This window comes from Rhinolophus sinicus, chromosome 2, assembly GCF_057876585.1.
Source record: "Rhinolophus sinicus isolate RSI-liver-muscle chromosome 2, RSI-T2T, whole genome shotgun sequence".
Taxonomy (NCBI): Eukaryota; Metazoa; Chordata; class Mammalia; order Chiroptera; family Rhinolophidae; genus Rhinolophus; species Rhinolophus sinicus.
This window is the reverse complement of record NC_142502.1, coordinates 118,952,714-119,024,802: the sequence shown is the minus strand read 5'-3', so window position 1 is coordinate 119,024,802 and position 72,089 is coordinate 118,952,714. Positions and strand designations below refer to the sequence as shown.

Below are 72,089 nucleotides of genomic sequence, written 5' to 3'. Positions count from 1 at the left end.
TACCAACATCATTACTCTTGTGCCTTGGTGCCCTCATTAAGTAAAATAAGGGTTACTTGGACACAAGCACTGCAGTACCAAAACAATCAGTCTGATAACTGAGGTGCAACTAAATGACTAATGGGTGGATAGTGTATATAGTGTGGATATGCTGGACAATGGGATGATTCACATCCCAGGCAGGATGGAACGGGACAGTGTGAGATTTCGTCACACTACTCAGAACAGTGGCCAATTTAAAACTTATGAATTGTTTATTTGTGGAATTTTCCATTTAATATTTTCAAACTGCAGTTGACCATGGTTAGCTGAAACCATAGAAAACAAAACTGGTTGGATAAGTGGAGATTACTGTATGTCATTTTGCTTGACAGTGTCTCATAAGTACTTTAGGGTCTCTTCACTTTTCTTCGTGCTTTTTTCTTTTTGCTCTTCTGACTCAATAATTTTAAATGATTTGTCTTCAAGTTCTCTGATTGTTTCTTCTGTTTGATTAAGTCTGATGTTGAACCCCTCTCGTGAATTTTCAATCTATTGCATTCTTCAGCTCTAGGATTTCTGTTTAGTTCTTTTTTTTATAGTTTCTGTCTTTTCATTGATATTCTTTTTTTTTCTTTTTCTTTATTTGTTTTCATTGATATTCTTATTTTATTCATGCATTTTGTGATTTCATTAAGCTGTCTTTCTGTGTTCTCTTTTAGCTCATTACACATCTTCAAGATGATTATTTGAATTCTTTGTCAGGTAATTCATAGATATCTGTTTTTTAGGGTTAATTTCTTGAGATTTACTTTGTTCCTTTAATGGGCCATGTTTCTCTGTATCTTTGTATGTATTGGGATCTTATGTTGAGATTTGGGCATTTGAACAAAACTGCCACTTCTCCTGTCTTTATAGATTTGCTTTGAAGAGAAAAACTTTCACCAATTAGTCTAGCTATAAATTCAGGGGACCTCTCAAATCATTTATGGGGGAAACAACCTCTGTGGTCTTTATCATGCACTTTCCCAGTTAAAGAGGGTTGTGTCTATTTTTCCCTCAGGAACTTATAATTTCTTGTTCACTTTAGTGTCTGTCTACCAGACTGCGATCTCTCTGGTACTGTAGGAAGCAGTGGTACTTACCTTGTTATGAACATCTCCCAATGTGGTATTCAAAGTATACTGCATTTTCCATTAGTACTCTGAGTCTAGTGAGACAGAAATGCTTTAATTTCAAATTTCTTATTTCATTGTGGTATTTCTAATCCACGGATGAGTTTTTATTGGTGTAAATTTAAGTTTGAATTGGTGTGGTATGTATTAAAATTGTGTTTTTACTGGTCCTTCACAAATGGACAGGAGCCAGGTGGCCTCTTGAGGCTGTCAGTTATACCAAATCTCTTAACATAGCTGATAAATTTGAGGGTTTTTAAAATTTTTTACATAGAATCACAATACTGACTTTTTGTACTAGTTTACTTTTTGCATATCTGTACATGTTGTTTGTTTTTAAAAATATTTTCTTGATTCATACCCAGACTTCCTCCACAGGAATCAAAGATTATTGCTCAGGTGTGATAAAACAGAATATGCACCATGTTTTCATAGAGTTGATGAATTAGAAAGGTTACAAAGTCCAAATACATTATTGTAATTCTCTACTCAAATGGAAATTATCTTGAATAGGTCAATAATATGATATGCTAATCACTGTTTCAAAACACTTGAGGGGAAAGGTCAAGTTAAGGCCAGTTTGAGTTGATCTGTTTGGGGCTAGGGTTACATAACCAAAAGGTATAGATTGGTTTTGCTTGCCAAGGCTGTGTAGGTGGTTTGGAGGAAAGTAAGAGGTAGCCACTTGAATGCAAGGTCAAAAGTCCAAGAGCCATGGGCTGAGCTCAGGCCCACTCCCCCTGAGTTGTTTATCTAAAGCAGCAGTGTAGAACATAGATTTTGGTGTCCTGGGGAGTGGTGGTGTGAAGGGGAAAACAGGAACACAGCCACAGAAGGCATCACATACAGATCAGGGCCTGCAGATCCTTGCTGTACCCAATTTCAAGGAGGTGAGCTTAGAGATATAAGTTATAAAGGACAGGTTTTAGACTGGACACATGCAGTGGGAGCCAAGTGGGAGGCAATAGTCAGCTTAGGGCTCTATCTACTTCAGAACATACTAACAATAGGAATGGTGTAGCCATTAAGTAGACTATTGTTAAACTTCACTTGATCATTGATGGAGAATGACCAACATCTTGTCAGTCTGGGCTGGTTTCAGGTCAGGGACAGGGTTGTGAAGTCTTTAGTTAGATTATTATGATGGACACCTGTGTTGAGACTGTAGCAGGAATAGGAAGGGAGAGGCTCTATTTTGAGCAGTTAAAAGCCCAGGATTTGGAGCCACTGGAGTTGTGTTTGAAACTACACGTTAGTATTTCCCATCTGAATGACTTACGTAATACCTTTTAACTTTAGTTTTGGTTTTCTCATTGGGTTAATAATGCCACACTCAAAGGATTTTTGTAAAAATAAAAGGTCTTGTCTGATAGCTCTTTCTTTGATTATAAAAATGTTTTATATTATGCACTGTCCAAATGATAGCCCCTAGTCACATACAGCAACTGAACACTTAAAATTTGGCTGCTGCAAATGAGGAACTGAAATTTAATTTTGTTTAATTCTAATTAATTTAAATAGCCACATGTGTCTAGTACCTACTGTATTTGATAGCACAGCTATAGATGACAGCTGTTATAGGGACTACTTAGAATATAAAAAGTAAGCTTTTTAGAATTTTCTTGAGTGGTGTATTCCTTCAGTTACTTATTTTTGAGCATGTATATGCTGTTTGGCGTGCAATGAAGTATATAGCAATGTCCCTATCTTGGAGAAAAATAAACAAAACAAAATTTATTAAGCACAAGAAAGACTATAATATACTTTAATCTTAATTTAAAAAAAAGAGTTATACCAAGTGTAGTGGATTCAGAAGAGCAAAAGATCTCTTCAGGAATAGGAGGGATGGGAGGGATGGAGGGCACGTGCTGGTTAGTGACGCCTGTTACATGTTTTGGTAGAAAGAAAGGAAAGACAATTTCAGGTGGAAGCACAATGAAAATGAAACTCATAGCGTAGGAACCTGCAGGATGTGATCAGGGCTCAGTGAATCACAGGGTAATTTGCTGAAGTGTGGAGGTGATTTAGAAGATGAAATCAAGCTGGAAAGTTGGTTTGGAGGATGTGATCAACTAGCATATGGTTACAGCTGTCTTGGAATTCATGGCTAAAAAGTTTGAGATTTATCTTTCAGGTAGTAAAATTCAGAATCGTTGAAGAACTTAGAGCTAAAGAGAAATATAAGCAGAGTTTTGTTGTAGGAAAATAACTTTGGCAGTTGTGTGATGAACAGAGAAATGAGTTGGGAAGCTCACAGTAGTCTAGACAAGTGGAAATATGTTTCTGAACCAGAAGCGTGGCTATAGAAATGAGATTCACAGAGGTAAAACTGACAGATAGTGCTAACATATTACAATATGATCGTGGAGGCATTGAAGGGAGGTGCGTCAAGAAGTGACTCCAGGACTGAATTGTAGCACTGGTTGTGGGTGGGAAACAGAGTCCAGTTAAGTACATAGGTTGTGGTGAGAGATAGGAATAAATATAGTAACAACCTTGAAGTGAAGATTTCATGGGGAAAAGGAGTCACTTGATGGTTACTTGGCTACCAAGAAATTGCTGGATGAAATAGTCACTATTTACACATTTCAGTGCTGCATTTAAAAGTTATCTTGAACCAACTCTTAATCTGAAAATTTTAGTGTATTCTTATGTGAGAACTGAAGCATTTTTAATATGTTAACAAGCACACAATCTGTAGAAAACTTGAGTATAATGATAATTAGCAACGATGCCATGTTTGTAACTAATAATTTGTTGAACCTCCTTCCCTCCACATCACCATCCTACATCGCCCCCAAGCTCTGCTAGCTCTATCGCTTTTTTTAGAGTGAACAAAAGCAAATACAATAAACAACTAATCTGGATCCAACATCATGTAGTCTGAGTAATAAAACTTTTGTTGATTATTACCCAGAAATAATAAACTAAAATATTTTGTTTTCTTCCTTACTAGAATTGGAAGTGGAAAGTTAGACTGGTATTAGCCATTTTCTTCTTGTAGTCTTCATCAAATCTCTCATTCTGAGCCACAGTAAAGTGATGTTTCCAGTCTCCAACTTCCCCTGAAACAGACATGCGGGAGAGTCAGTAGCTGTTGGAGGAATTTGTATTTCTCTATTCTTCTGTTTTTGTGTGATGATTTCTACTCCACTGTCTAGAAGGGACCATATTGGACACATCATTTCTCTTCCTAGCCTATCACTTTCTCATCCTGAGGGGAAGAGGAATTCTTGTCTGATTTGTGAGACAGGGAGAGCCTATGAAGGGCTTGCTGGTCTTTTTCTCCTGTCCTCTTGCATATCACAGCATGGTATATACGTAAACCAATGGCTTCCATGCTGTGGATGGACCAAGAGAGGCTTGTTTCTGGGAGAACTCAAGGTACAGTTTTGAGGAAGAAAGTAAAAAATATCCCCTCAGTTGTTCAATTTCAATCCCTCTTACCTTTCTCAGGTTGCTTTTTCTCCATAGCACTTACCATTATCTATTACTCTGTGTATTCTTTATTTTGTTTATGGCTAGAACATAATTTCCATGATGGAAGGGATTTTTGTGTATTTTCTTCACTGCTCTGAACATTACCTAGAACAGTGCCTGGCACATTATGGCCCCTCAGTAAGTATTTTTGAATGAATGAATGTAAATGATAGCATAGAACCATCTATAAAATGGATTCTTTGGTCCATCTGAATTAATTCTGTGTATTTTCACTTTATCAGCCAGAATCTGGAGGAAATGAGGATAAAGGGTTGGATTTAGACACCAAGCCTCACTCTCCAATTGTGGCTAAAACATTGTTTTCATTTCATCTGTGAAATGAAGTCATACTTCTTTTCCTGGAATCATTCATTATAGACCTTATTTTTCTTATCCATACAAAAGAAAAATCCCCTAAGACTCTGAACTATTGGGCAGTCCTTATAAGATTGTGACTAAAAGAAAACACAAATACCTTTTCTCATGAATGGAGAAATAGAGTGGTTCATGATTTCAGTAGGAATTGACGAATAGTTTGCCATTGGATTTTGCTTCATAATGTCAAATGAAGTGTGATGGATAATTTTATCTAGAACTTCATCATCTAGGTTCTTTCCAATGAATTCTGCCAGCTTTCGAATTTCATGCTTTGGGTTCTATGATCAGAGTGAAAAGAAAAGTGAAGATTTGACATAAAACAGTTTTAAAAGACTATTAAATGAATTAATAACAGTAATCAGTAACATGTGAGTTAAAATTAAACAAAAAATCTTATCTCACAAATACTCAACTTTCCAGAAATGACTAATTTTAACATGACAACCTACATTTTAAAATTTTTGTTAATTAGAATTATTAAGCTTTTATTGCTTTAAGATGGTAGCACTGACTAGTGTCAGTGAAGCATTCACCTCATGATACGCAGTGCCTGGAGACTGTTCCACTAAAGAAAAGTGTCAAGACTTATTTCCAAATGTCCTGCTCAAGTCAGTATGGGAGGTGTCTTGGTCAGCTAAATGTCTAACAGGGTGAGTCCATAGACTAATAATAAGAACAAAGATATTGCAGAAGTGTAGGGGCAGAAAATTTAAGACTTGACCAAAAGGAGGCTGTCTCTTGTTTTTGACATTGTTAGAAATGCCCCCAGATATTGCTGTGGTGGCAGGAGGGTGGGAGAGGATTTTTTTGTACTCATGAGGCACCTAAGAGGTACCCATGACTAAGAACTCTAGTGCCCAGCATATCCAGGTTTGTAGGTGTCTCTGACAGGAACTCAGTTCCAACATAGCCACTGTTTTCTCATCAGAGGGACACACAAGCCCGGGAAGCTGTGGCTGTGGGAAGTACCGTAGCTTTAGAAAAAATGGTAGGGGAAGGAAAGTGGAAAAGTTTACCCACAGCTATCTTCTGCTTTAAAATGGACTGTTGTTTAAAAAGTGTGGATGTCAAAAGGACTTAGTAAATTTTTTTCTAATCTGCCTCCTCGGGCAAGGGAATCAAAAGGAAAAATAAACAAATGGGACTATATCAAACTAAAAAGTTTTGCACAGCAAAGGAAACCATCAAGAAAATGAAAAGAGGGCCGACCTGGTGGCTCAGGTGGTTGGATCACCGTGCTCCTAATGCCGAGGTTGCCGGTTTGATTCCCACATGGGCCAGTGAGCTGTGCCCTCTACAGCTAAGATTGTGAACAATGGCTCTCCCTGGAGCTGGGCTGCCGTGAGCAGCTGGAGGTCGGCATGAGCTGCTGTGGGCTACCGTACTGCTGCTGACTGCTGTGTGTGGCCATGGGCTACCGTGTGCTGCCATGAGTGGCCGGCAGCCATCATGAGTGGCCGGCAGCCATCGTGAGTGGCCAGCAGTCGGCGAGAGCTGCCCTAAACTGCTGTGAGCCGACAACCGGCGACCGACTGCCTCAGCTGGGGGAAAGCGCAAAGCTCGTAATACCAGCATGGGCCAGGAAGCTGTGTCCTACACAACTAGACTGAGAAACAAGGGCTTGAGTCGGAATGGGGAAGGGGGGAGGCGGAAAAAGGGGGGGAAAAGGTTAAAAAGTAAACATGAGAACATTGTTGATTTCAACATAGTTCAAAAGTAACTTCTCAAATAAAGAACACATGACCTTCTTAAAAAAAAAAGAAAATGAAAAGACAGACTATTGAATGGAAGAAGATACTCACCAATGATACTGTCTGATAAGGGGTTGTATCCAAAATTTATAAAGAACTCACACAACACAACACCAAAGTAATAATCAATCTGATTAAAAAATTGGCAGAGGACCTGAACAGACATTTCTCCAAAGAGGACATACATATGGCCAATAAAAATATAAAAAGATGTTGAACGTCACTAATTATCAGAGAAATTCAAATTAAAATCACAATGAGATATCACCTCACACCTGTCAGGATCGCTATTATCAATAAGTCAAGAAACAAGTGTTGGCAATGATGTGAAGAAAAGGGAACTCTTGTGAAGTGTTGGTAGAATTGCAAATTGGTGCAGCTGCTATGGAAAACATTATGGAAGTTTCTCAAAAACTTAAAAATAGAACTACTTTGTGACCAAGCAATTCCACTCTGGGTATTTATCTGAAGAAATCCAAAACACTAATTCAAAAAGATATGTGCACCCTGTGTTCACTGCAGCACTATTTACAATCGCCAAGATATGGAAGCAACCTAAGCACCCATCAATAGACGAATGGATAAAGAAGAGATAGTACATGTATACAATGAAATATTACTTGGCCATAAAAAAGAATGACTTCTTACCATTTTCAACAACATGGATGGACCTAAAGGGTGTATTATGTTAAGTGAAATAAGTCAGGCTGAGAAAGACAAATACTATATGATCTCACTTATATGTGGAATCTAAAGAACAAAATAAATGAACAAACAAAACAGAAATAGACTCATAGATACAGAGAACAAACTGATGCTTGCCAGAGGGGAGGGAGGTAGGGGAGCTGGGTGAAGGGATTAAGAAACCCAAATTGGTAGTTACAATATAGTCACAGGGATGTAAGTACAGCATAGGGAATATAGTTAATAATGTGCAACATGTATGTGTAGTGCCAGCTGGGTACTAGGCTAATCGGGGAAATCACTGCATAAATTATATAAGTACCTAACCACTACATTATACACTTGAGACTAATAAAAAATAATATTGAATGTCAAATGTAACTGAAAAAATAATTTTAAGAAAAGAACTCATAGATATAGGGAACAGATTGGTGGTTCCAGGAGGTGTGTGTGTATGGAGGGGTTTTGTGTGAAATGGGTGATGGGGGTTAAAAGGTACAAACTTTCGTTTATAAAATAAGTAAATCCTGGGGATGCAATGTACAACACAATGACTATAGTTAATAATGCTGTATTTTATATTTTCAAATTGCTAAGAGACTAGAGCTTAGAAGTTCTCATCTCAAGGAAAAAAAATTAACTATATGTGGTTATGGATATTAACTAGACTTACTGAGGTGATCATTTTGCAATGTATGCAAATATCAAATCATCATGTTGTACCTGAAACTAATATAATGGTATATGTCAATTATATCTCAATTAATCTTTGATATTTTATAGAAACAACTGGAAAATCCCCAGCTATGATTGAACCTAAAAGAAGTGCATCGAAAGTAATGTGCACACAACCCCCCTAGAAATTTTGTAAAACTGAATCTTCTGGTTTAGCAGGCCTGATGTGGGCTCTGAGAGGCCATGCAACTTGTCTGTGAAGCACCTTTTGAGTACCACGGCTTTCAATTATAAATTAAAAAACAGAGACTGGAATTCTTCATAGATCTCTGTATTCGGTAGAGTCACAGCAAATACTGAGTAGGTTATCATTTACAACAAACTCCTGTGAACATCATTTCATTTAGTCCTGACAACAGATCTTGGAGGAGTATACTATACCACTTTCTTTTTAAATTTGAGGAAACTGATTAAGTTTTAAGATATTAAGTGTCTTGACCAAGAATAATTGCCAGTAGGCAATAAAGCCAGAATTTGAATTCAAGAATTCTGACTCTAAATCATTAGTATTTTTTATTACACCATAATTTCTTAAACTGTTTCTTGAAACTGATGTTCCTCAAGTACTAATGAAAAAGATGGAAATGTGTCAAAAAAATTTTCCCTTCTAAACAGAATTTTAAAATAAATATGCAAGGGTTAAAAAGAGACCATTCACATTTTGCCACACTCTGCCTATAAGGAAAAGGTGTACCATACCCTGGGGCACCAGGAAGTTTCAGGTGAAACTATGTCATATATAAATTCATGATATACCATGTACATTTTGATGCATAGACAGCTGTAGCCAATGAAATGCAGCAATTTTCTGTTCCTTATTTCAATCTGTGAGTCCCTGATGGGTCCATACATTATGACTTGGAGTATTTTATGATCAAATGGAAACACATCACTGCCCTCACCATCTTCAGGTCCTCATAGAAGACGTAGAGAATGCGGTGTTGGTCTTTGGCTTCCCACCATCCTTTCACATGGTCATACCAAGAACCCCAGCATACTGCAAGATGGGATGAGAAACAGGGCAATGAGTCATAGAAGTCCAACCAACAAATATTCCACTGCAAAGAGAATTCCCGAATGTCACATTAATGATTCATTCTCATTAAAGATGGCAGAGCTCTGGCTGTTCTAAGGAAATTATTCTTTCTTTTTAGAGTATTTGAGTATAGAGTATTTTGGAAAAGGACAGAATTAAAGCTGAATTCTCTTACCTTTACCAGCCAGAAAACTCTCAAAATACTCTTCCCAGGTTCCTGGAGCAGGAAGTGATTTATTCATCCTATGGAAATGGTAATAAGATACCATATTGTCCTTGGGATTTCTTGCTACATAGATTATCTGGGAATGGTGGGAGGAGGGGAAGAAGTACAAACAAGATTAGACCTCTATATAGCTAATACCCAGACAAATTATGTTATGGTGGGTACATTTTGTACAGATGAATATTTCTGATACTTCATTTTTGTGATCTTGGCCATTTGTGGGAGGATTCATATCAGTTTGCATATTGATTATTGTGAAGAGGTGGACTCTTTTTTTTCTTTAACAATAAGTGAAGTGCTTTAAGAGGAAATTGATTAGAGACCACTCTAAGATCATTCTAAGTTGTACAACTCTGAATTCCTTTTGCTCTTTACCTTACAGTTTTTCTCTAGGAAGGATGGTGGCAGCAACTGGATGGGAAGATGTGTTTTCAGGTTCCGTGGTGAGGGCATTGCATTAGCTTGTTCCAAACCTGTAAAATTGATTTTTATTGCTTTCCACTATTTTTCTCTATTTGCTTTAAAATATGTCTGCTTTCATTATTCTACCTTAGGAACAATTGAACAATTCAAAGCGCTGTAAGAGCACTATAACTATCTGTAGAACTGATCTAAGAGACTATGTCTAATCTATTAATTATTTTTTTGGTTAGAACAATTTTTAACCGTAACAAACAATAAACCAAATAAATAAGAACCTAACAAGTTCAAGCCTTTTTACCCTGAAATTACTTAGGCTTATCTTTGTGGAGTAAAATTAATTTCTAATTGGAGAATCAAAACTTAACTTATTTTTATATGAAGAGTAACTCCATTAGGCAATGTCTGGAGTACAGCAATGACTAGACGTAGTTTTAAAAAGACAAAGTCACAACATCCATCAGTAATTGTTTGAATGCGTAGACTAAGAGGGCTATTGGATAGTAAAAATGCTACGTACCATATTTTGCCATGTATATACCACTTTTTTGCCCAAATTTGTGAGGGAAAAAATGAGGGTGTACATTATACATGGGTAGTACTAATTCAGTATCTACGTAAATATATTTAATTCTTTTATTTATGCGTATGATTTAAAAGTGTAACTCTAGAAATCAATAACAATATCCGTATGTGAAATAACACTCTGGAATACGATAATCAGTTTTGTTGAATTTACGATGAACTTGCAGCGACAGAGAGTTCTGGCCTTCAATGATGCATAAATATCGTAAATTTGTTACTGGTACATAAAATTTCTTGTACCTTGTATCTATTCTTGTGTTTTGCAATTATTTGTTACATAAAATTACTTGTACCATAATATATTAAAAAATAAATGCTAAAATTCCTTTATAATACAAAAAACAAGTACCTAAATGTAAACAAACAAAAATTTGAGTTAAAAATTAAAATGAAAGATTTTTTTCCCCTGTAAGTTTGAGCCAAAAACGTGAGTATTTGGACATTATACACAGAAAAATACGGTATATAGTATTTAGGACTATAGTCGGTATGGCTATTCCATACTCACCACATGCTACGGATGGGATCATCAGTTCGATGAAAGGAAATCGTATATGAGTAGGTGCTCGGAGACCTTTGTCAACATCACCGTCATTTAGTATCAAGTCCACTATCTCCTGAGTCCATGTTGTTCCTTATTCCACATGGAAGATGAAGATGCATAGATATTTAGTATACTGTATTCCTTAAAATATGATCAAATACTTGCTAGAACATCTATGTAAATTAAAAAAATTTTTTTATGAGTTTATTTGAGCCAAACTGACCACATACGCTAGAACAAGATCTCAAATACTCCCCATCTATGTGAATTTTAAAGCTAGGTTTATAATGGAACTCCAAAAATATCATTCTTTATAGCTTGTTTTATCATAGAAGGATTTTTTTATTAAAAGACTATAATTTGAAGTGAACATTATATTGATACATATACAGTATATTTTGTGTGTGTCACAGCCATTAATTTGTATTGTTATCCTATTGATTTAGCTGCATTGTTCTTTAGAAAGGTAGTGCTTAAGAAGTACTGAGAGACTTTTGAGGGCTTCTTAAGGCTGCTGAGGTGAGATCAGCATTGAAGAACCAAAGCTTCAGGAATTCTTCCCCAAATCAGCCAGGGGATCCCCTTTCTAGCTTATGCACACAAAGCAGCTTTTCACAAGATCTGCAGTGAGGAACTGCATTGGTTTCAAACAACTCAACAAATCTAGCCCTTTTATTCTTGGCTATTTGAGTTACTCTGTTCTGAGGAAGTAAAACAAAAAAAATAATGTACGTCACAGGAATAAATTCTTAGAATTTGTAGGTCATTTTAACATTTTTGGTGTAGTTTCAGTTTCCACAAGTCATTTGTCTTAGCCATATCACTCTGCACAGTAAACAATTTTCCACTCAAACCCAGATGAATTTCTTTATTTCATTATTAAAGCCTCTTTCCCACTTACCTTCCTACCCCTTTCTTCACCTTGCCCTCTCCCCTTCCACTTACCTGCTTTAGGATAGGTAGAAATAAGCAGATCATCAGGCTTGGCTTGGAAGTTCCAGATCTGATCCCAGATGGCACAGGTAGTGATGGGCTGAAGAATTCCCTTCACATAGTCCGCAGCTAGGCGCTCTGTTCCATCAAATTTGAAACCCTCCATTTTGTTTAAGGCCATTAGTGTCAGAAATCAGAGTACTATTCCAGATAAAATGTTACCTTTCAGTCAGCACAAAGTTGTATTCTTGATATCATACAGACAATGCAAAACTCAGACTGCAAGCCCTTCCTAGGACAGCCTGCTAATGGCTGGAAATCAAGGAAAGCTAGCTATAGACCCACTGGGTCAAGTTCCAGGGAGCAAGGAATTATTGTTTAGTACTTTGTACACAGGCGTTTCCCTAAAGAGCTCCACCCCTCCCCCTTGGCCAGACTGTTACATAATGCCGCCAGGGCACTCACCAATCCAGGCAGCCGTGTCATGTTCTTACTCAGTCCTGCTCTTCTGTATTGGTTTAACAAGAGTTAGTGCCAGGTTTCATTTTTGTGTTCAAAAAACAATTCGCACTTTTACTGATTGTTTCTTCTGGGAAATTTAAACTAAGTAAAACGTTGGAGGGAATTTGTTGGTGGAATTACAAATTGCAACACAAATAACTTCTCAGAAAGGCTGAAGGGAAATATCTGTGGGCTGTTAATAATGAGGTCCTAGTTTTGAATCTCCCAGCACAAATATCCGAGAGGGTCAGCTTTGTGTTACTTTAAGAGTAAAATAAACTCTGTTTAACATCAAGAGAAATAGGAATCTCTTCACAGCTATTAAAACATATGTCTCAAAAGCAAAATGCGTGCCGAAACTGTGGAGTTACAGAAGTTGGTGGTTGTGTTAGGACATATCCCGTTTTCTTCTTTCTTCTTGGAGTTCACTTCCCAGGCTCATGCTAGAGTCCCCTGTCAGCATTGTTTTCTTAAAAGCCTTGGAGTTTGTTTATCCTGCTTGCTCTTTTCCTTGGGACCATTCCTGACTCCTGCCTGAGTTTCTTTTTCTCCTGGTTAAGGAGAAAACCTCTTCTCTGCTGAAACAAGGCCAGATTCCTTCTAATTTTGAACTGCTAAGTACTACAAGGTCACCCCTCCTCCAGTTTTTCTCTTTTTGTGATATAATAAAGAATAAATGTGGTCTTTGTCTCTGATTCCTGGCACAGAGTTTCAAAGACCCTTGGCAGTTCCTGAGTGATTGGAGTGGCTTTGTTTATTCATAATGACTCCATTTTGACCATATGCTAATGAAGTGACCCCTGGTGGGCCCTTAGATAGTTTCAGAGTTGGGTCTGGCTACATCAGAAACATCAAGCACGTGATTAGTTGCCGTCCCCAACGTCCAGGGAGAGGAGAGGGGCTAGTGACTGAGTTCAATCCTGTGACCAATGTGATAAGACCCCAGTAAAACTCTGGACACTGATGCTCAGGGGAGCTTCCTGGTCTGTGAACACAGTGATGTTGTTGGAGATGGTATGGCCAGATTCCAAGAGGAAAGGGCCTGGGAGCTCTGTGCTCCCTCTCCTCCAAGATCTTGACCTGTGTACCTCTGCCATTTGACTGTTCCTAGTCTTCATCCATTATGATAAAACTGTGATTGTAAGTGTAGTGCTTTCAGTGAGTTCTGTGGATTATTCTAGTAAAATTTTAAACCTAAATGAGTCATGAGAACCTTCAAATTTATAGCTGGTGAGTCAGAAGTGCAGATTTTCCCAAAACTTGTGGCTGGCATCTGACGTGGTACAGCCCTGTGAAAGACTTTGCCCTTAACTCGTGGGGTGTGCACTAACTCCAGGTAGTTAGTGTCAGAATTGAATGGAGTTGTGAGATTGGTGTTGGAATACTTCTATTGCCCTCAGCAACCCTCAGTGGCTTTCTCAGAATCCATTCTGTTCCCAGCAGTCAGGAATTTCACTTCTTGCTTAAATCTCTTACCATCCAAACCTTTACAGAATCCCACGAGGACCTCATGTAGAGGCCTCTGCCTGTACCCCAAATTATGCCACACTTACTGCCTCTCACAGGGCAGCAACCAAAAAGGCCTTTGTCTATCCTGGCAAGGACCAGGCTCCCTCCTGCACTGTTGACACTGCTTTTCTTTTTCCTGGTGTTCTCTTTGGCTCTTGCATGTCTGGTTCTTTAGCATCCTTCAAGTCGTCTTTAACGTGTTCCTTAAATATCCCCTTTCTGGAGGGGGCTTCTCTTAACTTCAGTGTCTTCTGAAGTAGATTCCAATATCCTTGCTTATGGCACTTTCCCTTTGTTTAGAGTAGCTACTGTGTTTCCCCGAAAATAAGACCTAGCCGGACAATCAGCTCTAACGCGTCTTTTGGAGCAAAAATTAATATAAAACCCGGTCTTATATTATATTATATTATACCCAGTATTATATTATATTATATTATATTATATTATATTATATTATATTATATTATATTATATTATATTATATTATATTATATTATATTATACTATATATTATATAGACCCGGTCTTATAGTAAAATAATACCAGGTCTTATATTAATTTTTGCTCCAAAAAACACATTAGAGCCGATTGTCCGGCTAGGTCTTAGTTTTGGGGAACCATGATATCAAATTTTTCTTTTGTTTTGTTTTGTCTAATTGAGGTAACATTGGTTTATAGCATTATATAAGTTTCAGGTGTCCAACATTATAATTCAACATCTGTATATACTACATTGTGCTCACCACCAAAAGACTAGTTTCTATCATCGTACAGTTGACCCCCTTACCTGTTTTGCACTTCCTCCATCCCCCTTCCCCTCTGATCTGTCCTCTATGAGTTTATTTGTTTGTTCACTTGTTTTACTTTTTAAAAAATATACCATGTATGTGAAATCATACAGTATTTGTCTTTTTTCCATCGGACTTACTTCATGTAGCATAATACCCTTAGGGTCCATCCATGTTGTTGCCAATGGCAGGATTTCATCTTTTTTATGGCTGAGTAGTATTCCATTGTGTATATACCTCTTTCTTACTCGGTCATCCGTCTATGGACACTTAGGTTGTTTCCATATCTTGGCTATTGTAAATAGTGCTGCAATGAACATAAGTGCACACATATATCTTTTCAAATTACTGTTTTTATATTCTTTGGATAAATGTTCAGAAGTGGAATAGTTGGGCCATATGGTAGTTCTATTATTAATTTTTGAGGAATCTCCATACTGGTTTCCCTGGTGGCTGTACAGCAGGTCATTTCATTATAAAATTGATGAGATTCCATAGGAACTTAACTCTTATTTATATCAATTAGCGTATGGTAAAATGGGTTTCATTATACGTTATTTCCCTTAAAGTTGAAGAACCTATCAATGATGTTAAGCTAGGACTTACTGTACTAATTTACATCCTTATCAACAGTGTACAAGAGTTCCTTTTCTCCATATCCTCTACAGCGCTTGTTTTTTTTTTTTTTTTTTTTTTTTTGATAATAGCTTTTCTAATGGGTATGAGGTGATATCTCTTTATGTCTTTGATTTGCATATCCCTAATAATTAGTGATGTTAAACATCTTTTCATGTGTCTGTTGGCCATCTGCATGTCTTCTTTGAAAAACTGTCTATTCAGATCCTTTGCCCATTTTTAAACGAAGTTGTGTGTTTTTTTGTTGTTGAGATATATGCTTTCTTCATATATTTTAGATATTAACCCCTTATCAGATGCATGATTTGCAAATATCTCCTCCCATTCAGTAGGTTACCTCTTTGTTTTGTTGATGGTTTCCTTTGCTGTGCAGAAGCTTTTTAGTTTGATGTAGTCTCTTTTGTTTTTGTTTAGTTTTTTTGCTTTGTTTTCCTTGCTGTTGGAGTCAAATCCACAAAAACATCACTAAAACAAATGTTAAGGAGCTTGCTGCCTCTATTTTCTTCTATGCTTTTCATGCTTTTGGGCCTTATGGTTCAAGTCTTTAATCTATTTTTAGTTCATTTTTATGTATAGTGTAAGACAGTGGTCTAGTTTCACTCTTTTGCATGTGGCTGTCCAGTCTTCCTAACACCATTTATTGAAGAGACTTTCCTTTCGCCATTGTATGTTCTTGGCTCCTTTGTCATAAATTAGTAGTCCCTATATGTATGTGTTTGTTTCTGGACTCCTGATTCTGTTCCATTAATTGATTCTGTTCCACAGTTGTCTGTTTTCTGTCAATAGCATACTGTTTAGTTACTATAGCTTTGTAGTATAGTTTGAAATCAGGGAGTGTGGTAACTCTGGCTTTGTTCTTTTTTTCTCAGGATTGCTTTGGCTATTCAGGGTGTTTTTCAGTTCTATGCAAATTTCAAGATTTGTTGTTGTTATTTTTCTATTTCTGTGAAAAATGCTGGTGGGATTTTGATAGGGATTGCATTGACTCTGTAGATTGCTTTAGGTAACATCGACATTTTAACACTGCCACTTCTTCCTTTCCATGGGCGTGGAATGCCTTTCCATTTCTTTGTGCCTTCTTCAATTACTTTCAACAATGTCTTACAATTTTCAGTGTACAGATTTTTTACCTCCTTGGTTAAATTTATTCCCAGATATTTTATTCTTTTTGTTGCAATTATAAATGGGATTGCTTTTTAATTTTTTTATCTGGTTTTTTGCTGTTAGTGTATAGAAACACAACAGGTTTTTATGTATTGATTTTATACACTGAAAATTTCCTGTGTTCATTATTTCTAATAGTTTTTTGTTTGAGTATTTTTGTGGTCTTTAGGGTTTTCTAAATATAAAATTATGTCATCCACAAATAATGACAGCTTTACATCTTGCTTTCCAATTTGGATGCCTTTTGTTTCTTTTCTTGCCAGATTGCATTAGCTAGGTCTTTCAATAGTATCTGGAATAATAGTGGTGTGGGTGGGCATTCTTGTCTTGTTCCTGATCTTAGAGGAAAAGCTTTCAGTTTTTCACCATTGAGTATGATACTAGTTAGGGGTTTGTCATGTGTGGCCTTTATTATCTTGAGGTACGTTCCTTCTATACCCATTTTATTGAGTTTTTAAATCATAAATGCATGTTCAATCTTGTAAAACACTTTTTTTCTGCATATATTGAGAAGATTATATGATTTTTAAACTTCATTTTGTTAATGTGGTGTATTATCTTGATTGATTTATGGATATTGAATCATCCTTGCATCCCTGGAGTAAATCCCAGTTGATCATATGGTATGATACTTTTAATGTATTGTATTCAATTTACTAGTATTTTGTGAGGATTTTTACATCTCTGTTCATCAGAGATATTGGCCTATAATTTTCTTTTTTATGTTTTTCTTGTGTGGTTTTGTTATTAGAATAATGTTGGGCTTATAAAATGAATTAAGAAGCATTCTGTCCCCTTCAAATTTTTGGAAGCGTTTTAGGATAGGTGTTAAATCTCCTTTGAATATTTGTTAGAATCCACCAGTGAAGCTGTCTTATCCTAGACTTTTGTTATTTGGGAGGTTTTTGGTTCTGTTTTGATCTCCTTACTAGTGAACTATCTATTAAGATTTTCTAATTTTTTCATAATTCTGTTTTGGAAGGTTGTATGATTCTTAGAATTTACTCATTTTCTCTATATTTTCTAATTTTTTGGCACATAGCTGTTTATAGTAGTCTCTTATAATCCTTTGTATTTCTGTGGTATTCATTATAACTTCTCTTTCATTTCTGATTTTAGTTATTTGAGCCTTTTCTCTTTATTTCTTAGTGAGTCTAGCTAAAGGTTTATAATTTTTGTTATTGTTTCAAAGAACCAGCTCTTAGTTTCATTGATTTTTTTTCTCTTGTCTTTTTAGTCTCTATTTCATTTATTTCTGCTCTGATTTTTATTATTGTCTTCCTTCTGCTGACTTAGGGCTTAGTTTGTTCTTCTTTTCTAGTTCCTTTAGGTGCAAGACTAGATTATTTGAAATTTTTTTTTGTTTCTTGAAATAAGCCTATATTGTTATAAGCTTTCTTCTTAATACTACTTTTCCTGAATCTCATAGTATGTGGTATGTTGTATTTTCATTTATGTATATATCTATGTATCTTTTTTTAATTTGATTTTCTCATTGACCCAATAGTTGTTTGGTAGCATGTTGTTTATACTCCACGTATTTGTGATTTTCCCAGTTTTCTTGTTTCTTGATTTTTAGTTTCAAACCTTTGTGGTCAGAAAAGATTCTTGCTATGATTTCAATCTTAAACTTATTGAAACTTGTTTTATGCCTCAACATATGGCCCAGTCCTTGAGAATGTTTCATGTGCACTTGAGAAAAACGTGTATTCTGTTGCTTTTGGATAGAATATTATATATTCTACATGTATGCATATGTATATATACATATATGTGTGTGTGTGTGTGTATATATATATATATATATATATATATATTTATATATTAAGTCTTCTGCTCTAATGATGTCATTTAAGACCACCTTTTCTTGTTTTTCTGTCTGGATAATTTATGCATTGATGCAAGTGGGGTGTTAAAGTCCTCTACTAATATTGAGTTGCTGTCAATTTTTTTCTTTTAAGTCTGCTAATATTTGCTTTATATATTTTGATGCTCCTATGATGGGTGCATATATATTGATAAATATTTATGTCATATTGATGTATTGTCCCCTTTTATCATTACATAATGTCCATCTTTGTCTCTTTTTACAGTTTTTGTCTTAAAGTCTGTTTTGTCTGATATAAGCATGGCTACACCCACTTTCTTTTGGCTACTGTTTACTTGGAGTATCATCTTCCATTTTACTTTAAACGTATGTTTGTCTTTAGAGCTGAGATGAATTTCCTGCAGGCAGCATATAGTTGTGTCTTGTTTTATAATCTGTCCAGCCACTCTGTGTGTTTTGGTGAGTTCATTCCAGTTACATTTAGGGTAATTATTGATATATGAGGGCTTACTGCTGCAATTTTATCTTTTGTTTTCTTCTTTGTCTTTATCTCCATTGTTTTTTTCTCTTGTTTCTCTGTGCCATTTTAGCTTAGTGGTTTTCTAGGATGTATTTCTGTTTCCTCTTATTTTATGTTTTGTGTCTTGGTTCTCATTTTATGTTTTGTGGTTACCATGTGGTTTGTATAAAACGTCTCATAAATTAAGTCCTTTTTTCTGTGATAGTGTCTTATCTTTATTTGCCTATATAAGTTCTGTCCCTTTCTTCTTCCCCTTTTTTGTTTTTGCCATCATAAATTATGCCTTTTTATGCTGTTAATTCATTACCAAATTGAACTAGCTATAGTTATTTTTAGTGTTTTTGTTTTTCTTTAACCTTTATGCTAAACTTTAGTGATTAACACTGTATTATTAAATAGCTTTGCAGTTTTCTGATTATGTCTATTTAATACATTACTCAAAGATTCATGTAATTTTACTTTTTTGTTTTTGGTAGAACTCCTTTAAACATTTCTTGTAAGGCAGGTCTTGTGCTGGTAAACTCCCTCAGCTTTTGTTTGTCAGGGAAAGCCTTTATTTCTCCTTTATATCTGAAAGATAACTGCTGGGTAGAATATTTTGGGCTGGTAGTTTTTATCTTTCAATATTTTGAATATGCCCTTCCACTCTCTCTTGGCTTATAGACTTTCTGCTGAGAAATCTGCTGATAGCCTAATGTGGGTATCTTTGTAAGTTACTGTCTTTTTTCTCCTGGATATCTTTAAATTTTTTTATCGTCGACTTTTGACAGTTTTAATATGTCTTAGAGAAGGTCCTTTTGAACTGAAATAATAATTAGGTATTCTAATAGGCTCATGGATTTGCATATCTAGTTCTTTTCCTATGTATAGGAAGTTGTCAGCTATTACTTCTTTAAATAAGCTTACTGCTCCCTTTTCCTTCTCTTCTCCTTCTGGAATACTCATTCTTATGTTACTTGTTTCTAATAGAGTTGGATAGTTCTTAGATTTTCTTCATTGTTTTTTAGGTCTTAGTTATCATTCCTCTTCACCTGAATGATTTCTAGATATCTATCTTTGAGCTCACTAATTCTCTCTTCCATATGGTCTGCTCTTTTTTCAGTGTTTTTAAATGAATTCTTTATGTCATTTATTGCGTTTGTCAGCTCCAGAATTTCTATTTGGTCCCTTTATGGAGTTCCTTTTTCTTTTTCTTTTTTTTAAATTTTATTGGGGAACAGTGTATTTTTCCAGGACCCATCAGATCCAAGTCAAGTTGTTGTTTTCAATCTCGTTATGTAGGGCGCAGCTCGCTGGCCCATGTGGGAATTGAACCAGCGACCTTGGTGTTATGAATACTGCACTATAACCAACTGAGCCAACTGGCCACCCTTAGAGTTTCATTGTTTTAATAAAGTACTCCTGTTCATTAATTTTATTCCTGAGCTCATTGAATGTTCTGAATTTTCTTTTAGCTCATTGAGTTTCTTCAGGACAGCTACTTTGAATTCTCTATCTGGTAGATAACAATCTTTCAGGACTTTAAGTTTAGTTTCTGGAGAATTCTCATTTTCTTTTTGTGTTACTGTGTTACTGTAACTTTTCATGGTGCTTGATTAATTCTTCTTCTGTCAACCCATTTGAAGTAGCAAATACCTTTCTAACTTGTCTCCAGTTATATCCCAGAGCTAGTGCTTTGAGAGCAAGTGCATTTGCCAGTGGCATAGCTGGTGCCCTTGCTGTCACTACTTGTACCTCTGGTGCCTTGCTGCTGTCAGTGCTACCATGTCATGGGCACCACTGCTGTTCCTGGAGCTTCTGGTCTCATATGCTGCGGTGGTTCCTGGAGTCTCTGGTCTTGGGTACCACCACCATTTCTGGAGCCACAGGTTGCAGGTACCACTGCCACTATCATGTACACCAGGGACTTGGGTGCAGGCCCCACTGCTGGGAGGGCTGAATTTGCAATCACCACTGCTGCTGGAGATGAGGTGGGGCTAAGTCTTGGGTGCTGCCTTGGTTCCTGGAGCCTCTAGTCTCAGGCACTGCTGTGGTTTCTGGAGCCTTTGGTCTTAGGCACTGCCTCATTCCTGGGGCTTCTGGTCTCTGGTACCAACATGGTTCCTGGATGCTCTGGTCACCAGTGCCACCTTGATTTCTGGAGCCTTCAGTCATGGGCTCTGCCACTACTGCCCTTCTGGTTCTACCACCTCCAGGAGGGCCAATATACCCAGCTTCAGATGTAAAGATGTATGGATCTGTCAGGTGTCCCAGTGTGGTGTGTAGAGGATCCTTATTGGGCTACGGATGTCCTACTGGTTGTAACTTAAAGGGGAGAGACAAAGGGAAAGACTCATGCTGCCATGATGCTGACATCACTCCCTCAAAATTTAATTTTACTTGTTTACTTGTAAACATTTTCTGTCTCCTTCACTATACTGTAAGGTATGTGAAACATGACTTGGGCTGTGTCTTGTTTTCTCACTGTACACCACCTCTATGCATATTACTTGACATTCTATTATTTCTTGAGAGAAAGAATGAGTAAAACTAAGCAGAAAATTGGCAAGTGAGTTCTTTGAGCCACCATCATGGTGGGGATTAGGCGAGGCTAGTGGCTATGCTTGGTAGTCTGCAGACAAGTCAGGAGGCAGACTGACTCTGAATCCTGCACCAGCTCCTAGTAGCCGTGGGCCACGGACATGTTACTGAACCTCTCTGCCCTTGCACTTCGCACTTTCTTCATGTGTAAATGGGGATCCTAAGAGCATTTACCTCATAGTGTTGTGGGGAATCAAAGTGTGTTTAGTGCTCAGCATAGTGCTTGGCAATAGGAAAATGTTCAATAAACTGTGGATGGAAAAGAGGCCACATGTTAAAGCTGACAAGCTCAGGAGACTGATATTCACCACATAGGATGGCGTGAACATAAAAACTCCTAAGTAAGGTGAGCCATGGCGGGAAGTCACATCTTTGGCCTGTAGCTTCCTTGACAAAGGTCAATCTTTACCTTAAGTGAGCCTGTCTGTCATCTTTTTGCATCTAAGATAACATACCCTTGGAATGCCAAAGTAATCCCTTTTTCCAGACCCCCCAGGGGGCACAACCCACCACACAAGAGCAGGAAACTACAAAATCTGTCATTGTTACCTTGTTTTTCAAATGCTATCTCTATGTGCTATAAGATGCTATTCACTATCTTGTATCCATCAATGTCAAAGAAGTGTGTATCTCTCCATTTTGCTTTTTATCCAATCCCAGAGATTTCCCCGCTTTGCTTTCTCCCATCCCCTTAATCTACAACCAATGGATTTCATGTAACCTTCCTCCTTTGATTCTAATGTGTAAAACAAGTTGCAAAACGGCCAGTTTCTGGAGCATTTTCTCAATCCATTGACTTTGCTTCCCGGCAATTGTCATCAGTTTGGCTCAAATAAACTCCTATAAGCTTTCTCTTAGGTTGGTTGCTGTTTCATTGACATTACTTGGCATAGTTGGGCAGGATTCCAAAAAAGCCCACCCAGGACCCGGGTTTGATGCTAGGTGTCAGCGGGAGCCCATTGTGCCCCACCAGCTCCATGCTTCGCATTGGGTAATCTTGGGTGAGTTTTTCTTGGAATTCCAGACCTCCCTGTTTGAAGGTAGGAGGCTATGATTTTATTTGAGCTGTTTTTTTTTAAAAAAATTCCTCGAGGTGGCATTAAAGGTTAAGGGTTTAAATAACCCAGGATAAGGGCAAGAGTTAAGATAACTCAGGAACAGGAGAAAAAAATGGGTGGCTGGTTTTAAGTTTGACTTTTTCAAATTGGAATTGCTTACTGAGTGTCGTGCGGGGGACCCTGCTCGCTGCGCCATTTGTCGTGCGGGAGACCCGCGGGGTCTCTGCTCCCGCTCCCCATACAAGAACGCAGGACATGGTGAGGCCAAAAAGGAACACACAAGGAGCCATAGGTAGGGGAGTCATACCACTGTATTCTCTCTGGCAGCACTATACTCTCACTGGAGGCTGGATTCACACTGTCCGCAAACCGCCATCCACGCTTGCCAGCCCAGCCGCCATCTTCTTGCTAGCCCCTATTCTTCTCTTTCTCTCCTCTCCCTCGTAGCCACAGCAGTTATATTGTGGCCAATGGCTCACTGGTTACAGCTGACGGCCAACTAGCCACAGCTGATGGCCATGCAATCACAGTTGGCCATTTACTACCTGAGCCAGCACCTGTCTATGTGAGGCCGAGAGCCTGGAAACTACTCTCTGGGGCTCCGCCCCCACACTCCACCCCTACAGGCTCTCGCCTCACAATCTACGCGACAAGCGTCTTCCATGAGGGGACCTGTGCGAGGAGCCTGGGGGTGAATGCAATATCCTGGACACAGCCAGGCTCTCTGGGCACAGCCAGGGTTTCTCAGGGCACCACCAGTGCTTCTGGGCACGGCCAGACTTCCTGGACTTCTTAGGGTACCACCTGTCTTCCCGGACACAGCCAGGGTTTCTCAGGGCACCACCAGTACTCCTGGGCACTGCCAGACTTCCTGGACTTCTTAGGGTACCACCTGTCTTCCCGGACACAGCCAGGGTTTCTCAGGGCACCACCAGTACTCCTGGGCACAGCCAGACTTCCTGGACTTCTTAGGGTACCACCTGTCTTCCCGGACACAGCCAGGGTTTCTCAGGGTACCACCAGTACTCCTGGGCACTGCCAGACTTCCTGGACTTCTTAGGGTACCACCTGTCTTCCCGGACACAGCCAGGGTTTCTCAGGGCACCACCAGTACTCCTGGGCACAGCCAGACTTCCTGGACTTCTTAGGGTACCACTAGTTTCCCCGGGCACAGCTAGGATTTCTCAGGGCACTGCCACTTTCTCTGGGAACAGCCACACTTCCTGGACACAGCCAGGGCTCTCAGGGCACTGCCACTCTCTCTGGGAACAGCCCGACTTCCTGGGCACAGCCAGGGTACCTTCAGGGCTCTACTACTCTCTCTGGGAACAGCCCGACTTCCTGGGCACAGCCAGGGTACCTTCAGGGCTCTACTACTCTCTCTGGGAACAGCCCGACTTCCTGGGCACAGCCAGGGTATCTTCAGGGCTCAGCCAAACTTCCTGGACTCAGCCAGGGCTCTACTCTCTCTGGGAACAGCCCGACTTCCTGGGCACAGCCAGGGTATCTTCAGGGCTCAGCCAGACCTCTCAGCGCACTGCCACTCTCTCTGTGCCTCTCAGGGTACCCTGCTGGAACAACAGCGACTCACAATCAAGGTGCTTACATATTCTCAATGGCGGCCAGTCAAGAGACAAAAGCAAATATCCCCCAGTTCCACTAACAACAGTTCCCAAACAGTCAAGCGGTCCATTAAATTAGGGATGGAAGGCAATTCCCCATAGTCCATAGTCATTCACCAGGGCTGTCCTGGGGGTGAGGGATGACCTTGACCTCACCCTCATCTCCCACGGAGGACTCAGCAAGCGTTACCTCCTGGGACTACAAGTCCTGCATCCGGGCTGCCTGAGCAGGATCTTCCCCGGCCCACAGGGCTGCAACGACCTTCGCTTTCTCCGGCCTGTGCTGGTTGGGGAACCGTCCACATCTTTCCACCTCTCCACGGGGCTCCATCTCTCCAGCAGCTGCATGGCTTTTCCTGAGCTGGTGGGAGAACCGTCCACGTCCTCCCACCCCTCCATGGGGGTCCAGCTCTCCGGCAGCTGCTCCTCCTGGTCTTCCTCAGACTGGGTGTTCATACACACAAACTGCTCCACCGTCCTTCGGAGAGCTTTGGCCGGCACCATATCCTGCCGACTACGCCATGTGTCGTGCGGGGGACCCTGCTCGCTGCGCCATTTGTCGTGCGGGAGACCCGCGGGGTCTCTGCTCCCGCTCCCCATACAAGAACGCAGGACATGGTGAGGCCAAAAAGGAACACACAAGGAGCCATAGGTAGGGGAGTCATACCACTGTATTCTCTCTGGCAGCACTATACTCTCACTGGAGGCTGGATTCACACTGTCCGCAAACCGCCATCCACGCTTGCCAGCCCAGCCGCCATCTTCTTGCTAGCCCCTATTCTTCTCTTTCTCTCCTCTCCCTCGTAGCCACAGCAGTTATATTGTGGCCAATGGCTCACTGGTTACAGCTGACGGCCAACTAGCCACAACTGATGGCCATGCAATCACAGTTGGCCATTTACTACCTGAGCCAGCACCTGTCTATGTGAGGCCGAGAGCCTGGAAACTACTCTCTGGGGCTCCGCCCCCACACTGAGAGTCTGAGCAAAACCTTTTGCTGGATAAATGAGAGTCTGAACTTGTTCAGCTCTGAAGACAGGGGGCATTTACTCCCTCCAGCTCGAATTTCGGGTATTCTTAGGTGACTAAGAATCTATGTGGAGGTGTTTGAGGGTACGCCTCAAAATGTGCAGTGGCCCCATAGGGAATTCCAACACAATTGCAATTAAATATTTGACTCGTCCAGGGACGCGCACATAAAGGCTGGTTACCTAGCGCTCCGAGTCCTCACTGTTGTACTAGACAGCCAGGGAGAGAAACTGAGGCATGTAAGAAGATTGAAGCAACTCGGGAGATGACAGCCCCTTGGAGCTCAACCCATGAGCAGCACACTTCAACCCACTACATAATATCACTAGATATTTGTTCAGACTCTGCAGATCTCAAAAGAAAACTAAAAATTAACAAGGGAAGTCATGCCTCAAAGGCTGACTAGCTCCCAGGCTCCAGCCCATTAATTCTCCTACAGGTGTACAGTTCCTAGGAGTCAGTCTTGCGAGTATTTATAGAAATGGAAAGATTTAACTAGAAGTGGTATCAACTTAAGATGGCCAAAATAGAGATCTTATAACATTTAAATTAATATTTGTGTGCACAATTAGGAAAAGCTGGCTTAAAAATCAAACTGAATGAAATGGTAAGCTTACCTCAACTGGCAAATAGAAAGAAGCGTCTGAAATGGTATGCAGAGAAATGGCCTTCTCTCCAGGAAGTTAGTAAGAAAATTTAGAGACTGTCTTTGAACTAAAGAAGGTTTCTGAAGCGGCTCAATGCCAACATCCCACTTTTTCGTCTTCTCCGACTGTCCCACTGTACACGTTACTTTGCCCGGACTTGCTCTCCTTTTCCTCCGTCTCTCTTTTCTGCACCTTTGTGCAGTTCCCTTTGGAGGGGAGCTGGTCTTGGGTGGAGGGGCTTTAGCTTGTACGCAGGCAGGACTAAGGAATCTGCTAAAGATTCCCCCAACCCTCTCTAGGAACCTGATGACTTCGCAAAGGAATTTGAATTAAATGTTAGAACAAACTTAAGATCTTGGCTTTTCTGATTTATCCCAATTAATGCACTGACTGGTTTCTGAGAGAAAAGCAATAGAATTATTGAATAAGTTTTGCTAGGGAAACTCCTGTGAGAGGAGTCTGCTTCTATTATAAAAAGTCAGATCACCTTAAGGATTGTAGAAAACTGAAATGGGATTTAGAAAAAGAAAAGAAATAGAAGCAAGCATAGGGCTACTTCAAGGATTCTGAGGGCATTTCTCCTTACTAACACTGGGGTTACTTTATCTGTTAGCACCATCCGACTAAGTTACCCTCTCCCTTGGAATAAAGCCTCTGTACAAACTGTAGGGATATCTAATCAACCAATGTCTGTTTTTTAAATCAGGACCTAATCCCTTCCAACAAGGAAATGTTAAGGGGTGACATATATTTTTACTACTCAAATCTGCCCCAAGTCACCTGATAGAATGAGACTTTCTAATCAATGATACATAGCCTTCTCCCTGGAGAGTGAAATCTACTTAGTTTAGAACTAACTGAATCAGATTGGGAAAATGATTTTAAAAGAAAGTACAGGAGCGAAAACTAATCTTGAGACTGACTAAATGTTTGTTGCAGGGTGTCCCAGTGCAACTTTAGGCTTTTTCCAGTACAGATATTGGCAAGGTTAAATCAGCCACTCCTATTTAAATAACTATTGATAATACTTTGCCTCTACCTTATATTTGCCAATATCCTGTTAGACCTGATACACTAGCTGGAATTAGCTCATTATACAAGATTACCTTTAAAAAGGGGGCTTATAATTCCATGTAGGAGCACCTGCAATTCTCCCATCCTTCCGGTGAAGAAACCCAATTGGAAAGGATGGAGATTTGCACAGGATCTCAGTGCTATAAAGATATCCTGTGATTTCAGATCTTCATACCCTATTATCAGCTATTCCTGTGTGTATTGCCAGTATTTTTCAGTGATAGATTTACGTAGTGCCTTTTTCAGCATTCCTGTAAAAAAAAAGGGGGGGGGGGAGCGAGTGAACCTCTTTGCTTTACCACCTGGGAAAATCAGAGTTTACTTGGACAGTAATGCCCCAGGGGTATACAGAGTCCCATCTATTTCTCTCAGATACTAAAAGCTAATTTAAGTAATGTTGAATTTCCCAGAAATTCTACCCTAATCCAATATGTGGATGATTTACTCTTATGCTCTAGGATATATTAGATTATTAAGAGGACACAACTTACCTATTACAATAGCTAGTCATAAAAGACATAGGGACTCAAAGGGCAAGCTTTAATTCTGTTTACAGCAAGTAAAATACCTTGGTTATCTAATATCTAAACATAGGCTACTAATTAACCCTGAAAGGCTTAGAGGAATAATATCTTTTCTACTTCAAAGAACAAAAACAGTTTAAAGGATTCCTGGGTCTGACTGAATGATGTCTCAATTAGGTTCCAAATTTTTCATTAAGGCTCAGCCTCTATATAACTTATTAAAATCAGGTCAATCTGATCCAACTCAATGGAACCCTGAAGGGAAACAAGCTGAAAAAGCTCTAGACAATTAATCTCAGTCATTAAAGGGCTCCCTTCCTCCATGTCAGCCATCTCTGCTATAGTCATGTTATACAAACAGAAGAGATAGGTGCTCCTTTGTTTATGTTACTCATTCTGTTAAGTCCTTACTGAACTCAACACTTCTGTCAGCCCACTGGCTTCTTATAAAGTACTCTTGCTTCCTGCCTACTACTACTTTAAGTCAATGTAACAGTGTGAACCAGCAACTTTATTACCCTCTACAGGAAGAAGGCATCCACAACTGTGTTTTGCTTACTGAGCACCTTCTTGTTCCTAGAAATGGTTTATAGGAAACCCTTATTGATAATGCTGACTCTTTATCTGAAAGATAAACAGGGACATTACCAAGCTGGATATACAATAACTTCTATGGTAAACACAAATTTAAGTTTCTTATTTACCTGAAAATATCTGCCCCACAAGCTAAATTAGCTGATCTAACAGGAGCTTGTAAATGAGTCAAAGATCAAATAGCCAATATTTACACTGACAATTGCTATACCTTTGGTGTAGCTCACCACTTTGGAATGTTGTGGAAGCAGCAAGGCTTCTTAACTTCCTCAAGGCAGCCCACAAGAACGGAAAACAGTACCAAAACTGAAAAAGATAATAAATGACGTTTTTAAATTTTAAAAAAAGTTGCAGAATTTAAATTAGATATCATACAGCGACCGATACAATTGGCAATTATCAAAAATTCTAGGACAGTCTAAGGCTGCCACCATGGAAGCAAAAGAAAATAATTTAGCTGATACTGCAGCTAGACCGGCAACAATAAACAGCCAAATTATCCAGACTTGAGAATATTTCTTCTCCTTATTAAATCAATAAAAGACTCTCTTTTACAGTTCCAATGGACAGCTGCAGAAGAAAAAGAAAAAAAGAAAAAATGGCAACAAAAAGGGAAAAACTTTGACCCAAACAGATATAGCTTTGCATGTACATAAGTTAATGTATTGGGGTCTTGGAAAGATGGTTTCATGGAGTAAAGAATATTATTATCTCCTACTGTAGCTCATAAAGTATACAGCAGATGTTCTATCTGTCCAAAATGTAACCCTGGAAAATCACTCCATGGATCCCAAGGACATTTCCCATTTCCTTTAGGTCCATTTGAGGTATGGTAATTGGATCTTATCCAAATTCCACCATTTCAAGAATACAAATATGTATTAGTCATGATTTGTATGTTGTTTCACTGGGTTGAGCAATTCCCTTGCAGGAGAGCAACAGCCTTAATGGTAGGGAAGTTATTTATAATAACAATAATAATAATAATAATAATAATAATAATAATAATTCCCAATTGGAGAATTTCTTGTGAGTTACATAGTAATAACTGAGACTCATTTCACTGGGCCAATAATATAATTTGTTTGTAATATTTGGCTTATTTTATAGCATTTTCATTGTGCTTATCATCCCAGTCCTCTGGATTGGTAGAATGTACAAATAGTAAATTAAAACTCAACTAGGTAAATTTTCAGAAGCTTTAAATCTTCCTTGGCTAAAAGCTCTCCTTATAGTGCTTCTCAACCTGAGACACACTTTTGGTAAACATAGGCTTTCTCCTCATTAGTCATTGTTCACCCTATGTGAAGGTACTTGTGAAGCAACCTTACTAAAAGGAGACATTCCACAGTATTATCAAGGACTTATCAATTATCTTAAATAAATAAATAAATTAGTAACTGATTCACTTCAGTGTGCTCCTGGGAGACTTCAAAGACCACGACTCACAACCAATAAATTTTGTCCACTGGACAAGACATCAGTTAAAGACTCTCCAACCTTGTCAGAAGGGACCTATCAGTGGATGTCAAAGACTCCTCAAGGATGAGAAGCCGCGGACATCAGGGTTAGACAGCTAACCCAAGACATGGAGAAGACCTGTATATCTACATAATTGATATTAAACTGAAAATAACCATTTGTTTAAATGTCTTTACCTGTCTGCTAATAATATTAGTAATGATAGTTATACTTGTTATTTAGGCTTTTCTCAAAACTTGTACTTATATAGCCCAACTGTTAGTAATTGCTGAAGGTATATAACTTTTATATTATCAATAATACTATTTTTATGGTTTTGAAACTTAGAAGGAATATTATAGAAGGAAGAAAACGGAGGTGTGTGTATTTTTGAGAGAAGTTAAAAGGAAGTAGTTTGTCCTAGTAAGTTGATTCTTTCTGAATAAGGAAAAGTAGAGAAACAGAGAAGGACAACTGAAGTTGTAGGTTAGTGGAACAGAAATACTGAGAAAGGAATTTTATATTAGAACCCAATTATGCTTACCCCCTAATTCAACATAGACTACTAACTATATTAATTCAGATAGAAGCTAAAGTGGATGTATATGTACATATTTTAAAAGGCCCTTATAATGGCTGCTGAGGCACAGAAAATTTATTTATGAAACTCTTACAGTCTTCCTGGCCTCTAGAAATTTTTAGGTAGTAATTATAATTTACACCATTGTATTCTTACAGTCTTAGCCCCTATTAAACCTTAAAGTTACAGTTCCCAGTTATACAACTAACAGAAATCAGATTAATAAATGACATTTGATTGCTTCCAATGTAAAGTAGACAGGCCATATTAAACCAAAAAGGTAAATGGTTATGTCCCTGATCAAACTGGAATTCTGAATCGTATCCACCTGGCGTATCATATCCATCACAACAAATAACAAGATATGGTATATGGGAAGGGGACATTTTTATTGGGAAGGGTTAGAATATTCTTCTGTCATGCTAACTGATTTCTATTGTAATGACACCAGGTTTACAGTAAATGCTATGAGAATATAGTATAATACTAAAATCATAGGCAAATTAACTTTGCCTGAGGTTAATAAACCCAAGATAATATTGATACTGAAAATCCAATGTATTGGGAAATTGAACTTACTCCTCCCCATGAAGTACTTTCTATGGAAACTAATTGGCCAAAAGAAAAATTAGAGCTTTTCGATCATGAAATAGTGATGTAGAATATTTTCTTAGTGAGTACCCAAATGCTGTGGGGAATTTTTGTGAGTGAGTGCCGGGATTGTGTCTCATGAAACCAGAGAATGGACCAAGGAGAGGAAAAGAGTTGTAAAAGAGGATAGTTTATTAACAGTAAAGAGTAAAGGGTCGCAGTTCTTGAAATGAGAGGGGGTCCTGATCAGGTTGCCCAGTGACTGAGGCAAAAGTTCTCACCTTTATACCTTCCCTTGCCTGCTTGGGGAAGGGGACTGGCGCCTTCTAGTGGAATTTGTCTATCAGGTTTGTCCTGTTTGTCCACCCCAAAGGGATTAATGAACCCATCCCTATCTATCAGATCTATTCCTTTGTCCGTCCAAAAGGGATTTATGAGCTAATTTATTAACCTCAAGGTGTGCTCACATACTGTGTTTCCCTGAAAATAAGACCAGGTCTTACATTAATTTTTGCTCCAAAAGAAGCGTTAGAGCTGATAGTCTGGCTAGGTCTTACTTTCAGGGAAACACGGTATCTTTGTGCTGGAGTGAAGGAGACATTCCAGAACATGGAGTTTCAGGATATGGCTGCCTTTTGTTTATTCCACCAGGGACCTCCATGTTTACCTAACAACATGTCAACTAACCTGTCTCAATAGTAGCAAGTCTTCATTTATCTGGCCAAACTTATAAGGTACAAAGAGCAGTAAATGAGGGAGGAAAACATATTAGTAGCTTAATAAAAAAAATTATAATAATGCATGTAAAGGGTTCTTTAGAGAGCTGGGATGTTTGCTCCCCTCAGACTCATACTGGTCTAATATTGGACATTTTCTGCTCCTAATCGGTGTTACTGGTTTAATGCTATTGCTCTTGGCCCTAGTTTGTACATGTTGTACTAGACATAAAATGCAACATAAGACAGACAGAGGAAAAAAACTTGGATCGTAATAGCTCAAAGATTAGGAATGATCCAGAATATATTTAATAAAGACATATAGGATCTACTGCCTCCCGCTTGCTTACCTTGTCTTTTAAATATAAATAAATAATTTGGCCTTGACTCCATCGTAGGTTATGGTCTTGCTCCAACCCCGATGGTCGAACGTTCAGCAAGACAAACGCTGACACTAAGACTTCCTAGGAATGAGCCTTCCTAGCACCGTGGGACCACACTATGCAACCAAAATGTTGGTCATCATTGCATCCCTCAGATTGATTTATGACCAAAAGGGGGAAATGTGGATGGAAAAAGGGCCACATGTTAAAGCTGACAAGCTCAGGAGACTGAAAATCACCACATAGGATAGCGTGAACATAAAAATTCCTAAGTAAGGTGGGCCATGGTGGGAAGTCACTTCTTTGGCCTGTAGCTTCCTTGACAAAGGTCAATCTTTACCTTAAGTGAGCCTGTCTGTCATCTTTTTGCATCTAAGATAACATACCCTTGGAATGTCAGAGTAATTACTTTTTCCGGAACCCCCAGGGGCACAACCCACCACACCAGAGCAGGAAACTACAAAATCCCTCATTATTATCTTGTTCCCCAAATACCATCTTTATGTGCTATAAAATGCTGTTAACCAGCCTGTACCCACCAATGTAAAAGATGTGTATGTCTCTCCATTTTGCTTTTTATCCAATCCCAGAGATTTCCCCACTTTGCTTTCTCCCACCCTCTTAATCTACAACCAATGGATTCCATGTAATCTTCCTCCTTTGATTCTAATGTGTAAAATGAGTTGTAAAATGACCATTTTCCAGAGCACTTTCTCAATCCATTGAGACTTTGCTTCCCAGCAGTTGTCACTTTGGCTCAAATAAACTCTTATAAGCTTTCTCTTAGGCTGGATGTGTTTTCGTTGACAAAACTTTAGCCATCGGTAATCAATAACTATAGTACACTATTTCTCTGTGGCCCATATTCTGGATGTGATTAGAAAAATGAAATTCTTTGCCTTTTCCTCTCCCTCATCCCCTCCCTGTTGGCTGTATTGAGATGGAGGCACTCTTGGGACAAAGACTGCCAGGTGCAACTCTTGGCATTCATATGCATTTTAAAAGACATAAGACTAACTATAATTTTTCAGTAATTTTTTTTTTATAATCTTTACACTTCTGTGTGCCAAAGGAGTAGAGTGGTGGAGAGTTTAGCAATATCTTAGCAGTTTTGTTTAGTATATTGTGTGCTAGAGATGGAGGACTGGGAGTCGGGGAGGATATGCTCCCCATCCCAAAGGAGGACTTGTTGGGGTTGAAAATAAACCTGGAGAAAGTTCAATGTTCCAAATAGTTTGAAAAGTTGTGACCACACAAATCGTTCCTCTTCTCATTTAATATTTTTACTCAATAACACTTCCTCACAGGTCAGGAAAATTAAATAAAATTTGTACTTAGTTATTATAAAAATAAACTTGTGCTCAGTCTACATTTGGCAAGCATTGCTTTGGAATTCTAAATATCTGGGTTCGAACTGAAACTACTCCTTAATAGTTGTGTAAACTTTGTAGTTATTTAATCTCTTCTGAGACCTTTTAACTTTTTAACTTCTAATTCTTCCCTGAACCTCTTTTGTTTTTGGACTCTATCACTGTTTTCTTCCGGATGTGGAGAGGAGATTCCAACTCTATGTGCACTCTTTGGATGTATGAGTTGTGTCGATGAAAAACATCCAACCTGAAAGAAAGCTTGTAAGAGTTTATTTGAGCCAAACTGACAATTGCCAGGAAGCAAAATCTTAACGGATTGAGAAAATGCTCTGCAAAATGGCAGTTTGCAGCTTACTTTGTACATAAAATCAAAGGAGGAAAGTTACATGAAATCCATTGGTGATAGATTAAGGGGGTGGGACAAAGCAAAGTGGGGAAATCTATGACTGGATAAAAGTAAGTTGGAGAGACAGATACTTCTTTTACATAGGTGGGTGCAGGATAGTTAACAGTTCGCTTTTTACAGAGATGGTAATCAGGAGACAAGCAAAATAATGAGGAATTTTGCAGTCTGCAGTTCTGCTTCTGCAAATGGATTACTGACATTCCAAAGATGTTACTTAGGTGCAAAAAGATAACAGATAGGCACACTTAAACGCACAGATTAACTTTATGAAGGAAGCTGAAGATGTGACTTCCTGCCATGGCCCAATTAGTTATGAAACTTTTTATGCTCATGCCATTCCTTGTTGGAATTTTCAGTCTCCTGGGCTTGTCAGGTTTAATATGTGGCCCCTTTCCAGTCCACAGTTGTAAACTCATTGCTTGTTCAGGCTTCAAATGTAATTTGTTTGAAAAAATTATGACTGGGTTTTCTAATGTGTTTTTCATAGGAAAGGTCAATGCAGATTACTTTCCTTAATCAGGTTCTTGCTTGTATGTTTTTACAAAAGAATATGTCTAAAATATATTTTGGTTCAGTCAACTATTCGAAATGACAACTATTGGAAAATGAGCTAAGCTTATACTGAATAAAATTGAATTGAAATTGTCTTCATTCCTTTAATCAATATTTGTATTAGGCTCATTATAATAAGTGCCTCATTTGTTATCCAATCCTTTAACCAAATCAGGAGGAAGGTCTGACCATAATCAGTAAGAATGGAACCCCACCCAGATTGTGCAAGGATTGGGAAACACCCATGGTTAATCTATAATTTATTTCCACCCCACCTTATCCTATTTAGACTGCCTCATAGCCATTCTATTTGCAGTACTTTTTTCCAGAAGTTGAATGTATGTGTGTGAGGGGGATGAAACTCAAATGAATTGTATTAATACTTGCTACTTTAATCAACTTCAAAGATTGAGATTAATTATTAATTCTTGGTGAAATGAAATAAGGATGTAGGAAATCTTTAATCTTAGCTAATTCCTCAAAACATAAACCCAAGAAAATCCTTTACATTATTGGAAAAATAAAAAGCTGTGTCAAAATACAGAGCACCCAGTTAAATTTGAATTCCAGATAACAACAGATGAATTTTTAGTATAAAGTCCCATGCAATATTTGGGACATACTTATACTTAATAAATCATTTATTTATTTGAAATGCAACTATTACGGGATGTTTTATATTGAGACAAGTTAGTTAGCATGTTGCTAGGTAGACAAAGGGGTCCCTGGTGGAATAAACAGAAAAACAGCCATATCCTGATACTCCAGGTCCTGGAATGTCTCCTTCACTCCAGGACAGGACACGAGAATATGCCTTGAGGTTAGTAAATAATCTCAAATCCCTTCTGGCTGGACAAAGGAGCAGATCTGATAGATAGCAATGGGTTAGTTGTTAATCCCTTCAGGATGGGCAAACAGGATAAACCTGGTAGACTAATGCAATTAGAAGGCTCCAGGCCCCTTCCCCAAACAGGCAAGGGAAGGTATAAAAGTAAGAGCTTTTGCCTCAGTCACTGGGCACCCCCATTTGGTACCCTCTCCTGCTCGGGAGCTGCAAGCTCTTCTCCTGCCTCTAATAAACTATCTTCCTTTACAAATTTTTGCCTCTCCCTGGTCCGTGTGTCCGTTCTTCGGCTTCACAAGACACGATCCTGGCCCACACCCAGAAACTGCTAGCAGATCCAACATCGTTTGGGGACTCACAGAAAAATATTCCTTCTTCAATATTTTATCTGGAAACTCTTAAATGGGTGGAAAGTTACTAGTTAAATCTAACTTCAGAACAGAAAAACTCTGGAAACTTAATGAGTGGGATTAGAAATGTGATTTTATGGAAAAACTGACCTAAAATGGTTCTCTGTCACGGGAAACTGACCTAAAATAGTGGCCCGAGTGGAGAGAGAAGTCCCCAGCCTAAGCCCCAGCCCACTTCCGCATAACCCCCTCCAAGCCACAACCCGAGCCAATCACCAGACAACACCTACCCATTCCCTGACTCAAGGAAGCCCCCAAACCATAAAAACCTGCTCAAAACCTTGTTAGGGGCTCAGTCTTTGGGAAGGATCCCGCTGAGCCCACTGACATAATAAAGCTGACCTTCCTAACTCTCTGAGTGCCGCTTGGGTTCTTTCCGGTCCTGGTATCCATAACATTCTTGGTTCCCTGACTGGGAACCCCATCACACTGGCCCCTTGAGACACTGGTTTGGGTGAGAGCGGGCTGTAGGGTGGCGGGAAAGCCCAGATGGGGCTAGGCGTGCCCTGTTGATTTCGGCAGTCCTGGGGCCAGCGACTTCCCGCCCACTTCGGCCTGTGGCTCCCTGCTGGACCCCAGTAGGGAGAAAGGACAGTCAACCAGGACATTGGACATGGTAAGACCCCGGGGCCCGGACCCAGCTAGGCCTACCTAAGGGCAGAAGGGGAACCTGATCACCTCCCGCTGTGTCCCACTTCAGACTCTAGTTAGGGCCGTTCTGGGGGCGCGTGTCTTTCCTTCCTGAATGAGTGTGTGTGTGCTTGGTCCCGAAAGGGATTCTGTATGGATCCATGGCCTGTTGGTTACAGAGCCCCAGTGAGCCCCAACCTACATTCCGTGGTAGCGTTGTACAGCATAACGGTGATTTGCACTCTTGGAGTGCGACCACGCCCGGGGCTTATATGGGCACACCTTAGCCAAGACGTACCCAAAGTTTCTGTGAGGGACACAGCTAGGCGGGCACCTGATTGAGACCCTTTCCTTGTCAACATGACACTGAACATCATGGGAGGGAGTCACGGGAAGCCCACGGTTCTAGACTGCATGTTAAAGAATTTCAGGAAGGGTTTTGGAGACGACTATGGTGTCCAAATGATCCCCGGAGGTCTCCACGCTTTATGTGAACTGGAGTGGCCAAGTTTTGATATGGGATGGCCCTCAGAAGTCACTCTCAACCTCCTCATGATTCGCCGAGTCTACACAGTTGTCACCAGGACCCCAGGACATCCAGACCAGTTCCTTTACATAGACTCGTGGTTGGAAATGGCCCGAACACTTCCTCCTTGGGTACGGTTCTGCTCCAATAGTAAGCGACAGTCCAGGGTCCTCGTTGTATGAACCCACGAGGCTGCGCCCAGAAAGACATGACTAAGACCATTTACCAGGGAGACCCTGACGAAGAGCCGCCACCACCTCCCTATGCACCATGGCCAACAGCTGGCGTGGCCCCGCTGCTTCCAGACACTCGCCTCCGTCCGACCGTCCTCCCCTCTCCCCCCCCAACCCCCCCTCACGGACACCCGACATCCCCAGCCCTCCCCAGGGAGCCCCTGATCCTACATACCAACCCTTACCAGGGCCTGCTAGTCGACTTTGGTCCAAAGACCCGCCTCCGCTTCAGCTGCCCCTCTGGGTGACCAGAGGGCCAGACCAAGTTGGAGATGATGGGACCCTCCAGCCAGGACGCCCCGTCATCTACTACCAGCCCTCCTCCACCACTGACCTGTTGAATTGGAAACATCATACCCCAGCTTACTTGGAGAAACCGCAAGCCATGGTAGATCTTATGGAATAGATCTTATGGAATAGAGTGCAAGCGGGGCCAAGGGACTGCAGCCTCAAGGACTGAGCCCTAAATCGGGTCAACGCATGGCTTTTATTAGTTAGGCGTGGGAGTAAAAGAAGTAAAGCTTGTCAATCTGAAGATCTGTGAATCCTATACATTATAATAGGAAACTGATTCAAGCCAATCACCCTTGCCTGCAGGCAGCTGAACCTTAAGTCCCAAGATAAGTATTTCACCAAAGGATAAAACCTTTATGCATATGAATAGATGGAGAGCACATCATTGACTCACTTCCCCTGCAGGTTTTGGGAAGGAATGCAGCCTCAGAGGCAGAGGCTCTCCTTAGCTGGGGGAAGGTGGGGGTGCTGTGACCACCTCTATTGATCCCATGAATTCCCCAGATGGTCCCCACATGGCTGTGTCTGGCTTGGGTTGCCCCCCGCCCACTCCCGTGGGGAGTCGTACCTGTCTTTGACTAGCCAGCCATCTTTCTGGGGCCAAACAGGGAGACATAAAGTGTAAGCACAAAGGTGAAGCAAAGTCCCTGAAAGGATCCGTCTCACAGACTCTCCTTTCTTTAGGGGCAGGTACGAGGAGACGGACCGGTAGGCTGCTGTGTGGCAAGAAGGCCTCTCTTGTTTTTATCCTTACACTCCATTCCCATTCGCCTCCTACCATAGAAATCAGGACATTTAACATGTATCTTTTGGTTTGTATGTGTTTTTAAAAAAATGAATATTTTTGGTTTGAGTGTACTTTTAAATTTATATAATTGGGTTATATATCTCATTTGGTGACTCACTTTTTTTCTCTAAGCACAATATTTTAAAGATGTCTTTATGCTGCTATGTGTTGCTTCTAATTAATTGCTTTCTGATATTCCAAGATGTGCATCTACCACATTTCATCTATTTGCTTTCCTAGCAATGGACACCCAGATAAGCTTCAACTCCCAGGCAGAACAAATATGGCTGCAAGGAACATTAGCTTTGTGAATATGCCGTGACTTCTGTCAAGTCTGTCTCTTTCTCTCTCTCCCTCCCTCTTTTTCTCCCTCCCTTCCTTCCTTTCATGAGAGAAAGTAGCAACTAGGACTCCCTAGCCCAGTTCTGAAAGGATGTGGGTGGCTTTACTGAAGGAAAATGAGTCTTGATGATGTAGAGTTTAGCCAGATTAAGGGGGAGTGTGGAGAAAGGAATAATAGGCTGCAGGGCAGAGTCAGGAACAGTTGCAGAGGCCTGGAGGCAAGGATCGTGATGACACAGAAGTGATTTGCCAGTGGTGGTGGTGGGTGGGGAGGGCAGAAGAATAGACTGAAGAGGTAGCTAGGGCCACAGTGAGACATTTCACCTTTATCCTAAAGAAAATAGGAAGCTCCTGAAGGGCTTTAAGTGGGAAAATGAGAACATCAGATTTGTGACTTAGAAAGATCATCTTGACTATAGTGAGAAAAATAAACTGGAATGAGGAAAGATGGGAGGCAGGGTCCAGTCACTTTTGCAGTGACTCAGGTGAGAGAAGATGGTAGCAGTCACAAAGCAGATGGTATGAAGAGATATTGAAGAGGTAGAATCACTAATTCTATGCTACACACCATGCCGGCACATAATAGATGAAAAATATGTGTTACTGTTAATGATAGCATTTAAGTTTGGAGCCATCTTGAACCTCCAAGAATCTGAAACCTTAGGGTTAGAAAGGACATTAAAGATATTCTAATCCCAATCTTACTTCCCACATGATATAAGACTCTACCACACGCTTTACAGCTCCTGTTATACTTTTCCAAGCCTAGCAGATCACCACCTAACAAGGCTGTCTATTCCATTTTGATCTTCCTTATGCTGAACTGAAATCCTCGTTGCAGCATCCATCCATTGTCCCAGTCTTGTCCACTGGAGCCACACAAAATAAGTTCAGTCTTCTTTCCATGAAAACTCTTTAGAGAGCTGAAGAGAGGCAACATATTTTCCCCAAGTTTACTTGTTTTTCAAGGTTCTTTAAAAGTTTCGCAGGATTTCAGGATCCCCTGCCAGTCCCGTTATGCTCTTCTAGACATACCCAAGCTAGTCAAAAATCTCTTATTCTGAAATACCAAGTGAGCCCTTATTTTCCACAGTCTCATGAGGAACACTATTAACATCCTTTTCAGACTGTAAAAAGCAAATAATGTCAGGGCAGCTGGATGGCTAAGTTGGTTAGAGTGCGAGCTCTGAACAACAGGGTTGTTGGTTCGTTTCCCACATGGGCCAGTGAGCTACGCCTCCACAACTAGATTGAAGACAACTAGATTGAAGACAATGAGCTGTCGCTGAGCTGCCAGGGGGGCGGTCAGATGAGTCAGTTGGTTAGAGCACGAGCTCTTAATAACAAGGTTGCCGGTTCAATTCCCACAAGGGATGGTGGGCTGTTCCCCTGCAACTAGATTGAAAACGGTGACTGGACTTGGAGCTGAACTGTGCCCTCCACAACTAGATTGAAGGACAGTGACTTGGAGCTGATGGGCTCTGGAGAAACACACTGTTCCCCAATTTAAAAAAATTAATTAAAACAAAAAGTGCAGGCCCCAGCATGGCATTTCTTTAAAAAAAAAAAAAAAAGCAAGTAATATTTTGGTAGCAAGAAAACCTATGAGGGAACCATGACAGAATTATTTAAATCTCTATAATGAATGCAGTTCAGATATCTAAGCTCTAGTTTATGTGGCCACTTAAGGTGTATTATTTAAATCTTACTAGCCACCTATATTCTACTTTGAAGCTGGATGACAGTCTTCTGCCTTTATCTGAGTGATAATATCATCTACATACATAAATTAGAGAGATAATCTGGCATTCTGGGGTAAGAATTTAAAAAATTAGCATATTTAAACTGGATACTTCTTTAAAAGAAAAAAACAAAAGCCAACTTACTAGGCTTAGTCATTCTTTCCCTGTTAAGTACAAAGCAGATCATCTCAGCACACATCAAACTGTGCCTAATTACATATAATTAGGTCTTTCAATGTTATGCTTATTTTTGTGATGATTTATATTTTTTCATATCCTCTCCTCTCCTACTTTGCAATTTTGTTCCCCTATGGATGCAGCACCAGTTGGAATGGAGTATATTGTACACTTTAAAATGGTTAAAATGGTGAACTTTGTGTTGTGTGAATTGTATCTCAAATAAAAAAAATGCAAAAAAAAAAATAGAGAAGGTAGCTATTTAGTGATATAAAAAGCATTATAAAGTTAGGTATTTATTTCTGTTTAGTAAAATAAATGGATAAAATACCAGTATTTTCCAGATACCTAATTAATCCACGCTTAATGCTAGTGCTGCAAAATTATGACTCAAATGGACTTCATTTGGTTTGGATTTGCTAATTCTCCACTATTTCATGACCACAGATCCTAACCCTAGCCAATTGTTTACAAAATTGTGCTCTTAAGTTTGAATTATAATAATTAGAAACCCTCTCAATATATATGTAAGAAAATCAAAACTTTGAGAAAGGCGTCCAAGGGACAGTGACAGAAGAGCTTGTGTGTGTGAGTTCCTTTTGCCTGGACAGCAGAGCAGTCAGTGGTCCTTTAACACTTTGGCTTGATGAGTTTTTATCACTCCCTTAGCCGATGGATTTTCTCCTTAATGTGAGCAGCATACCAAATTCATCTTTCCTTAACCTAAGCGAGAAAGTTTGAAACTTTTCAAAACTAATTTCATTAAAGGGAAAAATAAAACTGAAAACAACAAAGGAACAAGACAAAGAAACAAAACTCATAGATATAGACCATAGTTTAGTGGCTACCAGAGGGTAAGGGGTAGGGGATGGTAGATGAGGGTAAATGGGGTAAATATGGGAATGGAAGGAGAACTGACTCTGGGTGGTGAACACACAATGTGATATATTGATGATGTATTAAAGAATTGTACACTTGAAACCTATGTGACTTTACTAACCATTTTCACCCCAATAAACTTTAATTTAAAAAAAAATCTGAAATAAAGTAGCTATGAAATTATTGATTCTTATTAATTGGAAGGAATTAGCCCCCACTGGCTGGCACAACTCACTGGGCCCAAAGCCTTGGCTCCTCTTTCTTGCCCTGATCCTCTTGCAGTTTGTATCCTTTTAGATGGGACTTATGTGTCCCAATCCCAATCCCTGAGGTAGGAGTCATACAGTCTGTTAGAATTCACAGCTTCAGTGTGTGCAGGGCCAGGGCAATCAGTGGATGAAGTGGCCTAGTTGGCATCTGGTGAGTATTACCCCATTTAGAGTGAAAGGCCATGGAGCTCTGAAGATTGCTGTCAAGTTGAAATCCTGGCTCTATGCTGCCAGAAATTGGGAGTTTAGGGGACATTTCCTGATTTTTAAATGTTGGCAACTAATTCAAAGTTTAAAAAAGCAACAACATGTCTGCAAACCAGTATGGCCACTGTTGCAACCCAAAGGCCACAAGCTGGAAATCTCTGCTCTAAGCAGACAGCAAGGTGGAATTTTGTCTTCAAGTCTGAGACCCGATGAGGAATTTCTTTGAACTTTTCCCTAAGGCAGGGTTTACCCTGGTTCCCATAACCATGATGTTACTTCACTTGCTTTTCCTGGTTCTAGCTTTGCATTAGATTTTGGGTTCCTTAAGGGCATAGTCTAGAAATTTTTCACCTGTGTATCCTCTTCAGCTCCTGTGGTAGACTACTGATAGAAATCGTGAAAATGTGCATTAGGAAACAGATCCCCCAAACCACTGAGAAGACTTATATTCATTACTCTGTGGGGAGACAGAGATCAGAACATTGCTTTATACATCCCTCTCCTAATGTTTTTAAAACACAACAGATCACGTGATAGTAAGTTGAAACTCTAAGATCTCTGTATTGAAATAGTCCTTAGTAACACAGCACTTGGTGCCCAAAACTTTAGTACTCATTTTGGGTTATATAAAACTATGTAGAAGGACTTATGCTGCCCATCTTATGCAGCTCAGTGGTCAGAGAAAAAGCAAAAAAATAAGAACAAGACTTACAATTTATTTGTTTCATGCCCCTCTCCCCAAAGCAGGGACTACTGTGTCCAGTTCCTCCTTGCCTCTCTAGCACTGCATCTACAGTGCCAGATGTGCCTTGTTATTAAAAATATGTATCTTAGGCTAGTGTCCTCAAGCTCTCTTGGACCTGCCTCACAGCATCCATGGTCAGGGAAGCCTCTGATTATATCAGCTTCAGGCACCACTACCAGGGGAGTCCTGGCATGACAAATACCACAGCACTTTCCCAAGTTTAGCTCAGAAATGAGGAACAAAATGTGGGTATGACCTCTAATATCCCTATCTGCCAAGTTTAGAGAGGTTTTACATATTACTGATCAGTCTGCTTTTTGTTCCCTGGAAGGGCTCTAGTCCTACTTCCCTGGTTTGTGTGACTCACAAGGGAGACAGGAGTGGAACATGACTCACTCAGGATCTTTTAGTGCCAACCTAATAGTTTGGACTCTCTGAGAGCAGCTTATAATGTCCATTTCTTGGTTAAAGTTTGCGATTTTATAGATAGGAGTAAGAAGAAATTTTATTGCCTATTCAGATTTGTGATTAGATTTTTCAAAGAACTTGGGTGTCCCTCACATCCAGAGGAAAACTGTAATTATATTCACTCACTGTGCAATGAGAGCAGTCTTTGACCAAGTCTCAGAGGTCAATGTACCATTGGCAGACTCCTTTCTCTGGACGCAACGTACAGCATCAATCCAACCCACAGAGTGTAGCATCCCCAGATCTACACAAAATCAGATAGGGGATCAGGCTTCAAGATCAGTATCCAAAAAAACCAAGAAATCTGAGGTAGGACGATGGCATGATGACGTCTCAGACCTAACTTTTCAGGTCCCATTTATCTTTTGTAAAGCCTGCAATGGAAGTGTTGGTGGATGGTCAGGCTGGCCTTTCCTTATTTTTCTTGAAATAAATTTTGTCCTTAAGAGGAGGAACTAATTTTTATAACACGATAGTAACTCATTATACCCAATGTAGAGTGCCAATCTACCCCCTCAAGGTAGGAGTTTACTAGGATTAATTAACTGACTGATTAATTTGATTACATCTTGAACATGGCTACGGCTATTCCAGGCCCTGTGATAACATAGTGACTTCTTACATTCGATAGCAGTGTTGAGCCAATTCACATGTCCAACTCTGTCCAAGCCCCTCTTTGTACTCTGTATATGTCAGCTACATCATCCTGCTGCTTTCTCCTCCTCACTCCTTTTGTAGTTGAATTTCTGGGTGCCAGATTTGGTCTGTGCCTCACCTGCTCCTCTGCCACACACCTGACAGGATGGTTACCTGGGAGTGGGCTGGTCAGATTCTCCTTCCTGGGCAGTAGAGCAAAAATACGGAGAGCACTAGTCAGTTTGTCATGATAATGGCCCATAAAGATAAGTAATGGGAATGCAGAATATAGGGGGAAGCAGAAGATTCTCTTAGTACTCTATGTGTGACCTCGTAGTGTTCTATGCCAAGACAACAATGCAAAAAACAAGACAAAATGAACTAAAAAGCATTGTTTTTCTCAATGGACTAGAATTACTATTGGTTCAAAAATCAGTGAAAACTATTTTTCTTTTTACTTTGACTTCCAATAAGCGCTGAACTATGTTATGACCAACCACAGGAACTTTTATTAGCCTTTATCTGGGTTGTTATTATATCTCTTGCTGCACAATATGCCTTTTGAACTTTTATTGAAACATAATAATATTGTACAAACAACTACTCACGTGAGGAAGTTGAACAGGGGAATTGCATTGTGGGAGTGTGAGTGCAGGTGACAGCTCTAATGGGGAAGTGTACCTACAGGAAATTGGCAGTGCCTCTTGCCAAGCAAAGGGAAGGTTTTAGTGGGAGATATGAGACGATATAACAATGGTAACAGAAAGTTTCCTGGAGACAGTAGGGAGCATTCTTCCTGCAATCCATGGTTGTTTAGGTCAGCCAAGATTTCACCAAGTACATAGACGAAAGGTGCTAATCACAATAGATTGGCTTACTTTTAGAATCTAGAAGTTCTAAAAGACTGATACCACTTGAGCCACCAAACTTATATACTCACACACAGGTCTCATTCAAATATTATTCCTTTTTCCTGCACACAGTTTACTGTATACATGATTTCAGATTCAGGCACCGTGGAGAGTCCAACTTCTTTTCCTACTTACTAATGTACTTTTCCTTCCCTGTCCACAGTTCTTCCTTACACTTCATTTTCTTTGGAAACATCTGATCCTAGCGAGTGTTGGTGTCCTGCCCAAACGCCCTGGGGAGGTGCTTCCTGGTTAGAATGGTATGCCCATCTTCCAGCTGCGGCAGGTGCTTCAGCTCATGACTCAGCTTGCACTCTCCTACTGCTTTGCCTCTAGGTGCCTGGGCGTTAAACTATAACACCATTGCTCCCCGTGCTGGGAGTACACAACCTTACCCTCTTGCCTTAAAGCAGAACACCTTCTGAAGCTCCCCTCCTCTCCCCCGTCTCCCCATGCTGGATTTATTTTCCCCCCTGAAATCGTATTCTTGTGTGGCTCCTTTCCCTTCTCCAACTTACTTGCCTCCTCCCTTATAATCATAGTACCCATGAATTCTTGTTTCTGCTTCTAAGGAACCTGCCTAAGACAGTGGTATAACCGACCTCATGTAGGAAAAAATTAATACTTCAAAGTAAAATACACTGTTTCTTCCATTTCTGTCTTTCCCTCTAATTCAAGGTATTAGCCACAGCTTTTGAACTTCAGATTTTAAGAGCATAAGTGACTAATGTCTGAGTTTTATCCGTTTAGAATCAACTGGTATCTGTTAATAGAAAGAGACCCCTAGCTTTTTGGGCATAGAGAAGATGGGGGTGGGGGTAGGATAGAGATATGCTCCCCTCTCTTCTGAATATCGATCCACTTCCTGATGCATTTGGGCTTCCTCCTTGAAGACTTATTCCACTAGGTCTTGAAGGATTTCTGGGTCTTAGGAAACCTCTGAAATATGTGTCCCTGAGGTTTTAGAAATACAGTTGACCCTTGAACAATGCAGGGGTTAGGGGCGCCATACCCTGCACAGTCAAAAAGCGGCATATAACTTTTGATTCCCCCTAAACTTAACTACTAATAGCCTACTGTTAACTGGAAGCCTTATTGATAACATAAATAGTTGATTAACACGTAGTTTGTATGTTATATGTATTATATACTGTATTCTTACAATAAAGTAAGCTAGCAAAAAGAAAATGTTAAGAAAATATAAGGAAGATAAAATATTTATTGAAAAAATTCTGGGTATTAGTGAACCAGCACAGTTCAAACCTGGTTTGTTTAAAGGTCAACAGTAAATTAATAAGTAGGACAATTGGACTTCTGGGTGAATGGGAACTAGGAATGCTGACTGTACTAAATGTGGCACATGTGCTTTGTGGCCAGGGAGTGGCGTGATTGTGAAGTACACAAGGCCTCATAGCCCCACTTTCTTCAGTTTTTCTGGGGCTCCACACCATTTGTTTTTGTTTTTCTTCTCTATGACCCTGCTGTACCTTTCAGTCTATCACAGTCTTTTGGTTTTTTGTTTGTTTTTGTTTTTGTTTTGTTTTATTCTTTAATAATACTGTGTCAATCACCTGTGTCAATGCTGCCACCCTTCCTGGGGAAAGGAATCTTGTTTTTATCATCTTTTGATGCTCTCCACCTTCCAGCATCAATAAGGCTCTCAATATGTCTGTCATCAAATGAATGGAGCTCCATGGACTTTTTGCTGTGTAAGATTGTATTGGGGGGATGGTAGAAGAGAATAAAGGGGATCAAATATATGGTGATGGAAGGAAAACTGACTCTGGGTGGTGAGCACATGATGTGATATATAGATTACATAGTATTACGGAATTGTACTCTTGAGACCTATGTAATTTTACTAACCATTGTCACCCTAATAAATTTAACTTAAAAGAAAAGAAAAAAGAAAGAAAAAAAGATGTATTGTATAGACCTTTTGAAAGAAATATTTTAATTCAAAGAAAATTATAACAGACCATAGTAAGAGGATATATAAAAGAAACAGCAATGACTAAATGTATATTATATATTATATGTTGGTATATTGAAATTAACCTAGACCCTAAAAATCTTCAGAGAGAGAAGAAAAATGCTGAATATTGATACTATAGTTACATGAAGTCACATTGTGGTTAATACAAAAAGTTAATCATAAATTCAAGACTAAGAATGTCCAGATCATTGTTTAAAAACCCTCACATTAGGCCACACAAACCATTATTGGTGTTTGGAAACAGAGTTTTGTTGTACTTCACAGAGGCTGGTGAGATAAGAGGTCTTACTCCCTTGCTCTGATTTTTACAGTTCCTCGAAGAATGACAGAGAGGTATCAGCCATATGTTTCTCATAATCTTCATAAAATCGCTTGTTCTGAGCTTCAGTGAACTGATTTTTCCAGTCTCCTACGACTCCTAAAAAGAGTGATGTAAAGCACATTCAATGATATGTTCATGAACTTTGACAATTTTGCATTTAGATACTCCCTTTCCTCTCAGTACTTAAATTCCTTGCATAGACATTAGCTCATTGTCCTCCTGACATTGAGTGATAAATGAAACTACAAGTAAGATTACTCCATTTCACACATGAGGTATTTGTAAATAGAAAGCTTTCTTCTGAAACACTTGGGGAGAGGTGGAAATCCAGGTCATGGTTCTCTAATTCTCTGCATTACACTCTTGAGCTCTCTGATCTCTCAGTATTTTCTGCACCCTCAGTATATCTAACATTCCATTTAAGTTACCTGGACCTAATTTTCTTATTTTCTGTTTACAGATCACTGAAGGGCTTATGTGAGTGGCTGCATTCTCGGGACATTATCTGCATCTCCTGTTTGTATGTGTAATTCAGGCAAAATTCATAGTTGAACACACTGAAAATTCTAATTTCCAATCTAAATTATCGTTGCTATTAACCTATAATTAAATTAAAGCAATAGACTCTAAAGCAATGGTAGGGTGGGGTAACTTTGTTTCATGCTTATGCAATAGAGTGTTCAAAAGTTTTTGTTTTTAGCTTCCATAAATAAAAATGATCAGAGAACCTATAGAAAGCTATTTATCCTCCAATTGCCCAATGTTGTCTGATTCACTTAGGCTCTTCAAGCTGTGTAATGTTATTTTCATGTGTGAAGTATAAATTGCTTAATTTTCTAGGGGTAATAAATTATACGATTATATAATTTATCAATTGGCTTACAAGAAAACTAGGTGACTGAGTGACATCAGCAAAATGGTGGAGGACATACCAGCCTTCATTCCCCCACAAAAACCAACTAGACAGCTATCCATGGACACAAATAGCCCTGGGAAGGCTTCAAGAGTCTAATTAAGAACCTGAAGCAACACAGGGGAGCAAAAACAACTCCATACAGAAAAGACTACTAAAGAGATTGGCATAGCTGAGATGTCTGGAGATGTTTAGGAATAAAGAAGAGTGGGGGTTAAAAGTATCAGATACACAGTGGGTGCCATTGTAGTCCCCAGTGGCCTGCTCTGCAGAACACCTGGTAGCCTTTGCCACTGAGGACCTCAACAACCCTGTGACCACCATGGAGTCCCTGTAGCTTTCACAGTGAAAGGCTTCATGGTGTTTGTCAGCATGGACTCCAGTGGCTTGCTTTGTTAGGACTCTGGCAGCTCTCCCCACTGAGATAACCGACAACCACAGTTACCACAGACCCACTAGAGAGGGAGACACTGCTATGTGCCCTCCTTTCTAACAAGGAGCTGCTATTGTACTACACTGACACTGTCAGCTCCACTCATGTCAACTCCATGCATGCACTGGATCCCAGAGCCTCAGCCATGCCATACATGCCCACTCGTGATACCCATGCCCCATGACCACTTCACATGTGCCTACACTCAGGACTCTGGCTCCCTGGCCCCTCTGTGAGCACACAGACCAGAAATCACCAGTGCAGCAACTGCATCTGCACCCCAGGCCCCAGAGCTATAGTCGCTCCACATGTGCTTGCATTCTGGACACTGGCTTTACAACTGTTCTGTCAGTGCCCACATCTAGGGAACTAGAGCAACCACCACAGTAGTGCCAGACCCTGGAGCCATTGTAGCTCTTTGAGGTCGCACACTCTGGACCCTGGTTCCATGGCTGCTTTACCCATGGGAGAAAAGGAGATCAGGAGGACCCCAGCAGCCTTCACCCCTGAAGTTCCAACAGCACATGTTGCTGCTCTGGACACCTACAGTTAGAGCTGTGTCTTCTGCAGACCTCTGCAGTTTTCACTGATGCTCACCTTAGCTGATGGAACTGCACACTGCTGTGTCTTCCCAGGAGGCAGAATTGTTGCAGGCCACCCAGCCAGTGACCCCACACCCACCCATAGGTGAAGGTCTTTCCTCACTGAAACCAAATCACAAAGTCTGGAAGAGGCGATTATGCCATCAAATGTATAGACATTAACACGAGGTTGCAAAAAACATGAAAAATCAAAGGAAAATGACACTGCCAAAGGAACACCATATTTTTTGTTTTTGGCAATAATGGACTCCAAAGAAATGGAGATCTATAAATTTCTAGATCGAGAATTTAAAATAATTATTTCAAGGAAACTCAGCAAGCTACAAGAGAACACAGACAACTCAAGGAAGTCAGGAAAACAATACACGAAAAATCTGAGAATTTCAACACATGGATAGAAATCATAAAAAGAACCAAACAAAAATTATGGAGCTGAAGAATACAATGAATGAAACAAAATAATGCAATAAAGTGTTAATAGTAGATCTGATCAAGCAGAATAAAGAATCTGAGAACTCAAAGACATGCTATTTGAAGTTACCCAGTTAGAAGAACAAAAAGAAAAACAATTAAAAAGAGTAAAGAAAGCCTATGGGATTTATGGGACATCAAGAGGATCCATATATAATTTGTAGGAATTTTATATATGGGTCCTATATCAAGAGGAGAAGAGAGAGAGGGATAAAAGGGCAGAAAGCTTATTTAAAGGTACAGTGGCTGAAAATTCCCAAATCTAGGGAGAAATACAGACATCCAGGGCCATGAAGCTCAAAGGTTCCCAAACAGGTTCAACCCAAAGAGGTCCTCACTGTGACAGATTGTAATCATACTGTCAAAAATCAAAGACAAATAAATTTGAAAACAACAACAGAAAAGAGACTATTCACATACAAGGGAATCCTCATAAGGCTATGAACAGATTTCTCAGCACAAACCTTGCAGGTGAAGAGAGTGAAGTAATATATTCAGAGTGCTGAAAAAAAATACCTCTCAATCAAGAATACATTATTTGACAAGATGTCCTTCAGAAATAAAGGAGAGAAAATACTTTCCCAGGCAAACAAAAGCTGAGGGAGTCTTTCACCACTATGCCTGCCATATAAGAAATGCTAAATGGAGTTTATTAAGCTGAAACAAAAAGGTGCTAATTAGTAATATGAAAATATATGAGGTCTGACAATTAAGTTCGCGAACTCATCCTATTAAAAAGTGCTACACACCTCATTGCTGAATATCACTATGGTTACCTTCTAAGTACTCCCCTTGGGAAGCTATGCACCAATGCCAGTCCCTGGTCCACCCTTCAAAGCAATTTTGGAACACTTTTTCTGGAATGGCCATCAGAGCTGTCATTGTATTATATTACCCTTGATGTCCTGAATGCCATCAAAATGTCTTCCTTTCAATATTTCCTTTACCTTCGGGTAAAGAAAGAAGTCATTGGTGGCATGATCAGACAAGTAGGGAGGGTACTCCAATCCAGTTATTTGTTTACTGACTAAAAACTCCCTCATAGACAGTGTCGTTTGAGCTGATGCATTGTTATGATGCAAGAGCATGAATTGTTGGCGAAAAGTTCAGGTCGTCTAACTTTTTCATGCAGCCATTTTAGCACTTCCAAACGGTAAACTTGGCTGTTTGTCCAGTTGGTACAAATTCATAATGAATAATCCCTCTGATATAAAAAAAAGTCAGGAACATCGTTGCAACCAGTTCGTGAACTTAATTGTCAGACCACGTAGATGCAAAATTTTTCAGCAAAATATTAACAAACCAAATTCAACAGCACATTAAAAAAATTGTAAATTATAACCAACTGTGATTTATTCCTGGAATGCAATGATGGTTCAACATATGCAAATCAATCAATATGATACACCATATTAACAAAACAAAGGGAAAAAATCATATGAGCTTCTCAATAGGTTCAGAAAAAGCATCTGACAAAACTCAGCATTCATTTGTGATGAAAAAAAAACAACTCTCAACAATTTAGACATAGAAGGAATGTACTTCAACATAGAAAAGGCCACATAAGACAAGGCCACAGCTAGCATCACATTCAATGGTGAAAAGATGAAAGCTTTTCATCTAAGATCAGGAAGAAGTCAAGGTTGCACTTGTCACTTCTATTCAACATAGTTCTTAAAGTCATAGACAGAGTAAGAAAAAGAAAGTAAAGGCATGGTTATTATTTTAAAAAGTTGAAAGGTAAACTTGGGGTCCAAAATAGTAATGTAGGAAAACCCTGAAACAACCTCCTCCTTTGGACACACTGAATATACATATATATTGAATATAATATATATATATATATATATATATATATATATATATATATATATATATATATATTTCCTCCTGAATAACAACTGAAGGTTGACTGAACAGTTTCTGCGTAACAAATGAGAGAGGGACCACATAGAGAAGGGCAGGAGAGACGGAGACAGAGAAATCATGGGAATTCCACTCTAACAGGGCAACCAGCACTAGAGAAGGATATCTTTGAGGGGCCCATGCACAGACTTGCCTGCCTTGGGACACAGTGATAAAACAGTGATTTAAAGGGCATCTAGACTACATGTGAAAAAAAATCAATTTACTAACCCCAAAGCACCTGCCAAATAGGTGGGGAACTGTGGGAATTCTCTGGGATTGGAAGTCAGCAAGTGCCATTATTTATGTTCCTCCTCCACCTAGGTAGCATGATCAGGAGCTCTATCAAGTGCTCTAATTGGCCTGCAAAGCCACAACAGCATACTCCAGGCCAGTTCGCCCCACACCTGCTCCAGACCTGGCGAGCCAGCATGCCCGGGCACCCCTGAGACATGCACTCCAAGACACGTTGGCCCAAGCCCACTTAAGCTCCAGCCAGCTGGCCTGCCAGGTAACTCCTGGCACCACCTGCTTGTCAAAGTCATCTGGCACATGCATTCTACACAGTGTTTGCTCCTACACAAGGCCACTACTTTCAGATCAGGAGAGAAGTAGCTGTTTCGTCTAAATCATAGAAACAAATACAGAAATTCAAACAAAATCAGGAGCAATGGAATATGTTCCAAATGAAAGCACACACATGCGTACACACACACACACACACACACACACACACAAGAAAAAACATAAATAATCTTAATGAAATGGAAATAAGTAATTTGTGTGATAAAGAAAGAAAAGTCGTGGTCATAAGGATGCTAATTGAACTTAGAAAAACAGGAACACAGTGAGAACTTTAACACAGTGAGAATTTTAACAAAGAGCTTGAAAATACAGAAAAAAAACAATCTTAGCTGAAGAATACAGTAACTGAAATGGAAAAAAGAAACTAGAGACAATCAACAGCAGATTAGATAATTCAGAAGAATGGATTGGTGACCTAGAAGACATAATAGTGGAAATCACCCAATCAGAACGGTAAAAAGAAAAAAATTTTTTTTAAAAATGAGATAGTTTAAGTGAATTCTGAGACATATCATGCATACTAGAATTCTCATTATAGGTGCCGTGAAAGGAGAAGAGAGAGAAAGGGGCAGAAAATTTATTTGAAAATTTTCCTAATCTGGCAAAGGAAAGAGACATCCAGGTCCAGGAAGCACAGAGAGTCTCAAACAAGATGAACCCAAAGAGATGCACACCAAGACATATTATAATTAAAATGGCAAAAACTAAAGACAAATGAGAAATTTGAAGGCAGCAAGAGGAAAACAACTAGTCACAAAGACAATCCCATAATGCTATCAGATGATTTCTCAGCAGATACTTTGCAGGCTAGAAGGGAGTAGAAGGATATATTTAGAGTCCTGAAAGAAAAGGGCCTACAATACTCTATTCCACAAGGTTATCATTCAGCATTGAAGGAGAGATAATTTCCTAGACAAGCAAAAACTAAAGAAGTTTATCACCGCTAAATGTTTTACAAGAAATGTTAAAGAGTATTTTTTAAGCAGAAAAGAGTAGGCCATAATCAGAAATAATAAAATATATGAAAGAAAAAAAATCTCATTGGTAAAGGCAAATATACAGTAAATGAAGTAGGTTAGCTACTTAAAAATCTATCACGAATGTTAAAGGACAAAAATAGCAAAATCAACTATAACTACAATAAATAGGTGATACAGAAAACAAAAAGATTTAAATTGACATGAAAAATATAAAGCATAGGAGTGGGGAGTAAAAATATACTGCGTTTAGAATGTGCTCAAATGTAAATGACTATCAGATTAAAATAAACATATATATATTCACATATCTAAACTTCATTGAAATCGTACCATAAGCTAAAAACCTACAACATATTCACAAACAATAAAGAGACAGGAGGCCAAACATTAAAAAACCTAGCAAACAAGGGAAGAGACTGTGATAAGAAGAAAGGATAAGAAAAACTGCAAAAACAACCAAAAAGCAATTAATAAAATGGCAACAATTACATACTTATCAATAATTAACTTTAAATGTAAATGGACTAAATGCTCCAATTAAAAGACGTAGAGTGGTTGAATAAAAAAACAAGACCCATCTATATCCTCTCTATAAGAGACTCATTTCAGATCAAAAGACTGAAAGTGAACAGATGGAAAAAGATATTCCATGCAAACAGAAACAAAAGAAATCTGACGTAGCAATAATCATATCTGACATAATGGATTTTCAAACAAAGACTATAATAAGAGACAAAGTAGGGCATTACATAATGATGAAGGTATCAATTTAAGAGAAGGATATAACATTCATAAATATTTATGTACCCAACATAGGAGCACCTAATATATAAAGCACACATTAACAGACAAAAAGGGAGAAACGGGCAGCAATACAATAATAGTAGGGAACTTTAATACCCCACTTACATCAATGTATAGATCATCCAGACAGAAAATCAATAAAGAAACATTGGCCTTACATGAGAAATTAGGCCAGATGTGGAATTAGAGAGACAAAACAGAAACAGACTCATTGATACAGAATGAATCTGATGTTTGACAGGAGTGAGAGTCGGGTGGTAGGAATGGACGAAAAGCTTAGGGGAAACAGGCGGCACGAGCTTCCAATTATAATAAAGTCAAGCGGATGTAATGTTGTCGATAATATCGTGTATTGTGTATGGTGACAGATGTATGGTCATGTATGCTGACAGATGGTTACTAGACTTATCATGATGATCACATTGTAAAGTATATAAATGGTTGAATCACTGTGTTGTACACCTGAAACTAATATAGTATTGTATGTCAACTATATTTTAATTAAAAAGTTAAAAGATAACAAGTGATGATGTGGCGAAAAAGGAACCCTTGAGTGCTATTGGTAGGAGTGTAATTGGTGCACTCATTATGGAAAACATTATAAAGTTTCCTCAAAAAATTAAAACTAGAGCTACCACTTGATCCCACAATCCCACTTTTGGGTTATAGCCAAAGGAAACAAAATCACTGTCTCAGAGAGATATTTGCATTCCCATATCCATTAATACATTATTCACAATAGCCAAAATATGGCAACAACCTAAATGTCCATTGACAGATGAATGGACAAGGAAATGTAGTATGTATAGTAGAGTATTATTCAGCCTTAACAAAGAATGAAATCCTGACATTTGTGATTTGTAACAACACGGAGGAAACTGGAAGGCATTATGCTAAGTGAAACAAGCCAGACACAAAAAGACAAATACTGTGTGATCTCACTTATATGTTGAATCTAAAAAAGTCAAACTCATAGTAACAAAATAGAATGGTGGTTACCAGGGGGAGATGTTGGTCAAAGGATACAGATTTTGTTATAAGATGAATACATTCTGGAGACTAAATGTATATCATGATTATTTTAATTAATAATTATATATTTGAAATTTGCTAAGAGAGTGTATCTCAAGTGTTCTTACTCCCCCACCAAAAAGGGTAACTACCATGTTTCCCCGAAAATAAGACCTAGCCAGACCATCAGCTCTAATGTGTCTTTTGGAGCAAAAATTAATATAAGACCCGGTCTTATTTTACTATTAAACCCGGTCTTATCTAGCATAATACAATATAAGACCGAGTCTTATATTAATTTTTGCTCCAAAAGACGCATTAGAGCTGATGGTCCCGCTAGGTCTTATTTTCAGGGAAACACAGTATATGGGTGATGAATATGTTAATTAGCTTGATTTTGGTAATCATTTCACTATATATATATATATATATATATATATATATATATATATATATATATATAAACATCATGTACACCTTAAATATATACAATTTTTATTTGTTGATCATACTTAAATAAAGCTGGAAAAATAACCCCTAAAACCTCAGAAAAGTGAGCATGTATAGTATATTGCTGTGCATATAAATATATATGCACCTGGTCAAATAGACAAACTTTTTCCAATAAAAAAATGAAAATTAGGTTAATCAATGATCAAATTTTAAAATTTCTTCTTTGAGTCATATGTTTTTGCTTATTTCTTCAAACAAAAGGTACTGGAATATTGTTTTCCATTTTCCTAGAATAATTACAACTTCACAAATTTTGTCTCCGTTAAGGAGTTAGCAGTGTGGTAGCACAGGATGTACTCTGCTTTGTTGGCTGAAGGTCCCAGTTCTGGCCAGGCTCCAACGGCTTACTGTGCCACCTTGGTTTTTTTCCTACGTGAAGGATATTAACTAAGTGACCTGTAAGGCCCCACCCTTCTAGCTCTAAGGCCAGTGACCTTCTCCATTGTCTTCCAGAATGTATTGAAAGGTGAACACACAATGGAATTTATAGATGATGTAATACAGAATTGTACACCTGAAATCTATGTAATTTTACTAACAATTTTCACCCCAATAAATTAAAAAAAATAAATTAAAAAAAACCCCAAAAAACAGAAAGGAATACTAGCTTCCTGAAGATTAAAGGCTTAATTTGAGAAAGAGATTTTGGTCAAATACATTTTTGGAGCTCTGAGTTAAGCTCTAAGTTAAACAAGTTTCTTCTCAGAAAATGTAATATGCTCATGCTTTTCAAAGGGGGCTGGACATAGTGTGTAGAACTCCCACATTTCTCTGTGAAATGTGTGTTACATGGGCTATCTCTTAGAATAAGGCTTTAAGGAGCTCACTTCAGGAAACACTGCAAATAGTGCTTCACTGAGCTGCAATGTTAGAAAACCATTTATGAATTAATAGCTTCTTTATCTATTATCAGAAGAAAGACAAAGAGCATTACACATCACCTTTTCTCATGAACGGAGAAAGACTATGATTCATTTCAATGTCATTTATGTAGTTGGTCATGGGGTTGTTTTTCATGACAGCAAATGAAGTGTTAACGACAATTTTGTCTAAAACCTCTTCTTTTAGGTTCTTCCCCAGGAATTCCATTACTTTTCTAATTTCACGTTTTGGGTCCTGTGGGAAAGAGTAGAAGAAACATAGAAGATATTTTCTATCTAAGGAAAAAATGTAACAGTTAAACCTTAGAGAATTAAGCGTGGTTAAATCATTTTAAAAACCTGTTCAGTTATGGTTATTATTATATGTAAATTTATGAATGTCAAATCAATAAACATGGCAATTTAAAGTCAATTGTTTTAAAACAATTGTGTTTTATCCTGGGCTAAAGCTATTTGGGAGAACAGGTGGCAGTCTTTCAAAGTAAACAAGACATGTTTCCTCCTTGTGATTGGAGAAACAAACATATGGAGCTCACCTTGCTCTGGCATGATACAGAGAAACTGGTGTGCTCTCCCCTCCCCCGTCCCCCAGGCTTCAGCTTTGATGTCTGGTGACTCTGGATCTGGGCTTACGTATTCTTGACTCTGGGCACATTGGATACACGTGTTTACAGGTGGACCTCGTGAGAGCCTCTTACACTCTGAAATGGGTTCCTGCCTCATCTAAATGTGGTGTGGGAGTTGCCCTGTTTGAAGGTCTCCAGGCCCCTGCTTGTAGGTCTCCTTTCTTTTCCTTGGCAGCTCTGCATCAAGTTTTCATGTCCTTCACAGCCAGCTGCCATTCCCTGTGGCTGTCTCAAACAGGCACAGGGCTGGGGGAAGCAGAGGGCTGCCGACACTTAGGAAAGCTTCAGAGAGCAAGGATGGACCCCAGCCAAATAGATGGAGGGACAGAAGCAATGCATTCTGTCTACCCAGATGGGGAAGAGGAAAGAGTGGCCATGGTTAATGAAGGATATGAACTGATGATCCGTGTCATAAACCAAGCCTTGGAGAACCATGGACCAGCCAGGGGTACACTGTGCTATCAACTTATTTTACATATAAATTTATGAGACAGACTTTGAATCAGAGATTGCACATGCAAAATATGTTACCAATGGAAACTTTTATTTTGAATGACAGACTTTAATATTTTAAGTAAGCGAACAAATCAGAGCAGCTCTATTCTTCCTTACTATTTCTTTCCTGTTAAGAGACCTAATTATTTTCCTTGAAAGTCAGAGCAAATGATGGGGAGAGGTAGAGATCCTAGAAGGAGGAACCTGGAGAGCTAAAGAGGGAGCAAACTTGTAGCTCAAACAGGAGACCTCTTCCATGTCTCTGGATGAGGTGGGCATTGGCTGGAGAGTGCAGTGAGGCCTGCAGGAAGAAACAGGCTGCCTCCTGTGGAGTAAGGTAGATACTGTACTGGTACCATGTTTGGAGTTTCGTATGCTACATGGCAAGGTGGTTGGAGAAGTTGAAGTTGGCATGCAAAATACTTTGCATAGATAAACTTTTACATATTACTTTCCTTCATCTCTCTCATGGATTTGTAACTCAGAGAAAAAAATACTGTGAAGTCAAGATTCAAGTATATTTCTTACTTTCATCATTTCTTCATAGAAAAGATAGAGAATGGGGTGACTGTCTTTCTTCTTCCACCAGCCTTTCACATGGTCAAACCAGGACCCCCACATCACTGGAAGGAAAGCACATAGGGATTTGGGCCATGATAAATGAGAGTAGGAAAAGCCAGAGAAGAAAATGAGTTGTTTCCTCAGAATACAAATGGAAGGTGTGGTCAGGGCTACTCTAGAGCAGGAGGACTTACTTTTCACACCACCCATATGCACTTTCTGCATGACTTTTCTCCCTTTTGGAAGCTGGCAAGACTATTCTCGTGCTCTAGAGCCTGCTGGCTTTGAAACCGAGCTCTGACAAAGCTGTGTGACCCTGGACCACTTAGTTATCCTCTCTTAGCCTCCATTTTTGTTTTCTTAATCCTCACCTCTGAAAAAGGGTCAATAATGGTACCTACCTCATATGGTAATATTAGGATGTATTACTTTATTTCACAGAGCCTACTGTGTGCTCCGCATTGTTCCAAGCACTGGGGATAGAGCACTGGACAAAACAGGTAGAAAACCTACTCTGGAAGTACATAAAGTAGGGGAGACAAATTAGATAAATGTGAAATATGTAATATACTAGATCATAACACCTACTAAGGAGAAAATAGTAAATCAGAGAAGGAGAGGGCATTAGTAATAGTCCACCAGTAAAGTATGGAAATATTAGGCTTTTAGTTGCCATTTGATTTTCATAATCCTAAATGACAAAAATTATTATTGCAATAATAATAATTGGGTTTATGTAGGAGGTTAAAATGTTCATAGGCTGGCCAGAGAAGGGCTCTTTGAGACGGCAACGTTGAGTAAAACCCTGAAGAAAGAAAAGGAAAGTGCATTCCTGGGCAGAGGAAGCCAAAAGGTAATGTACTGGTACAAGAGGGTCTGGTGTTTGAGGTATAGCAAGGAGGCCAATGGGACTAGGACAGAGAGAGAGGGGCCGAGGACAGGGACAAAAATGTGAGGGGTAAGGAGGCCCAACCCTGCAGGCCTTCTGGATTACAGGAAGGCTCTGGCTTTGACTCTGAGTGAAATAAGGTGCCATTGGTGGGATCCGAGCAGAGGACCGAGGTGGTCTGACTTCCCTTTTAACAGAATCGCCCTGGTTTCTGTGTTGAAAATAGACTGTAGCTTGGCAAGGTCAGAAGTTGGGTGACAGGGCAGGGACTATTCATTTATTCAGGGAAGATATGGTGGTAGCTTGGACCATGGTGGTCGAAAAAGTGTTGATGATTGGTAGGATTCTGGATATATTCTGAAGTTAGACAGATTTGCTGATGGGTTGGATGGAGTGTATGAGAAAGACGCTCAAGGTAGATTCAAGATTTTAGGCCTGAGCAACTTAAACGACTGAGACACAGTTAACCAAGACGTGGAAACCTCCAGGAGGAGAAGGTTTTCGAGGAGAGACAGGAACTTGGATTTGGACATGTGAGGTCTAAGATGCTGCACAGACATCCAAGTGGAGATGCCAGCCAGGCAGCTAAGTCCATGCACCCAGAGCACAGGCCCAAGGCCAGGAATAGAAATGTAAATCTGGGGTCATCAGCAGGTAGATGACATTTGAAGCCACGAGATGATTGAGATAGCCCCAAATCTGCTTCGTCAGGATTTCCTCTGTGTGTGTGTATGTGTGTGTGTGTGGGGGGGTGGGGTGGGGGTGGGGTAGAGAAGTATCCTTCAAGGGTTTGACTTCTAAGCTTTCTTCATGGGTGTACAACTTACCTCACACAGGACAAGGAGTTGAAACTACACTCAGCTCTAGAAAAATCTATCTATGTATCAGTCCATCACAAGCCCCATGCTCTCAATTTGTTCAACTAGGTCACTTCCTTGTGGCTTACTCTTTGTCTAAAGCCATCTGACATCATTTTTAGAACATCCACAATGAAATTTATTGAAGACATTAAAGCAGTAAAAATACCCCAGTGTACAAATGGATCGTTCTCAAAATGTATGTTATAAGGAGCAAATTGCAATAATAATTTTTGTCATTTAGGATTATGAAAATCAAATGGCAACTAAAAGCCTAATATTTCCATACTTTACTGGTGGACTATTACTAATTGAAAGGAATACTTTATCAAATTTATTCATAATTATTTTAGAAGAATAGGACTTAAATATATGAGAACTGTAGAGGACAATTATTTCTCAGTAGGATAATATAAATAATTAGCAAAAAGGGATTCAGTTATAAATTTTGAACTTAAATAATCAAATCCCTTAATGTAAATGTTTAGGTTTTAATCATGCAAAAGTGCCAACTCAATTTTATAGTGCAAACCGATGTGAAATTATATTTATATTGTACCTATCAAAAGGTGTAACATTGAAAAGGTTTGCTTGAATTACTTTTACTAACTTTTGAAAAATCTTTTTCTTATGAAAGTATTCAAATATACACAGAAGTAAAGGGGATAGTATAATGAACTTCCATGAACCCATTACCCAGCTTGAACAATTTAATCACTTTTTAATATTCTTTAGGCATTTTTAGGAGAAGGGTTAGTGCATTAAAAGCTCTAGTAGTATTTGAGATTTGGAACAACTTCAAGAAACTGTGGTAACTTGATTTTGACACTGGAAGCATGACTGCAAGGCCATACGTTTCTGTATATGACAATTTGTGGTCACAAAGCACGACGGGTTACCATATCACCAACTTATGATGGTCATGGTTGGAAAACTTTCTCATGCACGACTCCTTTCTTTCCAGTTAAACATGTAGGCAATTGGGAAGACTTTAGTATGGCAGCCAAGCACACAGGATTTGAGCTTAACTAGACTTGTCGATATTACCTAGGCCCTACTCTTACAAACAGGGTAACCATAAGTTACTCAAACTCACTGAGTTTCAATTTCATCACTTGTAAATTATGGATATTATTACCATGCTTTAAAGATTTAACAAGTGAAGGCATGTAAAACAGCATAAGCTCAGAGTTGGAATCTTCTCGTATTATAGCTGGTTTCCCTTTATTGACTTTTTTTCAGAAGATATATGGTCATTGGAAGCAGATCCACTGACCTCTGATGATAGGTAGCCAGGGCTATGCCACATCTCTCAGGGATGTTACCTTTTATCCTCCCCTTCTCACCCCCACCCCCCAAAAAAAATCAGAGCTCATTCTGTGGATGAATTTTATGGGGGGAATTTTCTAGAAAGGAAAATTTTATCTAAAGAACAGAATAAATGAACAAACTAATCAGAAATAGATTCATAGACACGGAGAACAAACTGATGGCTGCTAGATGGCAGGGGTGTTGGAGGAGGGGTGAGAAAGGTGAAAGGATTAGGAAGCACAAATGGGTAGTTACAAAATAGTCATAGGGATGTGAAGTGCAGTATGGGGAATACAGTGAAAATTCTGTAAAACTGCATGTGGTGTCAGATGGGAGCTGGATTTGATGGGGGATCACTTAATAAGTTGTATGGATGCCTGACCACTATGCTGTACACCTGAAACTAATATAAAATAATATTGAATGTCAACACTCCATGCCACATATACTTCTGGTACGGCAATTTCTGTCAAATAAAAACATCAGTGTTTCCTCATCCACCTTATTCACCGGATCTGGCACCGTGTGACTTCTGGCCCTTCCCCAAAGTCAAAATGACCATGAAAGGAAAATGTTTTGATTCGATTCAAGACATCGAGGCAGCCACGACAGTGCAACTAAAGACAATCACAAAAGAGGACTTCCAGAACTACTTCAGAAAGTGGCAAGAACAATGGGGTAAGTGTGTTTGAAGTGGGGGGGGGGGGTATTTTGAGGGGGAATAATGGCAATGTGTCTTTTACTGTAATAATTTTTTTAAATTTAAGCATTCACCATATCTGTTGATATCTATCTATCTATCTATCTATCTATCTATCTATCTATCTATCTATCTATCTATCTATCTCTCTATCTCTCTATCTTCATAGGATGTGAAGTACAGCATAGAGAATACCAATCAATGGTATTGTAATAGCTGTGTATGATGTCAGGTGGGTAGTAGATTTGCTGGGGTTATCACTTTGTGAGAGGTGTAAATGTCTAATCATGTTGTTTTGTACACTTGAAATTAATAATAAAACTAACTAAATAAAAAAATATATATTTTTTCCATTTATAAAAAGAAAGAAAAGAACATTTTATGGGGCAATATTATCCTCTGCAGACATAGGTGAAGACTGGTTCCTTCCATTAGGCTTACCTTTTCCTGACATGAATGTTTCAAAGTACTCATCCCAGCTTCCTGGGTCAGGAAGTCCTTTGTTCATCTTTTGAAAATAGTAGTAAGACACCATGTTATCCTTGGCATTCCTTGCCACATATATTATCTAAAGTGGTCAGAAGAAATGGAAAAAACAGAATGTAAATGGTAAAAGGATTTAGAAATTGGGCATTTAATGTACCCAGCGTCTGTCTATGTTCATAGTAACTGAGTCCTAAAGGTCACGGATATGTCTTTACTCTCTTCTACTCATCATCCAGCAGCCAGTATAATCCTGTAAACATGCAGATCTGATCAGCTTGCTCCCTTGTATAAAACTTTTCAATATCTCTACATTGCTCTTAGGATTAAGTTAAAAACTCTTGACCTGGTGTACAAGGCCCTGCATGATCTAGCCCTCAACTAGCTCTTCAGTTTCCTCTTGCTCCTGCCCACAGGTCACACTTATTATCCCTCCTTCTGCAGTAGCACTTTATTTTGAGGTTCTCTAACCTTTCTGGCCATCCTTTTTCAGTGCGTCCTGTTCTGCCATTCTTCACATAAATCAGGAGGTCTTAAACTGATGAACATCAAGAGGACTGTGCCTCTACATAAAATAATATGCAAAGGTGTGTGTAGATGTGCACTTTGCCAGAACTGGAGACATGAGTTCCTTTAGATTTTCATAGGGTTTGTGATCACTAAAAGTTTAAAAACTTTCATTTCAGTGTTGGCTCTTTTTAGAGCTCTGCCTGGGGCCTACATTTATTCTCATTTTGTTCACTTTTCCTGTTTTGTTTTTTGCCAGCTTCTTCCACTGCTGTATATTTTATATATCTATGACAAATTTGTTCCTAATACATGCTATTGTCCTAAGCTATATACTCATATATCTCTACCTGAATGACCTACAGGCAGTTCACATTCAACGGGCTCAAAATTCAATTCATCTTCAGATAAACTTACTCTTCCTCCTTCATTCCTTTTTTTCCATTAATGGTACCACCATCAAACAATTAAAATCACAAAATCATACTAGGTGCTTCTTTTTCCACCTTGTCCAAACCAATCCTTGACCAAGTCCTATAGATTCTGTCTGTTCTGTACATTTGGAATTCATCTCCTCACTGCCGCTTTTTTAATATTTTAACTTACGTTTAAAATTAAATTTATTGGGGTAACATTGGTTAATGACATTATATAAATTTCAGGTGTACAACATCTGTATAATTTATTGTATGCTCACTTCCTAAAGTCTAATTTCCTTCTATCACAATATATTTGACGCCCTTTGCCCTCTGTGTCCTAATTTGAGTCTTCTTAATTCTTTTGCTGGACTATTGCCAACATTTCCCCATTAATATCTTGCTTTCAGTCTTGCCCCAGTTCTGTTCATCCCTCCGCACCATCATGTCCCCAGGGGACCTTTTCTAAAATGTAAATGGGATCATTTCACTTCCTTGTCTAAATTTCTCTATGAGACCCAAGTAGCCTATAAGATAAAGTCCAAACATTTGGCATGATGATGAGGTCCTTCACTTCTGGCTCCTGCCTATCTTTCAGGCTTCATTTCTGGCCTTGCATGTATTTTCTTAAGCATAAGAGTCATGGCTTCTGCTCTTCTGGTAAACAGCAATGCTCTTCCCTCCCTTATCACTTGGCAATTTCCTATTTACTCCTCATGACCCCACTCCTCTATCACCCAGTAACCCTCCTTGTCAAGGAGTTATGTACTTCTCCTCTCTGCTCTGAGAACATCTTACCCAGCTCTGCATTATTGTGCTTTACTGTTAACCCCCACCCAGACCTGGCTCTATTTATAAGTGCCTGTGATAAGGGGCTAATACCCAAAATATATATAAGGAACGTATACAACTTAACAACAACAAAACAATCCAATCAAAAAATGGGCAGAGGACCTGAAGAGACATTTCTCCAAACAGGACATACAGATGGCCAATAGACATATGAAAAGATGCTCAACATCACTAATCATCAGAGAAATGCAAATCAAAACCACAATGAGCTATCACCTCACACACCAGTTAGAATGGCTATCATCAACAAGACAGATACAGTGTTTCCCCTAAAATAAGACCTAGCCAGACAATAGCTCTAATGTGCCTTTTGGAGCAAAAATTAATGTAAGACTCGGTCTTATCTTACTGTAATATAAGACCCGGTCTTATATAATACAATATAAGACCGGGTCTTATATTAATTTTTGCTTTAAAAGATGCATTAGAGCTTATTGTCTGGCTAGATCTTATTTTCAGGGAAACACAGTAATAACAAGTGTTGGAGAGGCTGTGGAGAAAAATGAACCCTCATACATTATTGGTGGGAATGCCGATTGGTGCAGCTGCTATGGAAGGCAGTGTAGAGGTTCCTCAAAAAATTAAGAATAGAATTACTATATGACCCAGCAATCCCTCTCCTGGGCATCTACCCCAAAAATCAGAAAACATTTATCCGAAAAGACGTATGTGCTCCAATGTTCATTACAGCTTTATTTATTGTGGCCAAGACATGGAAACAACCAAAGTGTCCTTCGATAAATGATTGGATAAAGAAGATATGGTATATATACACAATGCAATACTATTCTGCAGTAAGAAAAGATGAAATAGTACCATTTGCGACAACATGAATCGATCTTGAGATTATTATGCTAAGTGAAATAAGTCAGACAGAAAAAGTAGAGAACCATATGATTTCACTGATATGTGGGCTATAAAACTGAAAGCAACAAAGGAACAAGACAAACAAATAAAGAAACAAAAACTCATAGACACAGACAATACTTTAGTGGTTATCAGAGGGTAAAGGGGGAGGGGAGTGGTAGATGAGGGTAAAAGGGATCAAACATATGGTGATGGATGGAGAACTGACTCTGGAGGTTAATACACAACATGATGTATAGAGGATGTATTACAGAATTGTACACTTGAAACCTATGTAACTGTACTAAGCATTGTCACCCCAATAAACTTTAATTAAAAAAAAAAGAAATATATTGACATTTGTCTTTAGTCATTATTTTTCTCACTCTGGACCAAGATCTACATAGGAACATATGCTAGGTCTGCAAGGTAGAGTGATTAAGGCTCTGGATACACTCTAGAGAACCAGGGATGGTATAAAGTGTGGATCTTGACAGGACTGACAAAAGGTACAGAATTGTCTCATGGAAAGAGAAGGTCAGGGTCTTCTTTAACTAAGTGCCAAGGGCCCCTCTGCAGTATCTCCCGGTAGGTTAGCACTTCTTTAGACTACAAGGCAATAAATGGTTTCTTGGGGCTCTGAAAGAGTTGAAATGAATTCTTTAATGACCAACTCAAGATGTGTGTGAACACCCATATGCACCCCTATGGGCTTCAAACTGGAAAATAATATTTTATGTTTACAAAGTTTGGACAAAATAATTTGTTTTTTATCAGGTCTCAGACAGATTAGAACTTATAGGCACACTTAGATGCTTGAAAGAGGCAGTTTAGCTACAAGGCAAATAAAGTGAGAGGATAGTGGAGCACATGGTTTTTAAGAAGAAATCATCTGATCACTTAAATAAATACTCATTACCTTAAGGCTAGCAGCAGGCCAGCTCTGCATAAGCTTAGGAAGGCTGCTATCATTGTAGGAGGCTTAGAGTGGGCAGCGTAAGGTAGTGGAAAGATCATGGGCCGTCAGGTCAGGAAGATTTGGATTTGCAGCCCATCTCTTCCACCTTCCAGTGTTTATCATTGGACAAGTTGTGTAACATCTGTGAGCTGCCACGTGCTTATCTGCACCTAACCCCTCGTAGCATCACTGAGGGACTGAGGGTGATCAGAACCAAGACTAATAGACGTCAGTCCTCTCCCTATTCTCAGTGTAGGTGTGTACTGAGCCCATGCTGATCAATGAGAGATGAAGAACATGGAAGATGACCTCAGGTCCCGTGATCTATCTATTCCTTGGTGTAACACGGGGGTGACTGGACAATGGTTCTAACACAACATTCTTATGAAAAAAATTCATTTCTGAATATTTTCTGCTTCAAACTTACCTTACAGTTTTTTTCCCAGAAGGATGGAGGCAGTAGTTGAATGGGAAGATGAGTTTTCAGCGTCCTCGGTGAAGGCATTGCATTAGCTTCATCAATTCCTGAAAAACTGTTCTGGCTTATTCTTTAGTCTTTAAAAAGTTTTTATTTTTATTTTTTTAAAGAATATTCTTTTTTTTTTTTAAACTTTTATTCATTTGTGTTTTTCCAGGACCCGTCAGCTCCAAGTCAAGTAATTTTTCAATCTAGTTGCAGGGGGTGCAGCTCACAGTGGCCCATGTGGGGATCGAACTGGCAACCTTGTTGTTAAGAGCTCAAACCAACTGAGCTAACCGGCTGCCCCAAGTTTTTATTTTTTATGCAATAGATCTTGTCAGTTGTTTATTTTTTTCCACTTAAACTTTTGGATTTTGTGTCATGTTTAGCTTTTCTTCACTCTTAGATGATTAAAACATTCTTCCTTGTTTTCTTTAAGTACTTAGTACTTTATGTTTCATTTTATATGTTAAAATCTTATACACACTGGCTTTCACTTGGTATCTTTTTTACTATTGAGTCTCCCTTTCCATTTCTCATGCCATTAATCTTCAGTAATTACAGCACTACCACTCAGCATCAGGGTTTGTTGACACAAATACAAATGAGGACACTGAGACCATGTGAAAGGTTATGCATTGATCACCTAGATGATCCAGAGCCTGCCTACATTTTATTGCTAAATTACCATTCAAATAAAATAATAATTAAGAAATTGTTGTAGAAGTCTTGAGGATTCCCACAGATATCTTCACAGATGGCCTCTCAGATCAAACCCAAATTACTGAGTGTAGCCTAGAACACTTTTCAATATTGTTCCCAGTTATTTTTAACCCTCATTTTTGTCACTTTTCTCTGGTTTGACACTGAGCAGTTTTGAAAACATGGTGAATGTTAGACTAGTTAAAAAAAAAAAAGAAAGAAAAAAAACCAATGAGCATTAATTTGTTAATTCACTTTCCAAAGATGAGTTCATAAGACAGTTGTTTTAGGTTGGATTCTAATGGGTTTCTATAGAAACAGTGTCATTAGACATGACCAGGTTCCCATGCTGGTCCACCACAGTCTATTTAACTCCATCCTATACCTCAGATCCGTATATCTGGAGTCATCCCTACAGGATACACACACACACACACACACACACACACACACACACACACACACACACACACCTTAGTTGTTAAGAGCATGAACTTTAGAAACAGAATTCTCAAGTTCAAATCTGACTCAGTTACCTATTAGTTGTGGACCTTGAGCAAATCATGACCTATCTGTGTCTCTGCTTCTTCATCTGTTACATGGGTATAAAATAGCAGCTACCTCACAAGCATGTTGTGAAGACTAAATGCATTAATACATGGAATGTGTTTAGAATAATGCCTGCCATATGATAAGAGCTATAAAAATCTTAGCTGTGGCTATACCATGTATTATTTTTCCATGGAAAGTACATCGTAAATTCTAACTTTGAACACTGGTGTCCTTGGTGCCAGGCTTCTTTGATGTTCACACTTATAACTCATTGGGGGAGGACTAGATAGGTATTTCTTGGCACTTGTAACTCATTGCCACTTCATTAAATATAGAGATAGTATCCCTATTGTTAAGAATTAGGGCTAACTATGTTTTTAAGTCAAGGAACCTACTTAGATTTTCACAAGAAAAGATAACTTTCATTCAGTATTTAGAATTGGGAACCAAAGAAAGCTTTTTGTTTTGGTGTGGTTTTTTTTTTTGGTGTTTTTTTTTTTCAGTTTGTTGTAGACTTTCAGACTCTCCACTCCCAAATTGTCCATCTCTATGTGAAGATTATGATTTTTAAACTGGAGACTTACCAGAGTTTATTACTCTTACCCACTCCAGGAAAGGTTGTCGAAGGTGAATGGGAGCCCGTCTGCTGTTCTCAATGTCTCCATTGTTTTGTATCAGATCTACAATTTCTTGTGTCCAAGTAGTTCCTGAAAGAAAGTAGAATAAAGAACTAAGGAACTGATTATTAATTTTCTGCAACTTACAATTCAGAAACATGCTACAGAAAGAATTAACATGTCTGTCAACACTTCACTTATGTCACTTACTAAATTGAATTGAAACCAACTATTAAGATTATCTTCTCCTCACCAGAAAGTTTAAGGGAAGAAATGTGACATTCATTTTTATCTTGCAATGATGTACTTTTAAAAATATGAATATGCATTGGTATTTCTAGATAATTATAACATAAATAATGATTACATGTAACAATGATTACGTGTAACAATATGGGCTAATTAAAAATATTGCCATTTGAGAAAAATCACAGAAATTCCTAATCACTCACTTTTATCATTAAGCCCTTGCTGCTAATAAATAATCTTGTTTCCCTCCTCTGTTAACTTTTTATAGAACCAAGGAATTAATCCAATATGAAAAAGGAAGAAAATGTGAAAAGGAAAACTAAGAATTGCAAATAATCCACAAGGTGGAAGAATCTAGATTGAATTTCTGTTTAAAAAGCAAAGAAAGACTCAATGTAATATTAAACAATGATGTCTACAAAAAAGTTGAATTGGTTTTAAGTGGAAAAATAATCTTTGCTACATTTGCTGCATTCTCTCTATGGCCTCATCTAATATCTCCTTCGTGATTCTCCAGGCAGGGGAAGTCCCTCTCAGCCCTGAGTGACCTAGGCTTCTATAGTGTTTAGCCTCCCAGAAAGTCTTTCCCTGTTGGCTTCTGGGACAGTTGGCCGACCTGGTCTTGTTTCTCTGGAAGGAAGCATGGTGGCTGGATGTGTGTGTGGTTGTGGAATCAGATGGACTCCAGTCCTATGTCTGTGAAGCATGAGTTGGGTGGTTTTGGATAGATTATTTAAATCCACTGACATTAATTAGTCTCTTGTGCTCTGAGAATTAGAAAATAGGCAGAATCCTACTTACAGTAGGTGCTAAATGAACATTTTAATTTTTTGCCTGTGTTAGTGCTAGTTTACTTGGAGGGCCAAAGCCAGTACATGTGAGACCATCTTGCTCAGGTAACCCTTGGGGAGGAAGATGCCATTCTTGTCAGGGTTCCCTCATGCCAGTGTCCTGTGGTCCTGGTTCCCCTATCCTTAGTACCTTGATGATGGTCCCTGGGTGTAGTCCCATGGCTTGTCTTCTAGACTATAGTCTGGTATGAAATCTGTTCAGTTCCTGGTTGGTTCCTGCTATGAATTAAAACCAATTTCTCCTTCTGCCCTCCTAGAATAAGAATTAGCTTCATCCCTGATAGTTTTGTTGCCTCCTTGTCAATTTATTGTCCTAACTTCATAATGTTTGGTTCAGCCCAATCCAGGCTGTTCTGGAGCAGCAGAGAGATCCTTCTTCACATAGGCTGGCTCTGATTCCTTCCCTGCATTCTGAGGGTGCCCGAGCCTCTCAAAGGAAGTGTCCTCTACATGCAGACACCACCTCTAGACTTGGCTTTGCTGTTGCAGTTACTGTGAGCATCTCAGGAAACTCATGCTCCCTCAGGGGTTGGTCCAGGCCATCCAATGGCTTCTGCCAGGCCTCCTTGCCTCCACTCAAGACTTGTCTTGCAACCTACGTAGCTTGTTGTCAGGGGACCTCACATCATGATTCACATTCATCAGTAACTAACCCCTCTAGTCCCAGGAGAGCTGAAACCCACTAGTCCATGCTCCTAGAGTCATCACTACTGCCTGACTTCCAGTGCAAGCTGATATCTGCCCTTTTGTGGACTCCCTCTGCTAGCGGCAACTTCTCCAATATGGATGCTGACCTGAACAGAATCTCAGCAAGTTATGACTTGGCTCAGGCAAACTGTGGCTAAAGTTATGCCCTAGAGCCACATATGGAGGATTGTAAAGGGTGTAGGATGTGCCACCCAATTTTCCCTTCTAAATGGAAGGGTTTATTCTCCCAGCTGCTGGGGGTACTGCTGGCAGACAGCCCTTAGCTATTCACCTCTCTCCAGGACCAAAATCATGTCCCTTTCCTGAAGTGGCCTGTGTTCAGTGACTGGCTGGCACCCACTCCTCTCACCCCAACTGGAATGGCACCCTTTCTATAGGGCCATCTCAGCTTCAGAGCATACCATTGGGGTTGGACGAGGCTTTTGCTGAGACTGAGTTGAAGCTCAACCTCTTCCTCTGCTCAATCCTGCTTCCTCCCTTCCCTTCTAGAAAAGTGATTCCAAGATCACTCTCTGGTAAACATCCCACATACTTATTTCTCACTCAGGTCTGATTCCTGAGGGGCGCAACCTTTGACATGGACAAAAAAGAGGCTGATTTGGGAGTGAGAATCATGATTTAGGATTATATCAGGCTGACTTAGATAGTAGCATATGGGAGCCTAGAATCTTATGTGATCTTATGTAGAAGTCAGGTCTTTATAGAAGTAATAAGGTTAAAATGACATCATTAGTGTGGGCCCTAATCCAATATGACTGGTATTCTTATAAAAAGGGGAAATTGGAGACAGATACACATACAGGTTGAACACTATGTGAACACGAAGATGACCGTCTGCAAGCCAAGGAGAGAGGCCTGGAACATATCCCTTCCTCATAATCCTCAGAAAGAACCAACCCCGAAGACTTGATATCTGGCTTCCAACCTCCAGCACTGTGAGACAATAAATTTCTGTTGTTTAAGCCACCCAGGTTGTGGTACTGTGTTGTAGTAGTACTAGCAAACTAACACACTCCTTGTATAATAGTCACAGTAGTTCAGAGTTTCTTCACTATACTTTCCTTAATTTAAATTAGGACCTGCCAATATACTTTTATTACCCATACCATGTTTCCTTCTTAGCCTTTAGCGCACGTTGTAATCAAAGATCTGTGTAATGATCTGCTTAATGGTTTAGCGTTTTTTTCCCAGATTGGACTGTAAGTGCCAGCAGGGCAAAGATAATGAACATTTTGTCTGTAACTATGCCTGGTGTTAGTCTCTGGTGTTTAGAAGATTCTTGATAAATTAATACTGAATGAAAGAAGAAAATGATAAGCATGGATGTTTTGACCTGTAAAATCCATTTTGGCTAGTTATGTATTTTTAATAAGTCAACTATTCTACCTCCAAAAAAAACCTTATAATTTTATGGAAAAAAATTTCAGATCCTTTGCCTTTCTATGTGATGTACAGACAAGGAAACTGCTTTCCTCCACCCTTTAACTTAACTGCATTGTCCTAAAAGGAGCTGGTGTATATTCTGACTTCCGTTTCCTCCTTTTCATGTCTATGTATGAGTACATACCTGCTTTGGGATAGGAAGCAATGAGGAGGTCATCAGGCTTGGCTTGAAAGTTCCAGACTTTATCCCAGTTGTTACACATATTCTTCTCTAGAACAACCCCATCTACTTGGGAAACTTCTCTTGGGGGTATCAATGTCCATTCCAACTCCTTTGTCTCCTCTACTTTATCCTTAGCCATTCCCTCCATCTTGGTCTTGGGCACCAGCAGGGGAAAATGAAAAGTAAATGGAAGTTAGGTTCACACAGATTTTATATCCTCTATGCCTTGGGCACAGAGCTCTTGCCACTTATTATAGGTATGTATGCCCAGGCAAACTAAGTGAGGTCATTTGCATGGCTCTGTATACCCTGAGCGAAACTGGCACAAAATCCTAACATTGTACCAGAAGAGGCCTTCCTGATGGCAGAGCTTTGGCACTGCCCCACCTTGGTGCTGTTAGAAGAAACAACAGTGGAAAGGTGGCTCAGCCAAGGGGCCTACCCCAATTCTGAAGGTCATTTCCTGGTCCTGTGGTTACCCACAAAGATGGGGAATTGAGAGGCGTCACTGAAGGAAGATCTGGAGCAAGTTTCCAGGAACCTCCCTTCTGTCCTCCCTCTCTTTGTCTGGAGTTAGTGATTCTGTGCTCTGAGCTTGGTCATCCATGGCTATTTGGAGGAACACCTTCCCCAGACTGAGCAGAACTGAGCTGCTGTTAACACGTCATATGTTAGAGGCACATGTTAATGTCACTAGCTGGGACAGTTCAGCTTGGAATGCCATTCCAACTTCCAAGGCTGAATTAGAGAGTTTCTTAATTTTCAGGGCTCTGTTCTTTTCTATAAATGTGAGGTTAGATTGTAATATTTGATGTCTATTGCCAGAAAGAGTACTTTTTTAAATCAAGGCATAATTAACATACAGTTAAATGCACAAACCTTAAGTTTACATCTTGATGAATTTTCACTTATATGCACACCCATGTAACTATCACCCAGATCAAGATACAGAACATCTCCATTACCTCAGAAAGTTTCCTCTTGCCTCTTCAAAGTCAATTCCTCACCACTAACACCTGCCCAAGGCAAGCAGTGTTCTGACTTTTATCACCATAAATAAGGATTGCTTATTCTTGAACTTCATACATTGGCCTCATACCATCATGTACCCCTTTGTGTCTGGCTTCATTTTTTTCAACCTAGTGTTTTTGACACTCATGGATACAGTTGCAAGTGTCAGTAGTTTATTTATTCTACTGCTATACACTATATCACCGAATAAATACACTGCAACTACTTTTCTTTTGATGGATATATGGGCTGATTCT

At 39.3% G+C, this 72,089-nt stretch overlaps 2 protein-coding genes across 2 annotated transcripts; both read right to left on the bottom strand.

Moving 5' to 3' along the window:
- Positions 1–2,905: 2,905 nt before the first annotated feature.
- On the bottom strand, positions 2,906–12,334 carry LOC109458246 (sulfotransferase 1C4). The gene is made up of 7 exons (XM_019751702.3): positions 11,939–12,334; positions 10,958–11,083; positions 9,820–9,917; positions 9,394–9,520; positions 9,085–9,179; positions 5,110–5,290; positions 2,906–4,219 (listed from the first exon to the last, which is right to left on the bottom strand). The coding sequence occupies exons 1-7, from the start codon at positions 12,105–12,107 to the stop codon at positions 4,107–4,109; spliced, it is 909 nt and encodes a 302-aa protein (XP_019607261.1). The 5' UTR covers positions 12,108–12,334; the 3' UTR covers positions 2,906–4,106.
- Positions 12,335–46,017: 33,683 nt separating this feature from the next.
- Positions 46,018–70,969, bottom strand: LOC109458226 (sulfotransferase 1C4-like). Its single transcript, XM_019751679.3, has 7 exons — positions 70,783–70,969; positions 67,375–67,497; positions 65,504–65,601; positions 61,456–61,582; positions 57,225–57,319; positions 55,636–55,810; positions 46,018–46,573 (listed from the first exon to the last, which is right to left on the bottom strand). Exons 1-7 carry the CDS (start codon positions 70,967–70,969, stop codon positions 46,461–46,463), a joined length of 918 nt encoding a protein of 305 aa, XP_019607238.3. The 3' UTR covers positions 46,018–46,460.
- Between the last annotated feature and the right edge of the window lie 1,120 nt (positions 70,970–72,089).

Bases quoted from the DNA above. Each gene is read 5' to 3' on its own strand.
- LOC109458226 (XM_019751679.3), bottom strand. From the start codon at position 70,969: ATGGAGGGAATGGCTAAGGATAAAGTAGAGGAGACAAAGGAGTTGGAA. The intron at 65,602-67,374 runs GTAAGTCTCCAG...ACAGTTTTTCAG, and splicing joins GGTAAGAGTAATAAACTCTG to GAATTGATGAAGCTAATGCA. The intron at 57,320-61,455 runs GTAAGCCTAATG...CTTTCCTTCCAG, and splicing joins AACATTCATGTCAGGAAAAG to TGATGTGGGGGTCCTGGTTT.
- LOC109458246 (XM_019751702.3), bottom strand. From the start codon at position 12,107: ATGGCCTTAAACAAAATGGAGGGTTTCAAATTTGATGGAACAGAGCGC. The intron at 9,918-10,957 runs GTGAGTATGGAA...TCAATTTTACAG, and splicing joins GATCCCATCCGTAGCATGTG to GTTTGGAACAAGCTAATGCA. The intron at 4,220-5,109 runs GTATTTGTGTTT...TGTCTGTTTCAG, and splicing joins TTCTCCATTCATGAGAAAAG to GGGAAGTTGGAGACTGGAAA.